Source organism: Condylostylus longicornis, unplaced genomic scaffold, assembly GCF_029603195.1.
Source record: "Condylostylus longicornis isolate FDR11 unplaced genomic scaffold, ASM2960319v2 ptg000004l, whole genome shotgun sequence".
Taxonomy (NCBI): Eukaryota; Metazoa; Arthropoda; class Insecta; order Diptera; family Dolichopodidae; genus Condylostylus; species Condylostylus longicornis.
In genome coordinates this window covers 19,609,067-19,681,155 of record NW_026577973.1, presented here as the reverse complement: position 1 = coordinate 19,681,155, position 72,089 = coordinate 19,609,067, and the positions used below count along the sequence as shown (strand labels likewise).

Sequence of the window (72,089 nt, the reverse complement as noted above, 5' to 3'; positions counted from 1 at the left end):
AAGCTACAATAAGTCTTAAGTAACTAAGATAACTTGGAGGTGAACTGTACCCTTACCCTGGCTTGTGTTTTCAGTATGCATAACTTTGGAAATGGAAATGTGTTGCGTGATCCTGTTTTTCATGTTTATTGCAAACACGCTTTTTTGGAACCACAATCAATTTAAATTTTCAAGAAGAAAAACTTAATAAATTGCAATTCTTTATCTAATTTATTATACAAACTAAACAAAAATGTTTAAACTTTCTTGTTGTGCTTTATCATTCATAAATATATAAAATATTTAAGTAATTGAATTCGAAATGATAAATTTGACCTGATTGGATATTAGAGTCAAAACACAAAGAAAAAAATCAATAAGTATACAAGTAGGTGTGTATTTGCCTAAATATAACAAAAAAATATTTAATAAAAAAATTATTATATTAATAATAAAAAATTAAATTAAACTTTAATTATTTTTTTTATTCATAAGTTTTTGTGACTATGAACTATTATATTTTTTATTTGAATATCTATAAAAATTAAGACTGAGTTATTAATTCAAGCCTTTGTTATACATATTGTTTAAAATACACTTTTGATGGAAAATATGAAAAAAAAAACAATAACCATCTTTTTTGATAAATTATTTCCAATAATTATGATTCGAATATATTAATGAAATATGCAAAAGTGCAAAAAAAAAAATATCGAAAAATTTTAATCTAAATTATTGGGTAATCAAAAGCTTTTTCGACTTTATTATCTTTTCTTGTCTTTCCTTTTCTTTCTTTCTTGTTTTATGGATATATATACGTATTATAACATTACCAGAAAAATTAAAATCGAAAAAAAATTAAAGTTTTTCTAGCAAAAAAAAATATGAATAAAACCGGAAAAAAATTAATTTCCATAAATTAAATTTTGCAAATATTTACTCTCATTTTATTAACAATTTTTGCTACTAATTAATGTACGTTAATTATGAGAATTGATGAAAAACTTTGGAGTAACTGAATTAGCGGATTTTCATTTAAAAAAATGTCAAAAAACTCAATAGTTTGTTAAAATACTCAATGATCATGGCTAGAGAGTTCATATTATTCAAAACGCAGTTTTAGGGACATGAAATGGATTATTAAAAACTTGGTGCCCAATTTTTATTGGAAAGTTTTTAAAGGTGTGTAATTCGCATTTGAAATACGATATTTTGAAAAGCACAAAATATTTGAGGTTATTGAGGTTTGAAATCGCTAATTGCATATTTTCATTAATTGATACGTTTACAAATAATAACGACCGTCTCCAGGTTTGATTTCCAGTAAATTTGTCTATTTATAAATTTTTTTTTATTTAATTTACAAATAATCCTTCAAATTTATAGACACTTAATTGTTCTTTTTGTAAATGAATATATTGATTTATTACACCTAATTGGTTGCAATTTATACTCAAGGATATTTGTGAAGCAAGGAGGAGCATGCTCTTGCAAAATCAGGAGCGACGATGAGATCTGTAGATGTCTTTGTGTGGTCTGTTGATATGCTGCACGAAGGTTGCCTGTGGGTTGCGCAAACGAAGAAGCGAATGGAGTGCTAGAAATGGAGCTTCTAGAAAAGGGCCAAATGAGCTGTTGGAGCCCATTAGGATAGAAGTTAGGTTAACTGTCGATCTTCTTACTGGGGACCGGGTTATCAGACGGTTTTTGTATATATTTTCATGATGAAGGTGAGATCACTGAGCGTATTACCTATTTTTGCGATGCATTGGCGAGAGGGCCCTTGGTTCACCTAGGGGGATATTTATTGCTCGGACTTTTGGGAAGTAGAGCTTGGACGAATCTAAATCTATTTAAGGAGTGTGGAATTAACGGACGCTTTATAGACTGCGGAAAGTTACAAGTCTTTATATTAAGTTGCAATCTATCTCTCTATCTAAAGCTCACATTTTTTGCTTATTAAATTTGCATAATTGAAATATTGTTATAAAGCTTTTGTATTCCTTCATTATTAAACTTTAACTGATAACTATTATGAGTAGAATATAGACATAAATATGCATTTGGACATAATATCTAATTATAAGAAAACACAAAGAAAACGTAATTTATTTTATATTTTGTTGCAATTTCATGATATATTTATTGCACAATGGGACATTTAAAAAATTTGTCAAATTTTAAAGCTTTTCGCATATTGCTCAGTCACAAATAATTTAATATTTCTTTTTGAAAAAAACAATAAATGCATTGATTTTATACAAGCAATATCTATAAGATTTATTATTAATAATTAATAAACATAAAAAAATTTCGCGTTAAAAATATTTCTAAGATTTATTGATATAGCCTCACTAAAACTACGTTTAAATACCATTAATTCTTCCAATTTTGCTAAAACATTTATATAGAAAATTACAATAGTATAATAATGCAAAATCATCTAAATTTTTGCTAAAATAAATTCACTAACTTTTTATTCACAATCATTAATATGGTTTTCATTAACATTATTAAATTTCATTTTAACATGAATTTATTTACCACTTAATATTTATTTTATAAGGTTAATCATAACTTTAAATTCGAATTTTCCAAAATAAAAACATAAACAAAAAAACGAAATAAATAATGACAAAATGACCAAAGAAACTAACACATCAATTTACGAATCACAATAAGAAATTTCTTAAATGTCATCTATTAAATTTACATTCTTTCCGAAACTGAAATGTTTCTGCATACACACATATACTTATGTATATAATAAAATGTTACATTTTATATTGTACAGCTTTGTGTGTACATACATCTATGGATTTTTGTTTTCTGTCAACATCTTTTAGATTTTAATTATTTAAGCAACTTAAAAGAAACACCAAACATAAAATGTTTTTGTCTTATCTTAACAAAAAAAAAAACAACATTTTCTTGGCTTAGGTGAACACAATACTGTTACCATTAATGTAGGTGTTTTTGACTGCATTATTCAAAAAATTTAACCTAAAATATTTGTGTTAAATAATGTAATAAATCATAAAAACCTAGACAAACACCATTGCTACTTGATTTCAATTTGAAAAGAAAATTATATGTGTTTTAAAAGAAAAGAAAAACAAGCTCAAATGGAGAATAATAAATATTGAAAAAATCATATAAAAGTTTTTTTTGTGACCTCATGCTGCGTCCGAGATAGTAGGTGTCCATACTACATGACGATTTCAAAAAATAATATTCAATCTTTATTATTGATGTTATTTTTGTCTTGCTTTTCAATTTCTTTTAATAAGCGTTTTTTAATACAAATTCACTATTCCACACACGTTTAATATAATTGACAGCATCAGTTAGAAATATATTGTTGTAATTATTTAATCCATTTATTGAGAAAGGTCTTTGACAATTTTTCTTTTTTTCAAATTCAAATTTGTTTAATTATCTTATTCATTTGTAAATTAAGATAATTTACATTAATGATAAACTAATAATAGAAAATTATGAATATAATATTAATAAAAAATGACTAATCATATTCACATAACGCATCGTGTAGACAAATAAATTATACTGATAATGTCATGTAAATCCCTTGATCTTGTTAAAATATTTAAGAAAAGATAAAAATAAAACACATAACCAAGAATTTCATATCAATGAAATGAAACAGAAATCAAAAAATTTTATCGAAAATTTTAGTTTTGACCTCATTTTACTCGATGTAAAAAAAGATAACAGGAACTTTTCATGTAAATGCTTAATTTTAAATCAATAGAACGAAATATAATAAGACTATAAAAGTTTATTAATTTGTAAAACAAGATTTTTCCAAAATATTCAAAAAAACAATTTGTTTAATATATTTTAATCGCATTTAATATCCGCTTTGAAGCATTTTATTGCCCACTGACTTAATTCTTAAGTTATTATCAGCAGTTATTGGGAATAGTTATTACACTATCATTATTGTGAATAGTTATCTGGTTATTCCTTCTACCAAAATATTTACTTATTGTTGGTTTTTAATTTTCCAAAATTTGTTTGTCTGAATTTTAGTGCAAACTTTATAAATTTTCCAAACATTTAGTAAGTTCGTTAATGTAAAAAGAAAGAAAAACGTAATGACAAACATTTTAACTTATATTAATAGTTTTTCTTTTGCAAAAATTGTTATTGCAACGGGTTTTGTTGATTATGTGAAACTTTTCATTCAATTGTATCGAAAATTAAAATCTATAATCGAAACAATAAAGTGAGCACCTATATTTTTTTAGACTCATCGTTTTTTACTAGCATTAATTAAGTTTTCCCTTTAAAAAATAGATTATACATCTTAACTTAATTTTCGAAATCCACTAAATAAAACCTAATTTAGGTGTTTGATATGAGTACACACTTTTATAGTTATTTTGAAACACTTTGTTTAATTTTCGCTTTCAAAATTGAAATTTTATACTTAATTACAAGAATTATTACAAAATATTAGTGATATCGTAAATTTTATTTATATAGATTTACACACATAGGTACTAAAATTTTTTTTTTTATTTAAATTTTTTATTTCTATTTGCATCATAACATTCATCATCTTGTTCATATAAATAATATGAGCCTATAAAATAATCAGAAATATTAAGCATAAGTTTTAACCTGTTTCAAAAAAAAATCGAAGTCAGTAACAAAATAGTACTAAACTTGGTATAAATTATAAAAGTACCCTTGATCAAGTTGTTAAAAATATTAAAGGTTTCGCATCTGATGAAACAAACACTTGTTTCTTAATAAAGTTTCAACTTATATGAAATTTTCAATCAACAATAAAAACTTAAAATAATTAAAAAAAAATTATTTTTGCAATAAACTTCCCATTGATTGATTGAAAAATTTCCATTTAAACTACTCATATAACGATAATAAAACATTAAAATTAAAAATTAATATTTCAAATGAATTAAAAATATTTTTTAAATTTACATCTAAATAAATATTGATTTTTTATTTATTCATCTAAATATCATTTTTATCGGATTAAAATTAACGTAAACAGACAGCTGTCTTCAATATGAATAGCATATTTTTAATTTTATTTATTTTACATTTTTATGTTCTCTTTTCTTTATTATTTCTTCTGTTTTTCCTTTGTGATTCAAAATTTGGAAAACAATAAAATCCCTAAAATATTATTCCAATTATGGCCTGAGAAACAAAATTTAATATAACAGAGAAACAATATATGCACTTGTTAAGATAAAAAAAAATAATAAATCAAAACAAACATCATTTTTATTAATAAAAAATTGAAAAAATGGATCAAAAATGCAAAAGAAAATTAATAAAAAAAAATCAAAAACAAAAAACAGGAAAACAAGCAAAAATTTTTATAGCAAAAATTAACAAAAATAAAACACTAAAATTTTAAAATACAAAAGTATAAAAATAATATTTAAAAAAAATAAAACAAAATTGTTTTTTAATTTCAAACAAAACATAAAAAAACAAAATTTGTTTTGTATGTGGTGATGAACCTTTACATTAAACAATATTGGCAACACATGTATAAAAACAAAATAACAAAAACATGTTGAAGTTCACATACTTACACACATGCATTCAACACTCATACGCATAATTTCATTCATTTTGTATGTTCATTTGTACACTATGCTGCTCTCTCTGCTCTACGAGTATAATCTTCATAATGAGGTTACAATAAACGAATGCATAAATATTCTACGAAATTGACATTAATATTTACACCTTTTTTCCACATAAATAATGCAATTTGTGACAGTTTTATTTTGGCAATATCAATGTGGTTCAATAATTTATATATAAAATAGCATAGGGCAAATTTAATGCTCATCAGTTTGCTTTTTTATTTTGATCAGTAAATACGCAGATTTTTTAAGTGATACAAAACGCTTGGTTTATTTTTCTATTTTGGATCTCTTCAAAACGAACGAACAAATATAAATAAATAAAATAATTAAATATATAATAACCAAAAAAAAAAAAAACAAAAATTTTAATTCAGTGCTTGATTAACTAAACTACTAAAATGCACATACTATTGGTAAATACAAAGTTTCATTTACAGTTTTTAAGCATTTTGCAAAAGGATTTTTCTGTAAGGACTTTTATTTTTTATTTTTGTAGGTTTTTTCTTGCTTAATAACATGTGCATTAACTGCAACATTACCAGGTGGATATAACTATAATCAGCCATTGCTAGTACCGCAGCAACAACAATTACAATCTCAATTCGCAAATCAGAATCATCAAAATAATAGACCGACAATTTATTCGAAACAGTTTTTTATACATTCAGCACCAGAAGAGAATGAAAGTGCCGAAAACTTTTTACCTAAAAATTCAGCAGCTATAAAAAAAAATTTAAGAGTTCTATTAATAAAATCACCAGAAAATAGTGGTTTAGCTGATGCTACTTTAGCTTTAGCGAAATCAGAGAGCGAATCACATACTGTCGTTTACGTATTAAATAAACAAACTGATGTCGCCGAATTACAAGACAAATTAGAGAAATTAAATGAAGTTGATCCAAATAAACCAGTTGTGTATTTCATTAAATATAGAACACCACAAGAAGCTGATTTAGCGACAACATCAATTCAATCAAAATATGATTCATTAAGTGGTACATCTCAAGTAACAGATGAAGGTATCGCACCAGTTCTATCATTTATCGGCTCCAGTGGTTCATCTGTTAATGGCGGTAGTTCTCTTGGTTCTGGTAGTAGTATTGACTCAAGCAATCAACAACAGCAACAATTTGCGGGATTTTCTAATCAATTAGGTGCATCATCGGCGAATGCAGTAGCAAGTCCAAGTATTACAAATAGTTATTTACCAGCTAATTTACAATAAATAATTTTTTGTTTTTTAATTATGTTAATTAAAAAAAAAACTAAGACTTCATATTTAGGTTAAAAAATATTTGTGTTTTTTTTCTAATTTTTTGTTTTTTTTTTTTTTTTTTGTCGTGTTATTGTTAATTAATTAAAAGAATGTCTCTTATTTTTGTTTTCATTTTCTTTTTGTTTTTTTGGACTGTATGATTCGCGCTCTCATTATTTTATGCCCGTAACATTTTAACGGTATTTACCCGATATTCTGGCGAAAAATAATGCAATTCTCAAAACAAAACCAAAATTGAAAGGAATACAATAAAATTCTTACGATTTCATTAATAATTTTCATTTGCTATGTTTTTGCTAACTTTTTTGATAATTGCTTCATAATTCATGGAAGCGCTTTTTTCTTCTTCAATAAATAAATTAACAGTTTTTTGTGTACTAAAAATCTTTATTATTATTTTTATTATTAAATAAAATTTAAAGTGAAATTGAACTCTTTACTCAATCGTATTAGCTAAACACTTCCTTTTTCAAAACTAAAATAAATGAATGTCGATAAGTTTGTAAACTTTACTTTCAATTAGTAATTTACATTACGTAAAAAGGGAAATAGAACCACCAAAATTTGTAGGAGGAAAAAAGGAATGGTTTCGTTGTACATTACTTGAGTCCAACTTCAAAACTAAAGAAAGCCAAGTACAGAAACTCATCCCATTAAGTTATAATCTTTAAGGTTATTAAAGTCAAAATAGAGATTTCATAATTCGATGAATATTCATTAGAAAAAAATTAGTCAAAAAAGCAATGATATTAATTATACCGTTTATGCGAATCAATTTTTAACCTTATAAGTTTCTTAAAAATTCAAAAAATATATTTTAAATTAATTTTATAATTTAATGTATAAATGCACGTTTATAAAAAAATATTGTACATTATTATGTGAGATATAAATAAAATTTGCATTCCAAATGGGTAGAAACCAATATTGGAAGCCGTGAGAAACTTCAAATATTTTTTATTATTTTTAAAATTAAAAAAAAGTAGCATAATAAAAAAAATTAAAGGTTTATAACATGAAAGTAGAATTTTGACCTTTACATCTTCTACAATTTTGAGAAATCAAAATGGGGAAAGTTGTGGATACTAAATTTATTAACTAGATGTCGAACCTTTTTGTTCATATTTAAGTTTAATCAAAGAGCTTTGAAAGAATTTTCCTTTTTAATCTTTAATTCACCCTTAAAATCTTTTCCATACAACACTTGACGTTAAGATAAGTTAAGATCAAAATTGTCTTCATCATACTTAGAACAATAAGGTAATACACAAGTCAAAACAAATCACAAGACAATTCAAATTCAAAATGTGACACCTTGCTCAATTGTGTCTAATCTAATTTTACAGTAATTTTCGTTGAGATATTCAATAGAATTCAACTTCATTGTAGACATAATGTCTAAGCTTAAGCATGTCCAGCCTTATCTAAAGCAAAATAAGTTTGCATGGTTTTCTATATTAATTTTTTTTTTAAATCAAGTTTATATGTTTGCAAAACAATTTCCAATTTTTTGCAAAAATTATTTTGATTTTTTTTCTCAATTTTTTTCAATAATTTTTTTTTACCAAAATTTGCAATTCTAATAACAAAAGTTTTTTGTTATTAGCAATATTATTAAAAAAAATATTTCAAAATTTATTGATTAAATGCGAAAACAAGGAAAAAATCGCATAAGTTTGACTCATTGACCATAAAATGACTGAGTCCGTAATAATGAATGCAAGTTAATCTTAAAATATTTATGGAAATTTTTCGCAAAAAATTATGGAAAAAGTTATACAAACATGGTATTTAAAGGTTTCAACTTATTTTTTCCCTCCCTTTTCATTCATTGTGCCAATAATTTATATAAATGTTATGCGATCGATTAAAAAAAATAATCGTTTTAATTCGAAGGTTATGAATGCGTTTTAGTCAAATAGGAAACTAATAAAAATTAAAATAAACGAATTATGAGGACTTTTTAATAAATTAATTAAATTCAATTTTATTTCAAATTTGATTGTTATGTTTGAATTTGCAAAGATTGATTCAATTTATACAAAAAATTTTTATGCATTTGGCGGCAATCAGAACTGCATTAAAAAACTTCTGAAATTTTTCTAAACTTCATTGTTTTATTTTGTAACACAAGACTTGTGAAGCGAAAAATTTTTATATTTCAATAAAAATGTACGTACAGGAGGAAATTTGGTGGAAAATCAATACTTTCAATAACATTTTCCATTATTGAAATACATACGTTCCTTTACGTAATGTATTTCAATAATGGAACTATATGTAATTGAATGTATGTATGTATGGCTGTAGCTGTTATTTATATTGCGTAATCCAAGATATTTTCAGATCCTTAAATGAAACGAGTCATAATTGGAGTTGAAATTTTTTTTATAAGTTTATAATTCATGACGAGTTTATTTAAATTTTTTATGGTTTCAAGAATTTTAAATACTTAAATTTATAATGATTTGAAATAAGATAAGTAACTATATTTGTTTTAGCAATAAAATTTTGTGCTCTGTTTTTCCACACATACTGAAAAACTAATATAAAATCCAAATTTTTATAAATATAAATACATTTCCAAATCCATACTTTTATAAAATACAAATTTTTATAGCTTCTCCACCCTGCTTAAAACGCTCAATAAGTTCTTAATAGCCTCTCTTCCCCCTCCATCTCGTTCCCACACATCATTTCACTCTCCTCCATCCCCTCACCTCTTACTCCCTCCCAGCTCTCTTTCCCCTAACAAAAGAATTGTCCATTTTTACTCACGTAGTTAGCCGTCGAATTTAGCCAATACTTAATTGCTTATCTTAAATTTAGTTCTTATTCAGATGCTTAGCAATATTTATAAATAATACTTTCTTGTTTTGTTAATGGCAATATATATATATGTATATGTATAAACCACTAGATAGATGTTGAAAAGTATCGAAAGACTAAACTCCTAAAACTAGTCAAATTGACTAACCGTTAGTTTTGCACTGTGGTGTTTTTGTGCCTACATTCCGTGAAGAAAGGCACGGAAGAGCTGTCCCAGCTTCTTAGACTAAATCGAGAAGTCTCGTTTGTTTTTGACTTTCTTTTTTTCTAGTCGTTTCACCTATAAGTCGAGAATCCTCAATATTTATATACTGTTCCAGAATTTGGAATAAGAATATTTGAATTAGAAAATTATTTTTCAATTGAATGAAGGGGAATTTGCTATTTTGCAAACCATTTGATCTGAAATTATTTACATATGTATTATTTTATAAAAAATCTAAACCCTTATTCAATAAAGTTGATTCAAAGCAATGGTTTGTAATGTAGCAAATTTCCCTTCGATAAGTAAGAATATCCCATTTCTAAAAATACTTTCATTCGTATACGGATGTATTTCAAAGATTGCATATTTTTTGTATAAGCCAAAGTAATGTATGTAATTTTTGAAATAAAACAAAAAAACTTTTAAAAGGAAAGCCTATTCAACGAAGTGGACAAAAAAACTTTAAATTAATTTCAGAATTTTTACATTGACTTAACAATCTCGTTACTATTATTTCAATAGCGTACCGTTTTTATTGATTGGAGTTCTGGCCAGTTTGATAATAAAAGATTAAGCAGAATAAATTCCACAATATGCAAATTTATGCATTAATAAAACCGTATATGGATTTGCAAATTATTTTAAAAAACGCTTGCAAATTAATTTCTTTTTCTTAATGGCATAATGGTGATATTTATGCGAATATGTGTAAAATAAATTAATATGCATTTAATATAAGTAACAAAAAATAAATAACAAAAAACTGTAGCTTTCGAAAGTATTTACACTCTATAATTTTAGCCTAATGAGATATTTGATATAGAAAATTAGGCTTTTAAGCTCTTTTATCTTAAAACATCTTCTTACAAATTTTTGTTTTCATTTTTCATTTTTTTGTGCTTAACGCGTAAATTTAATTGAAGAAAAAACCATTTTGTAGTTTATTACTGTTAATCAAAAACTTTGCACCGTTAAATTAAAAATATTTAAAAATTTTAGTATTTTTGATTTTAGTTTTTACGCTAATCTAAAATTTTACCATATTTATCTTTGCTGGAACAAAATAGAGCTCAAGTGCCTCTAAATATTGCAATATTTGTCAACCGAACTTTAGTTTACAATTAAAAGAAATTTTCATAGAAAAACTAATTTCAATAAATGATTGAGTTTTTCATATGTTTGATAAAGTTCATGCTTTTTCACAAATTTTTAAATGATTTTCTTAATCCAACCCGAATTGGTAAATTCTATGATTTAATTGATATGATTTAAATACGACCAATAGTTATGTAGGAAAACCCACAATATAAAAGTGATACCGATTTAAATAAAGTTGGGTTAAACCAAAAGTTTGTAATGTAGCACTTTTAGCTTCAGCAAGTGAAAATATTAAACAATCTTGCTATGTACTCGTATATGAAAATTACTTTCATATCTATGGATATTTTCACATATTTGAAAATTTGCATACATTTAGGATGAGCAATGCGTGCAATCTTTGCAATAAAGCACAAAAAAATTTAAAGAAATGTTAACATAATGCTCGAATTTAAGGGTTAATTGAGTGAACTAAGAAAAATAATTATATTTTTTAACTAGCCCCTACATTTATAAAAATTTTGAAAAACCTGCATTTCGAAAATATAAGGTGCGAAAATTAAAATTTTACAAATTTCAAGAGAAGATAACTTCAGGGGGGGGGGGAAGTGGAAAACAATTTTCTTCTAACGAAATGAACTATTGATTAGTGTCTAAAAGCTGTTAAAATTTCAGAGTTTTACAACCTGAGGTCTAGAAAAAAAACAACAGCAAAAATATGGATAAAACTGATTTTAGATAACGGTAAATTTTAAAGGCTACTTTATTTTTTAAAGTTTAACTATAGCATGCCGCTATAGGAAAAGCAAGCCACTGCTCTTATTATTTTGCAAAAATCGAAAAATGCTCATGGTTTCACTCCAATAAATAGTTCAAAAGTGGCATTTTTAACGTTTTGGGGGGGTATAACTTGTAGAGGGGGAAAATAGGTGAAAATTGACTACGCAAATAAGTCTCTAGTAAAGATCTAGGTAGATATAAAATTTCAGCTTTCTATCTTGAAATTTCAGCTTTCTGAAATTTCGTCTTTTTACCGACGGACAAAGTGAAACTAATAAGCACTTTTTTTCAAAATTTTTTTGGAAAAGTGCTAAAAAGATATTTATTAATTTTTAGGTTACATAGCAGGTATAATTTTAAGTTCTTAAAATAATTTTTTAGACACGTGAGTTTTCATAAAAGAATTGTAAGTTACATATATTTCTCTTTAATTTTTCAATTATTCAGTTTTAACCTTGGCCGTAAATCAGATTTTTCAAAATTACGTACTTTGGCCGAACGTTAAATTAACAATTCGGTGCCGATCGCAATAATTCCCAATGTCGGTACAACAATTCCTAATTTTCATGTAATATTTCACAAATTCGTCATTTATGGAACTTCTTCTTATCGAACATACCATATGTATTTTACAACCCATATAATACATACAACACTAATTTTTTCGACGGGGAAAAACCGGGAATTCTTCCTAAAATTTTAAATCTTAACATGTAACCTTAATCTTAAATCTTAACATCTTACGTCAACTTCTCTAGATTTAAAAAATAATTAGAAAACCGGAAATTTTACTTGCAAACCTTACAAAATTATTGTTATGGTATATAAATTTTATCATGTGGCATACCTTTTATTCATAATAAAATTATAATTATTATTATTTGTTTGTCCTCGCTTTGTCACTTTATTATCTCACTATAAAAGCTATAAAATATGCTTCAAGAGCTTACCAAAATAAAACATTCAATTTTTTTTAAATGTATGTATGTATCAAATTACAATAACAAAATATTATTAATATGATAAAATTATGAACATTAGGAAAATTATTGTAATAATAATATGAAAATTTGATGTTTCGAAAATTGAAATATGGTCAAAATAAAACATTAAAATTAAATGTTTTCAGCTCTAAATATACAAACATACATTAATATTATATGATAAATGAATTTTAATTATAATTTTTTAATATTCTCGGAAAGATTTTCATTAACTACAGTACACCTTGTTAATGAAGTATATGTAGAAGCGGGTATCGACCGAATCACTCAATGATTTATTTCAACTTTTATTACAATCTTCTAATAAATCGATTCATTTATTTCTTATTTATTAATCGAATATATATGGAAATTTTCTTAAATTAATACAACAAATTTTACATGAGAATTGAAATGCAAATTTTTGTAAGTTTTTCTTACAAAAATAATAAAATAGCTATCTTCCTCTAAAATGTAACAAGCAATCCAAATTCATCTTACCTTAATAAATCTGAAGAATTATGACATTTTTATGTAAAGAGAAAAATATTTGATTTACGTAAAAAGAAAAAAAATCCTATTATGGGTTGAAGAAATAAAAATATTTTACAAATGTTTTTCAAATCAGGACACTAGGTTGAGGTGTTTTAGATTAAGCCTAAAAAGATTGAATTTATTTAAATGCAGCAAAATTAAAAGCCTTCCATATTTGACGTTTATTATTTATATAAAAGCGTGTGTTATTTGTTATTTGCTTTTTTATGTTTTGTTATTTAAATTATAAAAATATTCGAAATTATTTTAATTAGTTAATTTATTGTGCTGTTATACAAAAAAGACACAATCTCTACCCGTCATCACCAGTTACAAAATTGAATAACTTTTTAAATCTTCTTTTTTTTTATTCGTTTAATATTTTTTTTTTTTTCAAATTTTTGATATATTTTTTATACATGCATAATGTACATTTCTTTTGATATAATTTGAATATTATAGTTGCAAAAGTGACACACATTAAATTTATTGCCATTTTTAAAATTTTATATCATTTCATATAAATAGCGTGGTGTTGCAAATTTAGATTATCAGTTTCAATCTTGAACTCTTAACTATTACAACTTTTTAATATTACAAGAAAATAACCATAAAATAATTTTAAAGATGCGTGGATTTTTGGTAAAAATAAAAAAAAAATTGTCACAAATTAGATATAAAACACTTTCACTTGTTATTTATAAAAAATTATTTAAAGAGCAAATAAAATTGAATACATTCTTCGTTTTCCTTCTTATATTTTAAACATAGATTTTTACTTTGGTTTCGATTGCGGTTGCAGCACCACAATACAATTATAATCAACCACAAGCATCTTCACAACATGGTCATCTTGGCGGTGGTGTTGGTGGTCATATTGGTGGCGGGCAACAGGGTCCAGCAATATGGAATAAACAATTTTCAATTTATTCAGCTCCAGAAGATCATGATCTAGGTGGAATCGGCAGCGGAGGAGATCAATCATCAGCTAGAAGAAATTTACGTGTTGTTATTATAAAAGCACCAGAAAACAAAGGTTTAACTGATGCTGCTTTACAATTAGCAAAATCTAGTTCATCTGATAAAACAGCCGTATATGTACTTACAAAACAAACTGATTTGGGTGAATTACAAAATAAATTGGCTCAATCACAAGATGTGCATGCCAATAAACCAGAAGTACATTTCGTCAAATATAGAACACCAGAAGAAGCTGAACATGCACAACATAGCATTCAAGCCCAATACAATAATTTGAATGGTCCAACACAAATTAGTAATGAAGGTGTAGCACCTGTTCAAAGTTTCGTTGGTTCAGTACCAAGTAGCGGTGGTTCAGGAGGTTTTGGTGGTTCTGCTGGTGGATTTGGTGGTTTTGGTGGTTCTGCAGGTGGTTTTGGTGGCAATTTCGGTGTAGCTTCATCACCAGCAGTTCAAAATACATATTTGCCGCCAGCACCTGCACCTGCTCCACCACCACCACCACCACAAAATTCTTATATTCCACCTGCTGTAGCTAGTCCAGTGGTACACAATACATACTTACCAGCAGTCCATTAAAATGGCGATAATATTTGAAGATTTCAAATTCTAGTTCAATTTGTTTTTTTCAACTTTTTTGTTGTATAGTTTTAGGAGGCTAAAAAGATTTTTAATATACTCGTTAATAGACTGATAACAATATTGAATGTTTCGTTTTTTTTTTTTTTGTAAATTCAAGTAAAATTTCTAACACGCAAAACGAAAATATTATGAAATATTTTCCGAAATCGAAATAAAAATATACTAATTGTTTGCATGAATTGTATTTTGTTTTCTTGAAGCTTCAGCATATATTTAGGAGAACTAAAATCTTTAACAAAAATTGCATATGATTAGGAGTATCTAGAGAAAAATATTTGTAACACAAAAAAAACGATTTGGGTTTATTTTATTTAAAAACAATGTTGCTCCGCCTTCATTTACGCAAGACGACTTGATAAAACTTTTGCGATTTCTATTTTAATGCTTAGCGCACTTTAGCAAATACAAATTCGCTTTACTACTTGGTATTAGATAATTTTATAGTATTTAAAAAAAAAAAAATTTATAAAATTTAAAAGCTATAATTTAACAACAAAAGCGTATAAAATCATGACTAAAACGACATCATGCTAATTTTATATAAGCAACTCATAACAAATATTAACTTAGTAAACGAGAAACGCAAATGGTAGCACTCTATACAAAATTAATTCTTGAATTACCACCCAATAAAAATAAAAAAAAATTATCATTAATAAGAATATGAATCCAAACTAGAATTTTTGCAAACACCTTTTGTGCTGCTATGTTTAACTAAATTAAATTTAAAGAAAATGAGGATGGTCAGTCAAATTCTCCCTGAATCTTGACTTTTATATTAATTCTAGATAATTTTGCTATCAATTCTGTGAGAATAATTACAAAAAAGCAACACGATATAGACGATAATCTTCTTACGACATCTTTCAATTTTTTACAGAAAAGAAAGATTTCTTATAAGGTCGACTCAATTTGTCCATAAATTTGATACAATTGTTTTAGATATGGTTATAATTTGCTTTTGAATAAATGTCTGATATAAAAAATTATAGTTTTGATTCGCTCTCTCACACAAAAAATTTAAATAATTTTTACATTTAAAATCATTTTATCAATATTAAGTTACAAATTAAAAGAGAAAGAAAGTTTTGTTTTAAAATATTTTTATACCTTTTATCATAAATTTTCGTAAGGTCCGGGTTATTTTAGCAAACTCGACTACAGATATAACATGATATTTTTGTCTTTTTTATATTTTCGTCTCTAAAATTTTACTACAAAATATTGTAAAATGTTTTATAACACGAAAGGTTTTCATATATTTTTTTGAAATGCACAAATGTTTTGTGATTCACATGTAACATCGCTTTAGTGGTTGAATTTTTATGGTAACCTTGACCATTAAATATTGTATAAATAATAATTAGCATTAAGAAAAAACTTATAATGAAACCTGTTTGGTACATTAGAAAATCTGTTTTTGAAATGTTAAAAAGTCTTTTACATAACTTGCGGGAATCTATGATTTTTGAAATAAAATTTGATTAAAAATGGTATCATAAACTGTTGGAACCCCTCCGATTACCTTATAATAAATTAAACTTTTATACAACAAGGAAATATGAAAGCTTTTGAATAATTTGTGATTTTTAGAATATTTTTGACTTTTAAAGTCAATTATCTCAATTTTTACTTTTTATAGCTGATCTAGCTATGAATAGTTTTTGCTTAAAACTAGGCTAATTATTATTAGGTATTGGTAATTTCTGATTCCTTGCGGAAGAAAAGGAACAAAATAAATTTTTCAAAAGCAAATTATTCAATTGAAACCATTTTCAAATATTTTAAAAATTATGTTAAATTATTAAAACTGTGGCAAGCTCTTAAATATTTTCAATTATAGATTTTAATTTTAATTTATTTTAAAAAAAATTATGTTTTGAAAAATGTTTCAATTTTAAAATAGCTAATTTCTTAACTTCAAGCTAAGCGACACGTACTGATTTATGACCAATAACCATAAAATTTTTATTATATGTTTTTATATTAAAGAATAAAACCTAATGTAACCCAACATATGATTAACGGCATTGTACCATTTCTGAATAACAACATTAGTAAAAACGAGAAAAAATGGAGTTGACCTTGTCAACTCTGTGATATCCGTACGAATTTTTTATCCTATGTGCGAATAAATATGCTGTAACTTACTATGGGGCAGACTCTGACTTTAAGTTGCCGTATTACTACATTAATTTCAGTACTATGTTATTCAAAATACTGTGTGTGCCAAACTACTATTGAAGTTGTAGGGCAGCTACCAGAAAGAGCCAAGAAATTTTAACGAATTTTATAAAGCACATCGGCCCTTCTAATATATTTGCTTGTGTGAAATTTCAACACCACACCTTTAATAGTTTCTGAGATATAGCCAAATAACTTTTGAAGTTGTAGGACAGCTACCAGAAGGAGAAAAGCAATTTCAATGACTTTTATCAAACACATTGGCCCTACTAATATATTCGATGTATGAGCCAGTAGATTTATTGTGGCTTCTTTTGAGAATTTTTCCGCAACAAATAAAATAAAAAAAATATTAATAGTACGAAATTTACTTGTATAAGGACTAGTATGGAATTAAAAAAATCTTAAAGGAATTCTGACTGAAATGCCTGAATTCAAGTATTTCAGAAGTTCAGATATAAATTTTCAAAATCTTATTGAAGGTTGCTCAACTAAGCTGATGTTTTTGTATATGAGACGAAAGACGTATTGGATCCAAGGCGAATTTCAGCCATTTTATTGCAACTAGATCTATGCATATCCCTATACTATTACAAGGCCCATAACGAAGACAGAAACTAATATTTAACAAGCCTTTAAATTTAAATCATAACTTCATAGGCAATACAAATAAAATAAAAAAAAGTAGTTAGTTTTTGGTAAAATTTTTCCGAATCCAATTCTCCCAAAAAATTTGTTTGTTAGATTCGTTAGCACTATTGTAAGCATTGGGTCACAGAGAACTCAGTCGTAGACCACATATCAGTTTACAGTTCAGGTATTTGTCACAATAATCAAAACCTTCACCGAAAATCTCTTGTTTGTCCGTATCATATGCGGTAAATATCTTTTTTTAAATCCATATATAAAATAAAAGTCCACTTGCTATATAACCTGACATATTCCAAAAACTAATAAATCCATCAGATAATGAAAGTTAGCTGAGATATAAATTTTCATCAAAATTGATTCATCTGAAATGCACAAAAGGTTAGACCGAAATTTTTCCAAAACTAATTGCTTTACACTTTTGTAGCAGGAAACAAATAAGTATATGAAACTAATACGATTACAATACCTTTCATGTTGTATGTAAGTCGATCGGTAAAAAGACACAATGGTAATATCACTCCATATATGCGTACTCCTAATATTGCATACTAACAGACGCCTAACAAAGTAATTTCGCTGTGACATGAAAAACTTTATATGATCAAAATCAGTAGCGACAAAAATAAAAGATAAAAAAAAATGAAATTTACGATTGGAAAACATTAATGTGCCTGTGCCCATTTCATTACGAAAACACTTTCCAAAATCGCTTTTTAAGGTAATTTTTTACAATAATTATTTATAATCAAGTGATGCTGTGGCGAAAACAACCACTTAAATTGAAATTAAATCATGATTTTGACTAAATAGATTTTATTAGAGTAATAAATACATATTTATACAAACAAATGTAATTGTGTACATAAATATAAGCATTAGCAAATTTTGACATTTTCTTTTGTATTCTAGTTATTATAACTTTAATAATATTGCCATTTCTTGAAATTGAAATCAATAATATTGAAATTTTTTGATTATGTTTCTTTTGTCCAACCACTTTGTATTTCTTTTCTTTTATTCCATTATTTCTTCTTTTATTTTCCATATTTCTAGGTCTTTATAAATTTTATACCGCCTACCGTACCATAATAAACATGGTCTGATATTATGTTTTAATTAATATTTTAATTCTTTAACGGCGTAAATCTATCGTCTCAATTATTAATATTTCCGCAAAAAATTTTATTGATTATATTTGACTTCCTTAAGATAAAAAAAAATTGTTTTCGCACAAAGATAATTCGCATATTTTCGCATTTTTCTCAAATACTTTTTTTTAATGTCTGGCTTCTGCTTTTTGTTTTCATTTTGAATTTTTGTTTTTTTTTGTTTTCTTTAGCATTTTTATATTTATTCATTCTTTATTTTTTTCAAATTTATTTATTGATGACAATAAAAACTTTAAAGAAGAAAAAAAGTAGAAACACAAACACTGAAAATGTTATCTAAACTACCATCGCTTCTACTGTTCGGTAACAAATTATTATTAGAGGTGTATTTAAATATTTACTAAAAAAAATTAATTTTCATCAACTTTGTAAACTTTTTTTAACGTTCATCACTGTATTCCATTTTTAGACTAAAATTTAAAAGAAATCTTTTTTAATGATTTTGTTTTTACCTTTTTAAAAAAAATTTCATTATTAAAATTTTTTTTTTGTTGCCAAATAAATTTTTTTTTTTTTTTTCTAAATCCAAATGAAGAATGAATCAATTTACTACAAAGTATTTAAAACAGTGCAAACATTCATCATCATTTTTTTATGTAGTTTCATATAAAAAATAAATAAATAAATAAAAAATGCAATCAAATATAAAAATATAAGAGAAAAAGCATTTAACCTAGGAATTTTTTATATTTTTTCCTTTTTTTCTTAATAATTTTGTTAAAAAAAAAATTTAAATATTTTGCAATCAAATATTATGAAAAATTATTCGTTCAGAAATATTTTTGAGAGTTACAATGTCAGTAACAATGTTTTTAAATATTTAAGCAATAATTAATTTGCAAAGAATCTATTGAAAAAAATGTACTTAATATGAAAGTAAAATTGCATATATTACGGCGAATTTTAATATTTAGAATAATTTGTATAAAAATGCAAGAGAAAGGAAAATGCGGTAAAAACCGAATTTTGCTTTCGAAATATTCGAAAATTCAACCGTATTTTGAATTAATTTGTGATTCGAGTACATTTTTATAAAACTCAGTTTTAAATTTGGATTCTTATTTTTTTATTGTTATTGAAAATATTCCAGCATCTTGTAATTTCACGCAAACACAAAGAAAACTTTATGTCTGATAAATGCCATACCGTCAATCAGAATGTTATTGAATATAAAGGTTTAGATTATCATTTCATACATTAATATTTTATTGTAAATTTATATAAGAGATTACTTTTTATCTATAAGTTTCTTATATATAGATTTAATTGAATGCGAATTTGATGTTGATATTATTTGATTGGGATTTTGAAATATTTGTTTACGACTTAATCGAAAGCGACTAATTATGTTTATTCTAGAATTAATTTTTAATAATATGGAAGAATAATAATTACAAGCAAAAAATATAACGTCAGGGCAAAAGTTAAGTAAATAATTAATAAAAGTACCAGGATCTGTTACTAAGAAATAAATCTCAAAAAATATATTATAAGCTGATCGCTTTATAATTCCCTTGATTTATCGAAACAACCATTTTAGCAAGTTTATACATCTTATGTTTTTCTCGTATTAATACATTCGTATATAAAGTCTAATATTCTAAATTCAGTTGTTCAGTTGTCAGTTCAATATTTAATTATCAAGTATTTGCATAATTGATTTGATTTTAAAATTTGATATTATAATTCCTCTCAAATTTATTCTACAAGCTGACGCAATTGAAAGTGCTATAATGCTTATATATGGAGTGTTAAACATTTGGAATGTTGCATGAGTGCGCATCTATTGGAACCCTGTAAAAGACTTAGCAAATTTTATTCTCTAAAAGCATGTTTAATTTTTAATTCAATTACACAGTACACACTTAAAATATTGAGCATTTCTTTTAATAATTTTAATAAAACATAAATTTAAATTTGAAATTAATAACTAAACAAATATACAAAAAATACAAAGCTATTTAATAATATACTGAACTACATAAATTTTGATTTCCATCATTTTTTCTTTAAACTTGTTAACAACGGATTGAAAATTTAAAATGCATAAAACCTTGAAGAACTAAAAAATTGTTATTGCATAAACAGAACTGATTGTTTTTTTTTAGTTTTATTATTTATAATATATTATAAATTAAAAATATAATAATTTTATCCAAAAATGGTAGCTCAAAAATTAATAATTCTATTGTTATCCAAATACCATTTTTGTGTTAGATTTTTTGTTTTCATGCTCGTATACTCGCTTGAACTTTGAAAACAAAAGAAAATATTAAAAAAATTTTTGTTTTTTTTCTTTTTTTGCAACTTTCTTTGAAATAAAGCTATACTAACAAAATATGTTGCTATAAATTGATTTAAAAATAAAAAAAAAAAATATTTTTTTTTTTTCCTAAATTGTAAATTATTAGGTTGATAGATTTGATACATGGGCAATCTCTTTACAAATTGTTAAACAAGGGTCGAATTTTGAAATTGAATTAAAATTATACCTTAAAAAATTCTATCAGTTTACCTCTGTCTATTCAAAAATAATAGTTGTCTAAAAAACAGTAACAAACAATAAAAACTTCAGTAATGCTCACATATTGAACAGACTGAATTTTCGAAGTTTTTGTTGACATTCGAACATTGAATTTAAACAATCCAGTGAAACTAGGTATTTTAATTGTTGGGATATTTGGTTGAATAAATTGTGTCATTTTATGCCCAATTTTAAATGCATTTTTCTTGAAAATATGGGAGACATTTATTTTCTAGAGGGAGACTTATTTTCTTTTACTACATTAATGTAATAGTATTAACAAAGAACCCTTAGCCTTTCGATTTATAGGTCAATCAAGATGAGATTAAAAAAACTTAGAAGAAATATTAACATAATAATGGAATCTCACGCCTTAATGGTGTCGAAGATTGAAATTTTTCTAACTTTGAAATGTGTTCAAAAAAATTTTATTCTAACGGAGCGAAACATTTACTGTTATAACAACGGTAAAATTACCTTTGGGACATCTATTTATAAGACTTTGAATTACAAGGACTTGGCCACAATTTTTCTGTGTTCGTAAAATTTAAAAAACGTTTGAGATTACGATAAAATATCTAAAATTGATATTTTTAGGAATTATGTTTGCGACAAGCTTATAAGAGCAGACTTTTAATATTTTTTACATTTTTGCGCCATATCTAATCGACGGAATTCTTTAAAATTAAATATTTTAGTTCTGTTTGTTATTGAACTGACGAAATTTTCAGGAAATGTAGATGACACAAAGTGAAGCTTTAATAAGAGCCAAATTGACATTTTTTCAGGCATGTTAACTAAAAACTTAAAAAGCTTGCTAGCGTCCTTTAAATTTTATAGAATTAGACAATACATATTGCGGTCGGTCATATGCTGGCCAGATCAGATTTTATGAATTCGAATATTTAATATATTTTAAACTTAATTTTAATATTTACATCAATTGGAGAATCTTTTATTAGCACAAATAATCACAATTGCCGCTCTTGATAGTTTAAAATAGTTGCATTGTCAATAAAAAAGAACTATAGAACAAACGAGTGACAAAATCGAATGTAAAATTTCGTTGTTCTTAATTGAAGTGTGTAGAAAGTCTGTATATTTTCAGTCGATTACCCGCTAACGAAATGAAAATGATATGAGATTTGCAAATCAAATCAAAAGTCACAACAAAAGCAAAAATTTAACCAAAGGAAATATTTTTTTTTTTGTAATCAAAAATCTAAACGAAAATAACATCAATGAAAGAAGCAAAAAAAAAATATGTGTCATGTGTCAAAATGGGCGTCAAATATAAGACTTTGTAAAAACAAAAAAACAAAATTACAAGATGCAAAAACAAAAATTATTTTAAATCCAAGCAAAAGACCAGTTTAATTTTATTAAAATAACGTTCGACACTTTATGATTTTTCAAATGCAAATTTAATAAAAATTTATTCATTTACAGCGATTCCAAATACAATAAAACATAAATTAATAATTTACGTGTAAAAATGCGTCATTTTATTAAAAATACGATCAAATTTTATATGGAAACCATCTAAATGCAAATTTCTTTTTTTTCAAATTTAAATTTAAATTATTAAAATTCACTTGTTTTGGTTTTATACAGTCGATAAAATAAAACATGTTTATTTCTAATCTAAGACTTTGTTAATAAATTTTTTTTTTTAAAATTAAAAGGTTTCTGTAAAATTCAAATGAAAAAAACAATACTCCATACTCAATACTCCATAGCTTGATTTTTTGCTTGTTAGATAAGTTTGATATAATTTTACTTGTTTACCTGGAATTAAAACTAGTATAATTGTAGGAGAAAAGTTTGGAATCACAAAAAAAAAAAAGTGAATACATAATGGTTATTTATTATCACTAAATTGGATTTCAGTCGTTTATATTTCCGCAAATATATATGAAATGATAAAAAAAATTTCAAAATTTAATTAAGATAAAATACTTCCCTATATTGCTGACGCCATAATTTGCAATTTCTATAATCAATACTTTATTACAATACCTACTATAGTATTATTAGTACCTATTGTATACTGATTAGAGTATAATTAAAATTTTTATTACAAATCAAAAATTTGAAAAACTTTCCTCTTACATTAATAACCAATTCAGAAATTTCTTTATTTTAAAAAAAGATTCTTTCGCCCTTTTTGGAACTGTTCGATTATTCAGTAGTTCGATATAAAATATTATTGAACACATCTACATAATCTGAACACCAACTTGATTTTTACCAACAATACGAATCAGTACTTGTTAATTAATTTAATTTCATTGGAAATTAACAGAATAAATTAATTAATCGAAATAGAAAAATACCATTACAACACAGAAGTAATGTAATAGCAAAGTAATGTAATCAAGTAATTAAATTCTAGGTTTTTAAATTGTAATTTGTAGGATTGTAAGATATTGACACGAAAATTACGAATTGCTCCCTATAGAATTAACGTTTTAACAAATTATGACGTGGAAGTCAATTAATTTTATAAATTTGACAAAGAAAAAAACCTAAAAAATTTGATAAGAAAAAATAAATTAAAATTATCAATAAAATTTATTTCAATATTGTTCGCAATGTAAGTCTTTTGTTTTTTCTATAATGTTTGTATGCATAAGACAGTTCAATTTAATATATGTAATTAACACATACAATGACATTTCATCTAAAATACTTCGCGTTTAATAAAGTTAAAACTAACATTGGATGTGTGCAACCTCACTATACTAAAGTTTTACTTACTCTAAAATTAGATAAAATGTTATTTTTGTAAAAGACTTTACAAAAATAACATTGCATTATTAAGCATTGAAAAATGACATACAAAAATAACACCATGAATAGTTTTGATTGACATTTAATATAAATTGGACAATACAATACAAATTAAATAATAAGAAAAAGCACTCTTGACCTGCATAAATATCCTTTGCAATCAAACTTGTTCAAATTAATAACAATGTTGGTTTTTTATTGTTTTCTTTTTACCTGAAAAATGTATAAGAAGAAGCCATCAGTTAATTACCATTTAATCATTTTAATCTTATTTGATTCATTTGACATTCTATGCGTAAATTTTTAAGTGTAAATCTACGCCTCTAAACACAATCACAAATGTTTTTTCAAAAATTACAAAGTATTCAATTTAAATTCAAGTTTTACAGTGCAAATAACCAAACTTTCAATTAAATAATTTGTCGGGATTCTCGTCGTGTTTTTGATGAAAAAACATTGTTAGGTAATATACACGATGAAAAATGCACAGTTTAATTTTTAAGCATTTGGTTTAAACCAATAACTTTTTGGTTTAAAATGGAGTTTTAAAATTACTCAGTTTAAATAATAAACCTAAAAAAATACTAAAGCTTAAAATTCCAGGTTTCCCGAGTAATTTAAAATGCTATTTCAAATTTAGCCTCTTGAATTTAAAATTGAAAATAAACCATCCAAGTTTACTTTCAAAACCTTGTGGTTTAAAATTTTAGCTTAAACTTCTCAATTAAAGTTTTAAATTTAAGAGTGTAATCTTTGAACTTCTTAGATTAAATTGTAAATCTTAACGGTTTTTATTTAAACCTTTGTAGTCACATTCTATGCCTCTCAATTAATATTTTTATTATATCATATTAAATCTTTTTAAAAATAAAAACCTTTTCAGTTCAGTAGTTTAAATTCTAAACCAAAAACTTTTACATGCAAGTGAAAATTTAATGAAACAGTTGTGTTACCATATTTTTATATACACCAATAGTGCAGTAAATAAAAGATCTTATGTTTAACCCCAGATTGCTGAAAGAAACATATGAAATTTTCAAAAAATAATTATTATTAAAATTATAAATAGTTTTATTTTTACAGATGCTTCATTACAGAGACGTTATAACATTCTTAACTACATTATCAACATATTTGTTAAAGTATATATATAAGAATTCGAAATAATGGTTGTAAGATTTTGTGGTTTAACATAAATTGAAATTTAAAATATATACAACAAAACCCTAGTTGAAAATATCCTGTTTGATTTACATGTATATGGGTTAAATTTTGTAGGAGCAGTTTATTTATTTACAAACTCTAACTTGAAGTTATTGAAGTTTTTGCAAAAAAAAACCTTTAAAATTAAATTTCATTAGTGCAAAATGCATAAGTGTATTCAGAAACAAAGAAATATTTGTAATAAAAAATTAAGAAAATTTAAACTATTTTTCTAAATTAAGTTACAGATTTTTCGTAATAACTAAATTTTAAAACACGCTGTGATGAAACAAAGAAAATACAATTATTATAATATTATTTGTAATAAATTTTATGATAAAAGAAAACCAATTTATAAAAGAGCTTCTTTTAAACACACAAAAAATAATAATTTTTTTTTTAACTCTTCATTAAATAAATCAGTTTCATATGAATTTACCATGTCTGTTAACTTTATGACAGCGGAATATTACGCATTATTACATATAAACGCAGTTTAATATGTGGAAAATAAGCGTTCTAAATTTGTATAAATACATATACATATGTTTGAATTATTACAAATTGAAATATGAACAAAAAGGGTTCACAAAATATTTGAAGAAAGCAACAAGAGAATAATAAAAAATGTTTTTCTTTAATTCGTTCACAGTCAATTTGTCTTATTTTCGGTTTCACAATTGATCACGAAAAAAATATTGTTACAAATACATGACTAATGCATTAGACATTGACCAATTATATTGTAATATTTAGAAAATGTTAAAAAATTTTATAAAATTTTAATTTTCATAGTGAAAAAAAAGCACAAAACTAAAATCAAATTGAAATTTGAAACAATACATTTTTAATTGAATATTTTTAATTGTGGGCAATCTATGTTCATTTAAAGTAATGATAATAAGAAACCCCTTTCTAGTTCCTATCTATAGAGGAGTAAAAGCGCGTAAAGCGCAGGTGAATTTATTTCTCAATGTATAGATGCATAATGTACCGATACATAATTAAAAAAAAAAATAATTAAAAAAAATTTCTAAAATTTTTAAAACAAATTTATTTTAATAAATTAAAGTTCTTAATATTTAAGCAATTTATCCACCAAAAAAAAAAGGAAAATTTGATATAGTCACAGGTCTGTACTTGTGTAAGTGAGAGTGCAATATTTTGCAATCCTACAATAAACCTTTTCTTTCAAATTTATTAAATGTGTTTTACGTAGTTTTGTAAATCTTTCTTGTAGATAACTTTCCAATTTTAATACACCCCAAAAAATCTTAACTTCGTTCTTGACAGATATTCTTTTTCTGGAATCAAATTTTCCCGAAAAGTTTGTTAGCTAAGCTTCTTTGACAAACACAACTTAAATGTTAAATTTGAAGATATACTGCTAGTTTATCTACGAAACTTATTTACATTTCTGAGCTAATATCCAGCAACTAAGTACTTTACACAAAAAATCCATTCTCTATTAAATATTATTCTATAATTCTCTATTATTCCACTGAACATACTCTAATCAAACTATTCTCTGCACTTCATTCCTAAGTTCCCTTGCAAAAGATGTATTCAGTCTCAATCTGTGTAAATAACGTTTTTTAAGCCAGGCATACTTATTCTTTATTAAACATAAAGCTTATTAGTTCAAATACATTATAATCGATTCAAGCTATGTATATTAATGACGGAACAATACTTGTGCCATGTGAAATTCCGATATAAAATATTTCTTAACATCCATACAGGTGGTATATTGTATGTGCAGATGTATGTACATATATTATATTAAATTTATTTTAATAGTCAAATCATTTTATTTGGAAAGCGAAAACGTGACTTCTCTTTGTAATAATTTCGAAAAATAAGAAAATTTCAAAGAGATTAATTGCCCCGTATCTTAAAGCTATTCACATTTTCCCAGCATTTATTAAAAATTTTATATGTACTCGTATGTTTGTCCATATACCATACATAGATATATACAAATATACCTATTGTAACTACCTTCGATTATTGTCTCAGTTTCAGTTTTGATTAAAAGGTTTGTTTTTAATTCTGTGTTTTCTTCCAATCACAATAAAATTAATAGAAAACCAAAACTTTTTTATTGTTTTATAAATATTTTTTTTTACACTCTCTATCACTATTACTCTCTTTTGAAAAAGTGCCGTTAGATGCGGTTTGTTTATGATAATAATCTCTATAATTAATTTCTTTTTATTTTTTTAGTGGCTATTCTTGTTTTCGTTTTCGTTTTCATTTTTTGTTTAATTCGCGATATTTATAGTTGTATGCCTATCTGTGCAGTACAAAAATTGTTGTTTTTCTTCTTCGCGCTCCATTTCATTCATTATCACTTTTTGAAAATCAAAATATACATAAGTCCTATTAAAAATATTAAAGGTCAATAATTATAACTATTATTGTTATTGATTTGTTTGAATAGAATATGGAATTGATTTTTATCAATATCATAAAATATTAATTGTTGAATATATTTTTGAAAATGTAGGGTTATAAAACTGATGATAAAATACCTGTTAAAATGATTATAGCTTGATTAAAAGCTGTTTCTATTTTAAATAAATTTTATTTTATAATCGTGATTTAAAAGTTCAGTAGCAAATAATGTTATACTATATAGTATTCCTCTTCAATATAAGTATAGATGCATTATGCATACGTACATATTCGATGGTGAAAATACAACAAAGTTATAATTATGATGGCATAGTGAGAGTGTACGATATAAAAATTTTATTTTATTGCAAAAATGTTAGGATTTTCTTTGGGAACAGGAATTTTCTTTTTTTCTTTTCTTTTTAGGAACAGTTGCAATAAATTTTTAATATTAAAGCAAAAATATTAAAGTATAATATTCTTGCAGTAAAATAGGTTAGTTATATAAAATAAATGAAAGCACGTTATTTGTTTTAATATGAATTTTATAAATTTCATTACATCTTCGCAATGCTGTAAAAATTGTTGATTCAAAAACAAGATTGATTATTAAAAGAAAAAATTACAAATATTAAGTTAAAGGAGTTTTTTTTAAAGTGGCTTAAGGATTGCATGAATAGAGGGTAGTAAACATACAAATTGCATCGAATATCAGTTTCGTTCTATTCAGCGGACATCAAATGATATCCAACTAAGTTGTTATGAGATTTGGATCTAAAAAGAAAATTTCCATATATAATATTATGTAGGTAAACTATTGATCAATATTTGTCAATTATATTCCAAGTAATACATATATATATATATCATTTTGTATTCGCACATATTTTGCAAAGGCAGCAATTATTATGTGCATATACTAGAAAAGTAAATTGTGTGCATATAAAACAAGTGAAATATCTTATAAATCTTAACCTTATGACATGGTCAATACTAAATTAACCTTTATATTTTCACATTGTATTATTAATATAAATTAATATTTTATTCTTATATTAAAATTATGATATGATTTAAACAATAAATTTTAATTTCTTTTCTTTTCGTATATTTTTAACTATAAATAATTATTATTAATAACTAAGTAGCTCTATATATAAAAAATTGTTATTTCTTTTCAAGCAATTCATAATGTGGTGATGTTGTTTATATAGAAAAGAAAAACAAATCGAAAAATAAAAAGAAATTATTCAAAAGTTATCGAAATAGCACCTAAATAATATTTGTTTAAATTTAAAATATAAATGTATATATAATAATTTATAACCTTAAAATGCCAAATCTATTATAATCTTACAAATTTGTTGAAAATTTTCAAATTTTTCACAAATCTTAATAAATCATATTCGTATTTTGATAAGCCCACCTAGGAATACAATAAATAAAGTTAGTAAAATTTATATTATGTATTAACAACAACATCCTCTTTCAAATTGTAATATATACATAAATGAAGAAGGTGATTACAATATTGCCAACAAATAATAATCACCACAAGACATCTTTAACCTCTTTTTTTTTGGCTTTTTTTTTTTCCTTCTCTTAATGTCCCTCTTCTAAAAATAGAAAATGTAAGCTAAAAGAAATGCAATAAAATTTTTTGGAGCCGAGATATTGTTTTTATATAAGATATTTTTGTTTTTTTTTTGTTAACATCATTTTGTTACCACAATGTTTTATTAATTTTTGAATTTCGATTTCTATATAGTAATTGTAGATACATATTCCACCTACAAAAATTAAAGGAAAATGTAAAAAAGTCAAACAACTAAAAATTTCAAAATTAAAGTAATAATTTTCTCATAACCTAATGAATTTTAGCAAAATAATGTTAGAGTTATTTTTTTATAAATTTTTATGGCTAGAATCACATTTTTGGCACTAAATCCGTTTAAAAATTATAATAAGAAAAAAATACTAAATATTTAATACTAAAAAGTGAATTTTATTTTTTTTCTTTTGAGAATTAATTTAGAGAAAAAAAATCATATCACACGAATTTTTCTTTAAGTTTTGGTAATAAAAAACGTTTAATTTGTAATACGATAAGCGCCATTTAATTTTAGACAGCGGAATTTTCATTTAAAGAATTTAGGTTCTCCAATTGGCATAATTATCTTAAAATTCATTTGCAAAATAATGAAAAGTAACAGTTGCTCGTTTCATGAACAGCAACAATTATTCGCAAATTGAAAATTAATTATTCAATTAAATACTTAAAATCAAATGAAAACATTTAAACCTGGTAAGAGAATTCATCCTTATGAGAACGCTACACATATGTATAATAACAGAATTTTTTCTTTTATAAAAATTAAAATCATAATTGTATATTAGAACCTGATTCATTTAAATACACCAGAAATACGCTTGAACGAAATAGTGACGCGAACGTAATGCAGAAATAAAATACTAAGTGACAAAAAAAACATAGGTAAGTCAGCTGAGCGAAGCTATTCGAAACATTTAAGTTGATTTGAGTGTTAAAAAGTACGATTATCACTTTTAATTTTGATTTGATTTTGGTTCGGTCTTAATTTGAAACGGACATGTAGCCATTTATAAGTAAAAATTTCGAGACAATTCGTTTTACCTAAATTTTTGAGAATCAGTAACAAAAGTCAATATTAAAAATTCCTGAGATTTATTTTATCTAGGAGGGTTTAGGATTATTAGGGAAATATATATTGTTGCTTTGATTTTTTGTTATCTTGTAAAGTCATGATTTTCAATCTGAATCGTATCAAAATAAATGTGGAATTAGCAGGTTTTAGTAAAATTACAAACTGAAGAATAATTTAAGAACACTGGATCCTACAATGCCTAATGGTTTTGAAACGTTTTCTTTAAGAAATGATTTTTTTAACTATAACAAATTTGAAATTGCAATTGAAAAAAATTTCAAAAAATACATAAAATAGTTGTTTTTGTTATTGATCAACCCTGAATATAACAAAAGCAAGAACAAGGAACTATTCAGTTTATGAATAAGACGGATTATATGCCACTAAAATGAAATTTGGTGACCTTAATCTAAATTCCAGAACCAAAACACCCGATATTTTATGAGTTATCAACAAAAATTTTATTGTTATTTTACATTTGTTTTTTGTTTTAAGTTGGAATATCACCATATCATAATATAAAATATCAATTTGCTTACTGGTACTAGTAACCTCGATCTTGGCATACCTCAATGGTAATAAATTAATCTATAGATCATTTTTATTGGACTGATTTGCAAATTTATGAAAAAAGTGTTGTTTTTTTCCTCTCCATTTCTTTTTTAACTGTTTTGCTATTTTAAATTTTTTTCTCATGTTTTGGTTTTTTCTTTTTGATTTTATATTGAAATTGGAATTCCACTACAACTTATTTTTTGCCCAAATTTGTTGTTTTTATTTTGTTTTTACCTAAACATACTGTATGACTGATTAGCTTCATCAGAGTTGCCTCTTTAAAGAATAGACAACAATATCCGTGGATAGTTCATAATTAAAATATGCATAATAGTTTTGATATTATGCAAAATTTTTTAATGGTATAAATATTCGGATGGGAGATTTTTTTCAGCAGTTCAGTTCAAGAGTTTAATCAAAGCTAATCATAAGCTTTTATAACAACTAACAAAAAAATCAGTTTGCTTAAGTGTAAAATGCGTGGATTTATGGTAATAAATATTGCAAGGATATTTGAAAAGCAATTAAAATGAATCAATTTTAATAAATTGAAAAATTATTTTAAAAGAACTTAAAAAAAATTATTTCTTAATTAAATTAAAATAAAAAATTTTGAAATAGAAATATACATGTATATGTATATGTACATTAAAAGTGTTAAAGCCTAAGTTCATTGAAATCTAAGAAAAAAATATTGTGCTTATAATTTAAGGTTCTTTGCTTCATTGCTGTTGCATCAGCAGCTCAACTTCCAGGATACAATTACCAAGGACCCTCTGGCGCTGCATCAACCAATTTTGGTAGTGTTGGTGGCGGTTTCGGTGGTGGTTTTGGTGGCGGCCATGGTGGTGGTTTCGGTGGTGGTCATGGTGGTGGTTTTGGTGGTGGCCATGGAGGAAGTGGTGGTGGTGGTGGTGGAGCTTTCGGTGGATTCGGTGGCAGTGCTGCTCCAGCTGTATGGAATAAGCAATACTTTATTCACTCAGCACCAGAAGATGCGCTCTCTGATGGCGCTGGCGCAGATGGAAGTCGCGCAGCTTTAAACAAAAATTTACGCGTTGTATTTATTAAAGCACCAGAAAACAAAGGATTAGAAAATGCTGCCTTACAATTAGCTAAATCAGCTAGTGAAGATAAGACTGCTATCTATGTATTGAACAAACAAACTGATTTGGCTGAACTTCAAAATAAATTATCACAAATTAGCGACCATAATGCTAATAAACCAGAAGTACACTTCGTTAAATATAACACACCAGAAGAAGCTGAACATGCACAACACACAATTCAATCCCAATATGATAGTTTACAAGGACCAACTTCTGTATCAAATGAAGGTGTTGCCCCTGTACAAAATTTTATTGGATCAACTGGTGGTTCACGTGGTGGTGCTGGCGGTTTTGGTGGATTCGGCGGTGGTAATGGTGGATTTGGTGGAGGTCATGGTGGTTTCGGTGGTGGTCATGGTGGTTTTGGCGGTAGCAGCGGTGGTTTTGGCGGTTTCGGTAGCTCATCAAATGTCCGTGGTTCATTTGCATCACCCAGTGCCAATTATTTACCTCCCAATCAAAATTATTTACCACCCTCTATCCGTGTCTAAAATAATATCAGCTCAAAAATAGAAAAAAGGAATAAGTCTTGAGAAATAATAGTTTTGTTTTTATTTTTATTTATTCAAAAAATATTTGTTCTCAAAAACAAAAATTATATTTTAAAAAATATTTTTAATTGTTTAAATTAGTCAATGATAAAATATTTGTTGTGTTATAATGTAAAGTATTTAATAAAAGTCTTAAACTGAAACATGTTGATATTTTTTTTCATCTTCCTATACAAGGTTATTATAGGGTACAAATTTTGGATAGTACTTAAGGTATTAAATGCTATTCTAATTTTCCAAATTATTAACAACCTTTCCAAAAATTTATTTATTCTATATTGTTGTATAAAATTATTGATGACTTGGATAAACAGTTAAACTTATTGTTAATTCAAATATACAATTTGAATTAATTCCGATATTCAAAATAGAGACATAAAATACTCAAATGACAAAGTCAAGGTCGTATTAACATAAAATTAAAATTTCAAATTGATTAACAATATAAAAATTTACAAAAACATTTAAATTTCAAAACGACAATAAAATTTTGCATTAGAATAAGAATGGCAGTATTGTTTGGAAATGAATTCAAAATACAGAATAGAAGCTCTACATATTTTAAGAAATTTGTATATTTTTTATATACACATACATAATTTATTTATTAATGTAAAACCTATATTATATTAAATACAACAACAATTTCTGAAGAATTTCCGTTTATAATTTTGTGGTCAAATTGTTTAAGAACGGAGATATTGAACATTTTCTAATTTTTTTCGGCAATTTTTTAAAAATTGTCTATAAAAACATATGTGGGTAGTAACATGTATGTATGTACATAATAACCACTTTGAACCTGCCCGTTCTTCGTGTAGCATAATTTATGCAGCTTTTTCTGCAAAAAAAGAAAAGAAAAGTATATATACAACTTTGAATGACCTTCGATATTCATATAATTTCAATTTAGACTTTAAAATCTCCCATGGATAAAAAATAATCTTAAAAGACATCTACTGCTTTACTTAAAATTTAAATAAGTAATTAGCAAGTGATTTCACTTTAATATTAAGAGACAGCTAATAAATAAATAATTTTTTCCAAAATAATTAAAATTGTAATAATTAAAATATTTGTGGAATATTTGAATTTCTTTAGTTCTAAAATTATTATAATAATGTCTATTTCAATCTCAGACATTAAATAAGATTAATATAACCAAACTTATTCCTTGTTGGGGAATGAGCTTCAAATGAAAACTTCAAAATAAAACCTAAAACTTATTAAAAGTACATTATTATATATTTACGGTCTCTGCACTCACTATTAATTCTTATACTAAATTGCACAGGCATTCTTAACAAATTTAATAAATAAATTTGAAAGTTTCCATGGAAATGTAAGTTATTAAATTTACTAGAAATTTTCAATTTATAGTTAAATTATACTTGATATTGATAAAATGTTGTAAACAACCGATTATTGCAGCTGACAATAATTAATATAACACTCAATCAACTACACAAATAATATGAAACTAGTGCTTAAGTGACTTTATAAAATAAACGCGGTTAAAAGCGCTCTTGAGATTTTGATATTTAATTATTTAATTTATTAAAAAAGGAAAAGTAATATTGCGAATAACTAGTTTTTATGTAATTCATTTCCTAAAATCACTTAAAATTTAAATGTCCTTGCTACATACGTCAATCACAAAACAAAAACGACTATTATCTTTAACAAGCTATTATAATATTTTCCTTATTCCTATAAGATAAATTTTCACACACATAAATTTGGTTAATACTGTTGTTAAATAAACGTTATAAACGAAAATAGCCTATTTTACGCCAAGAATTATCTACAAATTGTAACAATTTTCGACAAAAATTTTCATCCTCACGCCAAATTGTATGTACATCACATTATCTTGTGTAAATAAAAAGCTCAATTTTATATCAATTGAATTTAAGATTTTGTTGCAGCCAAAACGTATGCAATATTTCATAAAAAATTTGTTAGCGGGTTTATTTTCGTACAATGTTATAACTACGTATTTACATGCAAAGCTACTTAAATTTTGCAATTCTTTATACAATATGTGTACTTAATACTAGTGTGTGGTACACCAGGCGCTTAGACATAGTATTGAAAATTCACACGATAAAATTTTTATGCAATATTTTGCCAACATTTTGAATTTCAACTTAAAAATTTTTGCGCTTTTATATAGTTTTTATACCCGTATGAACGTTCGAAAGGTATTATAAATTTGCTCAAATAAAATATGGGAGATATAATGTCGAAATTTCAAGCTGAAATTTCGACTTTATATCTCCCATATTTTATAATGTCGAAATTTCGAAAGCTGTTGAGATGTAATGAGCGATTATGACAGTTGTCATACAACTTCAAAAATTATTTTAATTTAATTAAAATAAAAGTTATTGAAACTTTAATCTATAAATTTCGCGCGAAAATGTATATTCCTGCGGCTGTTATATTTGATAAAAGTCGTCAAAATTTCTTGATTCCTTGTTCAAGTTGCTGCCATACAACTTCAATACTTATTTTGTCACATCTCAGAAATTTTTGCAAATTACAGTACTAAAGCTTTGCACAAGTTATTGCGGTATACAACTATTATTATTTCAGTTCGAACGTAAGTTCGATGGGTACTATAAATTCGCCGCTCCGTGATTTTTATTCTTACTTCTGGGTAAACGGGCGAATACAGTCGGATACAAAAGGTTCAGTACGACATGTGAAACTTGTTTCATTTCGCATAAAACGAAACCAGCGTAATTAAAACCATAGCCTGTCGCATAGTTAGCTATGGCATATTTTTTCAACTACGAGATAACATGTTCGTATTGCTATCACAAAATTGACATGATCAACTCTTTTTTTTTCTCGTGGCCCATAAAATTTTATAATCACATAAACTACGAAATCACTAATGCAAAACAAGATTTAAGCATCTAAAATACTTTTTAAATGCAAATAAGAAAAGATAGAGTTGACCGTGTCAATACTGTGATATATTTTTCAATGTTTTGCATAAATTATATGACAACTGGCAAAAGGAATTCATTCCATCACTATTAATATTTTTTAGAATGGTGACTTCAAGTATTAAGTTTTTAATGGATTTTGAAATTTAGCTAGCTATATGCTTTATAGTAGTTAACATATGAATAAATGCATTATAAAAGTAAAATTGACTCAGAATTCAATACTGTATTTCAGATGTAAATTTCTTGATATTACTAACAGAGTAGTAAATTTATAATAATATATTCAAACATTCGTTCGTATAGAGAAAGTTAACATATCAAATAATAAAAAACATGATTAATCAGCTAAATTAAAATACTTCAATATTTTTCTTAAAATAATAAATCTCAATTTTTATGTTTCTAATCGTAAATTACAATCATATCAATGCTTTCCAGGCATCAGTCATATCAATGCCATGTCAACAAACAATCATATCAATTCTTTCCAATTTCTACTCCTACGAGGTGTTCAAAAATTTTACTTTTCATATCTTTATCCCTGATATTTGCGAAACAGATACAATTATACAAGTAGTCTACTTAAACTATAATACTGTCAGTTCTTCTAGACAATATACTTCTAGTAATACTATTAATTTAGTTCTAATACTTCTTTTAGAAATTATTCGTCTTGCAGCATAATGATTTTCAAAAACTTATTAAACCTTTAACTTGAAAGTTTCAAATACAGTTACCGGAGTTTATAGAAAGATATTTAAATGAAATTGGACAATTTAATATTCTTGGAAATATTATAGGTACTTAAAGAACTTTGGAGTTTTCATTAAATAAAACTATTTTCAATTGTAAATTAAATTATTACCGAGTTTAGTGAAAAGGGTACAGAAGATTATGAAAATGTGTTTTAAACACTTCTTTACAGTTTTAAGGACGCTAGTAAGTTTCTAGCTAACACACATAGAAAAACGTAAATTTGGCTTTTAATAGAATTTCGCTTTGGGTCACCAGAATTTTCTGAAAAGTTCACCAGTTAGTTCCGGTAAGAACTAGAACTAAAATATTAAATTTCAAGAAATTCCATCAATCCGTTCTGTTGATATTGGAAAAAAATATAAAATCGGCCCTCAGTTCAGGTTCTGAGCCCTGATCTATCCAAAAAAATTTATAGGCTCATTATTTTAATATCCCGAATTTAAAAATTAAATTTTAAGGAAATTGGTTTATTATTCGGCATTGGTTTATCATTAAAATCGGCCCGCAAAAAGGTCCCGAGTTGTGATATATTCCAAAAGTTGACCAATCCGTGTCATAGTCAAAATAAACTCACTTCCGCTTCTATACTATGGAGAAATGCGTTTCCACCGAAAATTCGATATGCAAAACTTGTTGCCATCACATAACCTCCCATATTGTATATGCAACCGGGTCGGTAAAAAGACAGCACGAGCTCTTATTACAACTATAATACAAGTTTAAAACAACTTAATCATATTTAAAAAATTTCTAGGCCCATAATGATGAAATTATAAACAAATCAGTTTGCTACTACGACCATTTTTTTTTTAGAAATTGTGTATTTATAGGAGTTTAAAATTAGCCTATAATCATATGTATTTAGGAAAAGTATTAGGCTACTAAACTTCAATTAAACACAAATTATTTTAGTTATAAGTTGACAGGGATAGTTGTCAAATATCAGACTGCAAAATAAAAATTCTGTTTTTATATTCAATTGCCCATAATTGCATCCCAGTTTTCATTTGGTTTTGATTTAAAAGTTATATTCTACACTAAGCCACAGTAAATTATTTTGTGTCAAAATTTTTTGATATTAGAACATATTCACAGAATATTCAAATATAACTTTAAGTCGAAGTGAAAAAACTGTACTTATTATCTCTTCTTATCTCTTCTAAAAAAAAATACTGGCAATCAAACCAAAATTTTAAGAATTCAATGAAACAATTTCACCACCCGTTTCAAATCTGTGGTGGTCATTCAAAAGAGTATAGGTCAATTTTTTTTCAAAAATAATATTAATAGTTAATAAAACTCTTTCTCTGTGTTGTATAGAATTCGACTAGAAATTTTTGTTTACTTCTTTTAATCGACCGCATGGCATACAATAAGCATTTGTTCAGATCAGTATCCCAAGTTCGGCTACTTTTTAAGGAAATATCCAACAGATTTTCTTTTAATTTTGTATCAGTTTTTACCAAAAAATGGTTAAATTAAAATTGCATGTATTTATAGTGGTTTAATGGAATCTATACAAGTTGCAATAACTGATACACAAATGAGGATAAGTTCTGGTTTTTCTTTATATTCCTTTTACTGTTTACTCCTTTGAACACTTACCATGGAAATTATTTCTACAACTGAAGCTCTCATTTAAAAATGAGAAATATTGTCTAACATTAAAAAATCTGATTGGAAATTATTTAAAAATAAAGTTGGGTCAAACGAATGGTTTGTATTGTAGCACTTTTCCCTTCAAGAAGTGAAAATTCTGCTTTTAAATACAGTCTATGTATACCTATCACACAATTAAAATTATTTTCATTCATATACAAAACTATTTCTAGGATTGCATATATTTGGGATGAACGATTTATGCAGTCTTTGAAATAAAGCAAAAATTAATATAAAGTGGGGTTAACATAATACTCAATTTTAAGGGTTAATTGTGTGAGTTAAGAAAAATAATTATATTTTTTAATGTCATGGAATTTACCGTTAACTTTTTGCGTTTATAGAAAATTTGAAAAAGCTTGCGGTTTCGGAGATATAGGGTGTCAAAAATTCAAATTTTACAAATTTGAAGGGGCGATAACTTGAGAGGGGGTGGAGATGGAAAAAAATTTTCTTCTAACGAAATAAACTATTTGTATAATAATTTACAATAAAATACAATTTACAATTTGTACAATAAAATATTTGAAAAAAAAGGAGTTTAGATAACGGTAAATTTGAACGGCCATTTTGTTTTTCTAAAGTTTAACTATAGTATACCGCGCTAGGGAAAGCAAGCCGCTGCCTTTCTGCGTTTGCAAAATTTCAAAAATGCTTATGGTTTCATTGCAACAAATAGTTAAAAAAGGCCATTTTTAAGGTTTTGGTCGGTATAACTTCTAGAGGGGGGAGATAGGTAAAAATTTTATTCTACGGATGTAAGTTTCTAGCAAAGATCTATGTACATATAAAATTTCAGCTTTCTATCTTCAAAGATGTAGAAGTTTTGTAAACGGACACACGGACAGACGGACGGACGGACGGACAGCGTGAAACTAATAAGCACTTTTTTTCAAAAAATTTTTGGAAAAGTGCTAAAAAGATTGACTAAATTTAATAGGAAAAGAAATTACTATTTACGCGAGTTACTAGGCAAGATCTTTTTTAAGGTAATATTTGTTTTTCAAAATAATATGTGAATTTCCTTTTTTTCTTTTTGAAATTGCAAAGATAATAAAGTTATTTTAAAATTGGCTCAACATTTACAAGAGGCTCTTCTTTTACGCATTTCTGTTTCTGAAAAAAAAATCAAGCAGCAACCCTGAATTGTGCACACACTTTTAGTGTATATGTGTAATATGTGTAGGTAACCAATTCACATTAGTTCTTTTATAATAAGTATGTATGTACAAAATTTACAAAATTGATTAAATGCCGATAAAAAATCCATAACTTCAAACATGTAAATTTGGGTTATCGATTATGTTTTCTTTCATACTTATAAATTACGTCATATGTATGGATGTGCATATATAGTATTTGTATACATACATATGAAAAATATTTATTCATATTTCATTTGTTTTGTTTCGATAAATTTGTATAAAAACACTTCAATATTTTTGTTTGAAGCTATTAAAAAGTTTGCCGCTATTAACAAAAAAAAACAAGCAAAAAAATACAACATTAATAATAATAAAAAACACAGCATCAATCTGTTTTCAACATAAAAACAAACAATTTTACAAACTCACCTAAAATTGAGGTGAGTTTTTATTAAAATAAAACTTTTGATTTGATTACTGTCACTTTATTATTGTGATAATGTTAGGTTGTTTTTATTGCTATAAATTTGTCAAATTGTATATGTCTATAGAAATGTGCAATCTATTATAAATATTTCATATTATAATTATCTACCTTTTTTTGCTTATTTTTTATTTATACTGTTATTTCTTCTTCTAATTTTACTCTTCATATAACTACAATAACATTTAATATGAATACAAATTTTCAAATTAAAAATTCAAATCGCAATAAAAAAATTAAAAACAAAGAAAATTTAATAATGATGACGAATAAAAAATACAATTGGCCTGACTTCTAAATCATAATTTGCTAATTTAAGATTAATTTGCACCCAATTTCATTTAAAGTTTCATTTAATTTTTTCATAAATTATTGGTTAAACATTTCAAGTATCTTAAAAACAAAATAGCTATCATAACGCGACTCTATATTTGTTACTTTGACTGCATGATACCAGTAGAAGACATTTTGCTCTGTTAATAGAAAAAAAACTAACAAATTTATTAATCACAAAACTTGTATTTTTAAACTAATTCTAAATATAATTTTGATAAACACAGTTAATTTTTTCGATTATAATAGACCATTTTTTATAATTTTATGTCGCTTTACATATTAATCACACAATACCATACCATTTTATAAAATACCAAGTTATTGTAACAGTAAAAAATTTCCTAAATGGCATGCAAAGTATAAGCTATAAGGTATTAACAGTAAAATACAGTAAAAATCATAAAAAATCAACTAAGCGAGAATCCTTTTTAGCAAAACGAACTGATTTCGTATATTTTTCGACTTTTTGTTCGTACTTTTGCACCCTTACATGCACATCGGATAAAAGCAAAAACTTTTATAAACACAAACAAATTTACCTTCTTCTTGTTTAAAGTTGAAGTCCTTTTATTATTGCAAAAAACAATTAGCATTAAAAAATTTTTTACTTTCTTCTGAAATTCAATTCCTTACAGTTGTTCTAAATTAAGGTTCAATACAAGATACTTGAAATTTTATTGTCTTTGAACTTTTTATCAAGTCGGAAAATTGCTGAACAGCTATTTCTATAACTGAATTTCAATTTACATTTTACTTGTTCTATACGAGAAACATTTGAGACTGCATTGAGAGCTAATTATGACAGGCTATTCCATATTTTCATCGCTAACGTTTGTTGGCAAAACGTACGATTTTACTAAATATATTTATGCGTCTATATTTATGAAACAAGTATAACGAGTCTTTATTACATTTAAAAATTTTTAAGACAAAGAGGGAATTTTAAGAAATTTATATAACAATTCGAGTATTCCCAACTATATTTTTATGACACATCTAAACCGAAATCAGAAATATTAATTTTTTTTAGTGCAATATACGATCGCATGTCATTACTCAAGTAATTCAATATGGAATATATTACACTCTATCAATCAAACTAAATTTGGTGTCTCTATTATATGCGTTGCAATCTTATATTCATCATAATTTGGTTAAAGACTGTATAAAACAAAATATTTATATGATATAAACTTTTAGCAAAAAGATGACAAAATCAAAATAACGGTGGAAATATGCATACACACACGCACAGGTATAATCTATGCAGTAAAACATATTATGAAAATTTTGCCGCTTATGATTTGAAATTCATTAACATTTTTATCTATTTTTCCTTCAAATTATTCAATTAAGCAGCCAAAGTTAATATAAAACGCTTGTACACAAAATTATTCCTAACAGTTTAAATTTTTATTTATCAGATACTATCAGTATTTTTTACCATTTTATTTTAGTTAAATTTTTTTAATTAAAAAAAAAACTTTACAACAAAATGATTATAAAATTATTAGTAATTTGTACATTAGTGACATTTACATTAGCTAAACCACCATTTGAAGGTTATGAACCAAAAAGGAATTATGATAGTAAATTAGGTTTAAATGAAGATAGACAATGTGATTGTAAATGTCCTACAGTATCAAATAGCAGATATAATGAAGATCAATCAAGCAGTGATTCAAGACAAAGATACGATTATAGAAAACCACAATCGTCTAAATCCTTATCTTCAGAATCTGGTGAATCATTATCATCGTCGTCTAAATCTCGTAGGCCTTCAATAAGTTCTGGAGGAAATAATGATTATGAACCTAGACCATTTTCAAAAAATACAGAATCATCTGAAGAACATATTCATCGAAAAGAAACAAATATTGTTGAAAAAGAATTTTATACGTACACGCCACCGAAAGACACTGTAACCGATAGCAAATCTGAAACTGAAGAAACAATAACAAACAGAAAAAAAATTCGCGTATTATTTATACGAGCACCAGAAAGTCATTCGGTTGAAAATCTTGCATCGAAACTTGCAAAATCTGTGGTTGAAGATCAAACACATGTTTACGTACTTACAAAACAAACAGATTCCAAAGAATTACAGAAAGCTTTCGAAAAAACAATTGAAATCAAAAGCAATAAACCAGAAATTCATTTTGTTAATTTTCGTAATGAACAAGATGCTCGTGATGCTCAGCAACGTATTCAACAAGAAATCGATGGTCAATATGATGGTGCTTCATCAAATATTGAGGGCGGAGAAGCATCGTTACAATCATGGTCATCAACTGATACTGAAACAACAAGTAACCAAGAAAATGATGATGATGATAATGGCGATGGTTCTAATGGTATTCTTTCATCTGAGGGAGATGATGATAGTACTGATACTGAAAGTGACAATGCTGACAATATTGATGAGAGGTCTTATCAAAATAACGATGATTCGCCAAGAACACAAAGTAGATTACAAGGAAACTCTAATAATAATGAAGATTTAGATTCTTTATCAATAAATCGTAATGGTGGAATAAGCAATAGGAATAAAAATAGAAATCAAAACGACAGCAAATATAATCTCGCATCTAGAAATGGCTATTTACCACCAGTCAGAAACTAGCATTAATAAAAAATGGACACTATAAAATGCAATAATTACATATTCTCATACACACACATATAATATGTATATATACGTAATATAGAATTTAGAATTAAAAACTATTTATTATCATGTTCTCAGTACAATTACATAAACTTTAAATATAATTAATTAAAAAATAGTAGTTTTATAAATTGTTGTTTCTATATTTTGTTTCGATAAGGTATACAATACGAAATTTTTTAATTAAATCATGAAATCAAGAAATTAAATTTTATTATTAAACAGTTTGCATGCTATTAAACTCTTAAGTATGCTACATAAAATTAGACTGCCCATCATAATTATTTTAAGTTTGATGCTAAGTTAAAAACTAAAACAAAAATGGTAAATAATAAAGCAAAAATTTTTTACAACACATTTTTGACACATTTTAATTTGAATATTTTATACCTACATACAAGTAACTCTTATAAATGAGCTATAATAAATGATTGAATGTTAATCTTATCATGTTGTGATATTTTTATGTTAAAATTTGACATTGACATTACCAATGTGATATTTTGAATATCTTAAATATAAAAAGAAAATTTTTCTAGAAACTAGATTTAAAATTGTGTGCTATATAAATATTCATGTAGAAAATCTATTTCATAATTAATTTCATATTTTCAATGAAATTTTAATTTCCTATGGAGTGCTTTATTTTTTTAAAGTATGAAGATAAAATATAATTCAACAGCGCACATATTAAGAAAAATACATCCGGTTAACTTTAACATTGCGTTTGAGCTTATATAGTAACCGCATACTTGATGTATGAATTTTTGTTTTTATTAGAACGAAGTCTTACGTCAAAAATGGCATACCAATTTCATATCAAAATTATTTCATATTCGATGCTAGTATAAAACTGTGCTGAAAAACAATTGGATTTGGGAGGGATAATATTCACTAGCTACAAATTATTTGCTTATTGTTAATGTCCTCTAAATTTTGCATTATTTAATGTGATCCAAAACTACCAGTCAGTTTGGTAAAAAAAAATGGAACATTATGTTTATATAGATATTATATAGTCTTAATCTTAAGCAATGATTATGACATTTTTCCTTTAATCGAAAGGTCCTAAGATTAATTCCAGGCCAAATCACTGTAAAAACTATAATTAAATTTATGTAGCTTGACATAAAATGTTATAAAATAAAATGTTAATATAAAAGTACTGAGTACTACTTTGATACTGAATACCAATAAAACAAAACGTTATATCAAGAACCTTATAATGTTTAATATAAAGAAAAAATATCTACTGTATACTATGCGCATAGTATATTGGTAATTAGTGAAACACGTTATATATTTAGTAAGCTCGATAATGTAAACAATAGTCAAAAATAATAATATTTATGAAATACCTACAAGTATTAATGTTATAGAAGTGTTAAAGAAGTTATCCGGTTCTTTTTGCCATTTATTAAGTGCTCACCATCAATGGGAAAGTTTTAAATTATTTGTTTTGTGTAACCTAATCCCTTTTTCGTTTCTAATATTTGTCATGAATTAAACAAGAGTGAAAAAAAATTTAAACATTATAAATTTATTCAAAACAAAGAAATCAAATACGTCTCCAAAGGATCCATATCTTCAAAAATGATGATACTGGGAATCTATTACGAAAACTCACTCACACTATAACTTCTCAATATTTAAGAGCTAAAACTTTACATTGAATAAAAATGACTCAATTTTCTCTATCAAATCGTTTTGCTCGCCTATAAATATGCAAAATTTACGATTTTTCATTTTTTAAACATTTTTAAAAGTACAAGCTAGAAAGTTGGTTACAATATACAATTTTTCAAGAAATCAAATCAATTGTATATTATTCCAAAAACTATTCAAACTAAAAGAAACAGAAAAAGCTTAATTTCCCAAAATAAATATTTTTCATATATGTTAACTATATAGCTACGTTTTTTGTATAACTGGTTATTTTTAGTTTATTAATCACTTATAAATATTTATTAACAGTATAAAACATTTTGATCAATTTTTGAGGCTGCTTATGATCTAGACAATTTATCCTTTACTAGGGATCAACTTGAAAATTTTATTTAAAATAAAATAATTTATGCATTAACTTAAAATTTTGTATATAAACTCTGTGTAAAAACCTCGTAAGCGTTCCAGGAAATTAGTAAAAGTGAAAGCACTTGGACTTTTACTATAGACTAAAATAACATTCTCGGCCATATTTTAAGGAAATAATCAAAATCTTTTTTAATTTAATACTAGTAAAATACACTGAAAAATTTTTGATGAAAATCATATTTCATATTCATATTGATTAAAGGCTGAAAATCATATTGATTAAAGGCTGATTTCGCATGAACTCGCTCTTATCTAAAGACCTAATGAGCGAAATTCCTTTAAAATTAATAGTTTTGAATAGAAATAGTTGACAAAATTGTGTAGTAAAATTGGGCTCCAGAAAGTGGATTTATAAGAATCTAATTAACATATTTAAGAGTATATTAACTTACTAATTTTATAAAATTTTAAATAAGTTCATAAAAAATAGTTTTGTAATATCGTACAATTTTTTAAGTTAAAATAATGAAATCGGATTTATTGGAATTTAGTCTGGAAAATATAAAATTTTTCACATCAACTTTTTTATATTTTGTAAGCGACACCAATTGGGAAATTAGAGTTGGTTTTATTTTTAGGAAACTTCAAACAATTGATTTTTTATTTTTTAATCATTCGGACAAAGCGTCACTACTTACACAACTCCTGTATATAGCTCCTGTATTTCAATTGATCTTGAGAGTTTAATACTTTTATTCTTTAATGGTTGTTTATCATTTGGATTCTAGAAATGCTAAAACAAGTGTTTCTAAGGGCATCTATGATGTTCTAAGGTATGAATAAAAATAAACCAAAACAATATAAAATTTAAAAACATTACAGTTTGAGTGTTCCATTCCTGATGTTTTAAAAACTTTTTTTAAGAAGAGTTTTAAGAAAATTTCAATGTGAAAGTAAGAATCATTGCCAGGGTTTGGGTTAATTTTTTGAAATTTGATTGTGACAATGTCCTGTTTCAGAAAGTTTTTAATAAATGTTTTGCTCAAAACATTTAATAAAATAAGAAAAATCCTCTGCTGTTTTCCTAAAAAGAAATCAATTACATCCTGAACAACGAAATTTTTCAACATTCACATAGATATTAAAACATGGGATGACGAAGAGAATAAATAAATTTGAGAGCATTCATGAAACTCATGAAAACTTTACAATAGAAAAAAAAACAATTTACTTCCTAAAACGCTTAATACCCTAATATCAGTGTTCAATGTGGACCATGTAAAGGAAAAATTTTATATCTTAATTGAATCGAGTTCAAAAAATTTACTCTGTACAAAATTACTACAGTAAACGAATTCTTAACTAATGTAAACTACAAAAAAGGGTATATCTATAATGCAACAAGCGTGCTAATTATTAAAACCAAAATATATATATCAATAATACTTTTTATTTTTGTAGTTTTTCTCTTATTTCTAAAATCTCAATTTAAAAACCATACATTCTCTTTCTTTTTTAAATGACTTAATATTATATTATGAGTAATCAATAAATTTAAACGACGCTTTGGACTAATCTTTTCCACATGTGCTTTTTCAATACTTATATTATATATGATAAAACATCTATTCCGTGAAAGAAATCACAATTCAAATTTTCTCTAAAATTATTGGGGTGGTAAATAATCGTTTTGAGTTCTTGAATTTTGAATAGCAGTATTATCATAAGCTGGAACGGATGAAGCAGGTGCTAGTGAACCAACAAAATTTCTAACTGGTGCAATACCCTCATTAACAACTTGTGATGGCCCACCTAAAGTATCATATTGTGATTTAATATATTGTTGAGCATGTTCGGCTTCTTCTGGCGTTCTATATTTAACAAAGTGAACTTCTGGTTTGTTAGCATTTTGATCAGTAATTTGTGATAATTTATTCTGAAGTTCAGCCAAATCCGTTTGTTTGTTGAGTACATAAATTGCAGTTCTGTCATCTCCTGCAGCTTTAGCCAATTGCAATGCAGCATTTTCAAGTCCTCGATTCTCTGGTGTTTTGATAAAAACAACACGTAAATTTCTTTTATTAGCCAACAACGATTGGTCTGCTGCACTTGGCTCTAATGCATCATCTGGTGCTGAATGAATATAATACTGTTTATTATATATTACAGGTCCTTGATGTAATCCCTGTTGATCGCCTAATTGATAACTATATTGTGGAGCAGCGAATGTTGCAGTAATTACCGAGAAAAGCTATAATAATTTCAAAAACAATATTGTAGTGAATTGTACACAATTTCTACTTTAAGTTAGATTTCTATTAATTTAAATATTTACTATTAATCCACGCATGTTTAACTATTAAATTGTTATTGATCACTAAATGGATCCTAAACTGATTGTATTATAGTATACACCTAAATTCCAACTGGTGCAATAATTTTTTTTCCTGGTATTTATATTATGTTTCACACAATTTTATACGCTTTCGGTAGGTTCCATTTCTCTTCAAATATCAAATAAAATTTAATAACTAATATTAATAACTAGAAAGAAATTTTGTAATGTGAGTTTCGGTAATAATGCATTCGAATTAGGAAAATAAATTTGTTGAAAAAATATGTAATCTTGATAACATATATATGATACATACTATATCTAACATAAAATTTATTAATGCTTTCCCTTTCTAGCACACAAATATTTTGAATATATTTTTTGAAATATTTGAAATTTTTGACAGCTAAAAAATCGGTAATAGCAGTTTTATTATGAATTTAGATCTGTAATAAAAGAAAGCTTTATATTTCTTCATGTTTTTTTATTTTTCAATCTACAGTGGAATTAACATTTTAAACTTAAACTCAACTTAATAGAGTGGGACTAAAAACAAATCGACAAAGTGACAAAAGTGACCAATGAAACTAACTATATATGAACTAAATAAATTCATCTGTAATAAAGCAAAACGGAATTTAAAAGATATTCAAGACATTTTAATTAAAGTAGAGATTTCTTGTAGGCTTCTAAACATTCAAAGTTTATCACTTATGGGCCAAACAAGCAATGTGCACATGTTTTGCTTTAATTTTAAAAGCCCTTAGAAAATTTTAAATATTTTGGTTCTTTTAATGGAGTCTAAGTGGACTCTTAATCATTTAAGCTACAAAGGTACGTTTTCGTGTTGCACCAATAGATTATTGTAATGGAATAGTGGTTGTTCTGAAACAAATGTTTACTTGAAAACAACAACCAAAGTGCGGAAGCATGCAATGCTATTTCCTCCAAACTACTTAATATATATACAAAAGCTGAAAATAGAAACTCTAAACAATCAACCAAAGTCTTAAAACAATATAAATTTTTACCAATAATCATGACACATGGCATGACAATTGAAGAGTTCATGCAAAAATAAATCAAACAACATCTTAAAGAGAAAAATATTTTTCAACAATTTTAAACAGAAGTAAAATCCAAAATCGCCAACTCATCTCTTTAACAAATATTTTCTGAACCACTCTAAAATTAAATTTTTTTCTGCTTTTTCAAACCATACGATTAAATAATCAAAAAGTTGTCGCCCTATGTAGAAAAAAAATGTTTGTTTTTTAAATTTAATATACATGAATTCTAATAAGTTACGGATCGGCGCCTTTGCCGCAAAAATTTGGATGTTTCCTTGTTTTTTGTTTGTCGATTGTTTTTTGGTGATGAAAAACATGAATAAATTATTAGACTTTTTATTTCCTCGTACCACTAGAAATTTGATGAGGAATTTTCGATATGTTTAGTCATTAAATTATTATGTGATTTAAATAATATTGAATGATGTAATGACATTATATCGGAAATTAGAGGATTTAATCAAAGCTTTAACGTGATGTTATTAAAAAACATATTGCTTTAAATTGTAAGAAAAGTATTAAATTCAACTTTTAAAAAAAATATTAAATATTGATTACATTCAAAATGTTCTTAGAAAAATTGAAAACTCATGTTATATTTTGAACTGCTCACACTGAACTTATGTTTACTAACGAAAAAAGCAGATTTTTAATAAACGGAACTGTGTGCAAAATATCAAAGCCCTAGAGGTTTTATAAACATTATTACTCTTAAAATGTAGAATCACAATTTTTATAGCAACAATTTAATGATTCCACCATTCTAGTGAGAATCTTGACAAATGTTGACAGAAAGCGTTAACAATGTAAGAAAACATGTATAGGTTGGCCAAAAATGCTAAATTCATAATACGTGACTTTAAACAAAGTAGGTTTCAAAAAGTATGTAGAAAACATGGAAGAACCACTAATAAATTACCAATAATTACCAATTAGAAAAAAATTTTTTGTTTCTTTCTATTTGGTTAAACTTTATATAAGTATTACAACATGCGGAAATTAAAGTATCATTAGATCCTAAGATATTTAATATTATATTTTACGTATATTTCAAATGTATATTATACACTTCGCCCTAAAAGAATTTAGAAGAATTTCGAAAAACCGTATCACTAATTTCACTTTATAGCACTTCCAACAAAATTGCAAAAAAATGCTTATTAGTTTTACTCTCTCCGCACATGCATTTAGCTATCCATCCGCCAGCGCCTCTGCTTACAAAGCTTCTACAATTTTAAAAATAGAAAATTGAAATTGCATATATAAATAGATCTATGCCTGAAACATATTTCTCTTCATAAGAAAATTTTTACTTCCCTCTCCTTAAAAAAATTATGAATCCCATATATCTACCATTTTTTGAATTTTGTGTACCAAAACAACAAACATTTTTTTAAATTTGACAAACGCAAAACTATAGGTTTTGCTTCTTCTATCGAGGAACGGCATAACTAAATTTTATAATGAGAAAATTTAAAATTAACCGTTACTTTAAACTAGTCTTTTTCAAAAGTTTTAGACACGTTTTTTTTACTTTACGTTGGAGTCTAAAATTTCAAAATTAATCAATGGTTTAATCGCAAGAAAAATTTTCTCCAACCCTCTCTTCCTACTTGTTACTTTTTTTCTGAAAAGTATGCAATATTTTTTTTTATAATACAATTTCGGTAAGTTAACAACACAATTTAAATAGACCACTGCTTTGTGGGAAAAAGTATTTTAATTTGCTCAAGAGGAAAGTGCTTCTTTATAAACCATTGGTTTCGTTCCAGTTTTTATGTCTTCTTAGTCAATTTTTCATAAAGAATTCTCCCTGTTTCAACTTAATTTCTCGTCTTCGTAATATAAAATTATAAAATTTTTCAAATTGAATTTGTTAGTTTTTCTTGTCGCACAATTAAGTTGTCCCAGTTTTCTTTACGAGCATGTCCGAAATCGTTTACTTTTAAACAGAAGATGCATTGCAAAAATAAGTTTTCAGTTTTGTTTTTGATTTTGTCGTCAGATGCAGGTAAAGTTTAAGGAAAAACAAAATGCAATCATCGCATTCTAAAAAAACAGTTGAAACCTTTGAAAAAAAAATAAAGACGTCTTTTATATTAACATTTTTTATGCAACAATATTTTTCCACAATTTTTACAACATCATAACCAATAATTATTCAATATTTTAAAATTGCGAGTAGTTATTACCCTTGAAATTGGCAAACAATTGTGTATAAATATAAAAACATGGAAAGTGTAATTAGTGAATTTAACGAAAAGAACCACAAAAAATATAGCTCACAATGTAAACTCGTAAATATCCGTGCGAATAAATGTTTCTCTGAGTTGCGTGTTAATTCCTGCAAAAATTCTTGTCACTCATTCTTATTAAAATAATATAGTTCTTGATGGACTCATTTCGCATCTAACTAAATACAGAAGCTTGAGCATTTCCTAAAGCATGACATAATAATTGGTGAAGTAAAGAAGATAATGGACCTATTACAACAACCGCAAAAGCGAAATTTTAATATTATACCTTATAATAGTTCTCAAGATGTTGTAAACAGTTTTTGAAATTGTATTACAGCTACCGTAAGCGTGTAATTTCAATTCTTCTTACATACGCTTTCTATTTTCACCTTCTTATATTGTAAGGTTGCTGAATTTGTCATCCCAATCATTTGGGGTGACCGAAATTGCTGTCGTCCCGAAAAAGTATATCATTATATACTTTTATATAAATCATTTATAGAAATTTGTGAAATTATTTCAATTGTTTTTTAAGTTATCGCTTACACGTACGGTCAAATGGAAAGACATACGTTCGTGCTGGTATAATAATCAACTATTCTTCTGGATGTACTTGAAAATCTTTGTAAAAGGATGCCTTCTAATTATAAGAAAAGTTAAATTAATTGATTTAAGCTGAATAAATAAACCTATGTAAGGTCAAACTTTTTTATAATGTAAAGAAATTTTTACACATTGTTATTCTCACTCTTTTATTTTCGACTTAAAATCGCTATTATAACTTCTTTTATCACTGTATTTTTTTCACAGCATAAAATTAATTTTTTTTCTCAAAATTTAAAATTGATTGATGTCAGATTTAATTTTTAATTAAATCAGCTACCAAATGATTTTAAAAAATCAATATTGAAAGGCAAAACATTTTTTTTTACCTTAATTTACTACTTGACTACCTTTTAGTTTAGAATGGTAATTAATTATCAATGTTATAAATTTTTTGAAAAGGGAAGCTTGACAGCAAGTCATCTATAATGCAATTATTATTCACCAAAGAAAATTTTTATATTCAGTGATTAAAATTTTGAAGCAAAATTTTATTAAATATTTTTAATATATTATAGTTTTAAATAATTTCGAAATCGGATTTTTTTGATTATGAAGTTTTGTGCGTGTTTCTTTCGCCTTTGTAACTTTTAAAATATTTCAATTAGACAAATAATACAAATAAAAAAAAATCGTTTCATTTTCACAAAGGGCTTATAAGTATCAAACGAACAAATTATGTTACAAAGCTGTTGGGTTTAATGATTAAGTAAGGTATACCTACATATTAAATTTTTACCTATAAACATAATAGGTTTAAGTATACGTACGGCAATATTTGATTGGCATTATGAATATAAAATACGAGCTATAACATTTGAAACTATATAGAAACGAGCTATATTTAAAATTTTTATATCAATTTCTAATACTTAACCCTTATTATTCACAATTTTGCATGTACTTTCTTATAATGATTATTATGTACTTTACCCAACATTATGTTTAAATTCGGGCTTATCAAATTACACTTTTTCAATGTTCTCAAGATATATTTTAGAATAGTAGGAATTAATAATGCGCTATATATTCTCATAGTTAGTCCAGCGAATTCTTTAAAATTAGCAAAGTACTAGTATATGTACTGCTAAAACATAGTTGTACTTTTTAAATTTCGTCTATATTAAAGTTCACCTTAGAGTTACTTGTAAATAAATGAAAATTTGATTCTTTTTTTATGTATTTTATATTGCATAATTTTTAGGTATTTTAACTGTAATCAATTAAAATAGCCTCCATTTCAAAAAAGAAAACAAAAAATGAAATTTTCTTTTAAAAATCTCTTTTTGTAGACAGCAGTGTAGACAGAAAGAAAAATTAAAATAAAAATTGAATTATTTGCTGTCACATTTTTTGTCTATAGTATCGTTATACAAATAGATATACAAATATATTTTGTACTAGGTCCGAGACGTACCATATTATTTCAGTTGCATCTTTTGGCGCCAACATATTAGCATTGATATTGAAATTGATATACGTTGCTTATATATTATTTGATTATATTTAGGTAATTTCAAAACCAAATTCAACTTAAAATAATTTTGAATTTTTTATACATACAGATATACATAATGTGCATTTACATTTATATATATATATATATATATATATATATATATATATATATATATATATATATATATATATATGTATAAACATATATTTTATTATTTATTTATTCTTTCTGTGGTACACTTTGAAAGAAGGCCTCATTTTAGATGGTATTTGTAATAAAAATCAGGGAGTAAATAAAAGAATATCTAATGCGTGAAAGAAAGTTAGTTTTAAAAAACAAAACCTTATATAATTTCGAAAAATATTCATTTTCCACATTTGTTGCGCAAATAATTTATATTCTGTAATATACATTTTACCGAATTCCTATAAGATATGAATTTATCAGTAACCCTTAGATCTAATATTAAATAATTGTAAAAAAATAATAAAGCTAGATGCATGAAACTTGGCAGTCATATATCTAATTTTATCTTAGACATATCGGTGAATTTTTTGTGGAATGAAGTAATTGCCATACAATCATACAACCTAATTTTAAATATTTCAAAAACAAATTTGTGAAGGTTATAATTTTGCCGCTTTAGATCAACTGAAACGTTTTTAACTGTACTTTTTAGCTCAAGAACTATATTTTAGTATATTACACTATGCAAAATAACGTGTTTGCAGTGTCAACTGCCACTAATAAATTGTTTTAATGTTACTGGCTCAAAGTGTTTAAATTGATTGACAATAAAATCCCAAAAGCAAAAGTTATGTGTAGATAAAAGCTTAATCAAAAATTGCTTAGAATTTTTTGAGCAACGCATTAATTTTCAAAATGTTATTCGAAGATTTCATAGAAAAAGTGTAAGTATAACATAAATTAACTGAATTTTGTTTTGGATCACCTTAGATCGCAATTCCTAAAAGACAAAAATATTGGAACAGAAAGTACCAGTTGGTTAGTGTGGAAGTTACATGCAATTACTATTGTACCACAAAACTTTTGTAGTAGGTTTTTTCACCGACCGCATTGTGTATACACTAAGGTAGGTTATGTGATAGCAACAAATTTTGCATATCGAGTTTTCGGTGGGAACGCACTTCTCCATGGTAGGGAAGTGTAAATAAACCATTTTTAGCAACCTGTCTGTCTGTCTGTGTATCTCAAGTTCGGCTGAACCGATTTTGAAAAAACTTTATATGTAAGTTTATGAATTTGAAAATTTTTTGGGAAGATCGGGGCTCGGGAATTGATCTGGCGGCCGATTTTACATTTTTTACCATATCTACGAATTGATAGAATTTTTGAGATTTAATATTTGTTAGAAGTTGCAAGAAGTTACTGATGAACATTTCGCATAATTCGGATGACACAAAACGATACTAAGAGCCAAATTCATATTTTTCTAGGTATGTTAACTAAAAGCTTATTAGCGTCCTTAAAATTGTAAAGAAGCGTTTAAAACGCATTTTCATAATCTTCTGGAATACTTTTACTAATCTAGTCAATATACATTGCGGTCGGTTATGTGTTGACCACATCAGATTTTTTAATTGTTATTTATTATTATATAAGTTTTTTTTGTTGTTTTCGTTAAAAAACCAAGAGCGGAAGATTACCTTAGATGTCTCCGATAAAAAAAAAGCGCTAATTGGCAATTTATTTCACGCTAAAGCTAAAACATGCATACATATTCGTATGGAATATAAGCAACATAATATTATATAATAATATTTCTAAATGCAACAAAAATATTAATAAAAATATAGAACAAATAATAAATATTTCAATAATAAAAACAAAAAATCCAAAATGGAAATGAAAGACAAATTAATGATTTTATGTTGGGGAATTTTCAAATTTATTAAAAACACCCATCAACATTTTTTAATAGAAAACAAAAAAAAAAATTATTGAGTTTTTGTAACTTAGGGAATAAATATGCGCCTAGTATGACTTAAAAACCAATAATTTTCTGTTGTCTTCTTTTAAACATTTGCCTATTTTGCAATCAAAAATATTAAATTAAAATTTATTCGTTTGATATCTATATTTAGTTAAATCATAGTAATTTTTTACTTCAAAATAAAAATTAATTCAGTGAATCAGTTTTTGGATGGACTTTTGAAAATTATTGTTATAATTTTCTTACATGTATATAATTGGATCACAAGACTAATTGAAATTCAAATTTGTTAATTCCATTTTTGGCAAGGTTAATAATAATAAAATTTGTGTAAATGAAAATAATTTTCAGTCATTCTATCAAATACACTAAAAGCTTCTCACAATGCCTGTTACTATTTTGACAATAAATACCTTTAAATTGAAAATTCTATTTTTTATTTATTTTAATTATAGAATATTATTATAAATTTTCTAATTAATTATAGATATTAATATTAGAAAATTTATATTTTTAATTGTTTATTTATTCTAATAGGGAATTTATATCATCAAATAATGTAGAAAGTTTGATTTAGTTTTGACTATTTTTCTTAATTGTCATTGAATATACTAGTAATAAAATTTACAATAAGTGTTTTCAAAAACGTAAGAATCATAGTTAAGAAAAGATTTAATAAATAAAATAAAAAAATATTTCACAAGCTCCTTCAAAAATCTCTCAATATATTAATGAGCATTGATTAAGAAATCAAGTAAATAATTATAAACCTGATGTTGGTGTGCGATATTGTCGAGTGAAATATCGAGCAACACAAGATTTCCATCATATGCAATTTCTTTCTAAAAAAGCAAATATGTAAAACCAGAGAATGTATGTCATCACTGGTAGAATATAAAATTAACTTTTTACTAGTATTTTGAATTATGCTAACTGTAATCGTAACTATATTTTTAGTTGAATCACAAGTACTGTTTTTATTAAATTTTATTTTTAGTTGAAGTACCAAGTACTGTGATTGTGCGTACATATTTATTAATTTTATACAAAAAACCGTTAGGAAAGTAATATTTTCCTATATCATTTTAAATACATCCTATGATCATCCCTTAACTTTATTCATATTAATGTTCAAATGACGAGTAAGTTAAGAAGGAAGAATTATTTACTATTCTTTTTGATTAAGTCATTAAAAATGAAACATTTATGTGATTAGAATTTACTGAAAGAAATCAAGAAATTTTGAAAGACGATGACCCGCTGCAAATCAATTAAGGAAAGATTTCCGATTTTCAACACCGTCACGAAGCCTTTGATGTCTTTAAAGATGTTTTAACCAGCCTCTTATACTTACTTGTACTAATTTTTGTTTTTTAACATCTAAGAAGTAGGAGTTTTTATATTTAATCATACAATTCATGACCTAATTAAGTTTTTCCATATTTATTATTAAACTCATAGAGTATTGCATTCAATTTCCATCATATCTCTGTTTTAATATTCAAACAACTTGTAATAATGTTTTTAATTTACATTTTTCAAGGTACATGCATTAAACTTTTATTATCCATTGAGGAATAAAGCTTTACCTAAAAGTAGTAAAAGATTCATTTGTAAATCGATTTGGTTTCTTTCTTCATATTTTTATTTGTTTTATATTCAATAAAGTCAACCAACTGGATTTGAAATTGAATTTAATAGTTTCTTTCAAAAATTTTGTCTCATTATTGCATTTTTTCTGTTATTTTTACTTTTCTTTTACATATTTACATAGGTATTTATCTGAACTATTGTGCACTTGATTAAAAAATATGACAAATATAAATAGCGTGCATTTAAAAAACTTCAATCAGTTCATATTTTTAATTCGTGACAAAACAACTAGTTCGTTTAACTAGATAACACTTTTTTTTTCCTTCACTCAACACTAAATTTGAGGATGCGTGGATTACTTGTAATAATTGGAATTATTAAAGGATATCATTTTATTTATAACTTTCTTTCTACTCTCTTCTAAAGGTATTATTTTTCATAGCTGCAGCGTATGCTGCCCCACAATATAGCTATGATCCAAATACTGATGAACAAGTTGCATCAGCACAACCAACTGGTAGCCTACACACACCCCCAGCAATTTGGAATAAACAATATTTTATTCATTCTGCACCTGATGATTCATTGGATACTGACGGTTTAAGTAGTAGTCAACAGCCAAGTAGAAGAAATTTAAGAATTGTTATCGTTAAAGCACCAGAGAACAAAGGATTAGAAAATGCGGCATTACAGTTGGCCAAATCTGCCAGCGATGACAGAACTGCTATTTATGTTCTCAATAAACAAACTGATTTGGCTGAACTTCAAAATAAATTATCACAACTTACTGACCAAAATGCTCACAAACCAGAAGTACACTTTGTCAAATACAAAACACCAGAAGAAGCAGAACATGCTCAACGTGCAATTCAAAATCAATATGAATTATTACAAGGCCCTTCGTCAGTATCGCACGAAGGAATTGCACCAGTCAGTAGCGTTATTGGTGCATTGGGACGATCGAATTCAAATGGTTATTTACCACCAGTTTCGTTCAGATTCTAGATGCACACAAGGAAAAAAAATATTTAGTTATTGTACCTTATCTTTTAATTACTTTTTAGTTATTAAGTGTTATAAAATTAAAAGACTTTTTTCGTTGAAATTTGTTATAAAAAAAATTTATAAAATTAACAATAAAAGACAAAAAATTTTAAAAATAAAGACCGCTTATTTAAAAACTAAATGCAATAAGGACGGTTTATCTAAATCGGTTTATCCAAATTTATATTGAAGCAGTAAAAAATTAAGTTTGAAACTAAATGTTTTGTGAGCTTTGTTATTGTGGTTATTGCTCAATTAAGGATAACTTCAAAAAAAACTTTTAGACATTAATTCTGAAATATGCTGCAATAATATTAATAAACTTAGTCATATTAACCACGACACCAAATTAGTCCCGCGAAATATGCAAATTGCATTTTCTTTCTGATTTTTAAATTTCACATTAACGCACACTTTTAATACACAAATGTAAACCTTTCATTATTTTTACATATTATGTTGACCCAAGTTTTCTTGCGTAACACCATATAAGCCATAAGCTTTTATTTCAAAATAGTGCATTATAAAATCTTGCATCAAATTTTTTCAGTCGTTTTGCTATGTATAAAATATTCAAAATTAGGCAGGTATTTAATGTAATTTACATAAATATTTCTTACTTATTTAAAAGCATATTTTGTTATATCATTTTTAATAAAAATGCAATAACATTTTCTACATTTACAAGCATGAATAAAATAACAGTTTACTATGTATACACAAGTGCATGTAAGAGTGTGTTAGTCAGTTTTCAATATGTAAGTGGTTGTGTGGGCATTTAATTAAATGGTCACTAATATGGGCATCTCATATATTTATATTATACTTTAATGTACTTATTATCTACTACTTTCTACTTCGTTAATAAATTGTAATTTATTGATAAAAATCGGATTTGGTTCAGTTATTCCTTTACATTAAATTATAAAAAAGTCCTTTAAACACTTCTTTAAAATCTTTACTTTTTTTAAGTTTGTCGATTAGTTCCTTAGTAACTCAGTTGATCTGTTAGTAATCAGAACTCTCATATCAAATTTTGAAATTCCGTCAATTAGTTCCTGAGATATGGTTAAAAATGTAAAATAGACCTCTAGTGGAAAATGTCAGCTCATATTTTTCTAAAAAATTTCCAAGTTTATTGTTAGAACTAGCCTTAATGTATAAATTTTCAATAACATAGGTTAATTATTTTTTTATACGTAGACGGAAGTGTAAATATTGAAATAGAAAATATAGTCATTTATATTTGAATTTTATATTTGAATATAGTAAAATTGTAGTTGCTGGCACTTGATTTTTTGTCACACAAAGCTTATTCAAATACAAAATTTCAGATAGACACTTAAACCACCAGATAGACAGTTTTTCTACCACAGAGAAATTTGTAAGAAAACTTAACATGTGAAATTTCCTTTTGAAAACTTAACATATGAAATTATGGCACTATTATGCATACGCTCCCTAATATATGTCCCTAATAAGTACGTTTATCTTCCTATCTCTTGCCGTTTTTGCGTTACCCATATCATAATTATATTTTAAATGAAATTATACATTTGAGTTAAAATTTGTCAAACAAAAATCCAAACAATTGCTTAGAAAATAATCAACATTAAGCAATTCCGAAAAAAAAATCAAAGTTCGCTAATTGAAAGAATCATCGAAGATTAATTTTGCTTTGATTGTAGTTTATTGTGATTTCCAATGACATCTCAATATTTTTCTAAATACTACGTTTTTCATAAACACAAATAAATTAATTCAAATTTATCAAAAAGTCTGCAATGAAGATATCAAAAGCAAATCAGAAGTCGATTAATATTTTTTGTGGCATATTTCTCATCCAATAATTTGAATATTCACCGGTAGCATACATTTATGTTTAGTTTTATGCTTAATAGAGGAAAACGTTAATGCCAATGTACGTCATGTTGTTCCGAATTAAATTAATTGAAACAAAAGATTATAAAATAAAAATTAATCTATTCAGCAAAATCTCCCACACTATGACTTTTTATTTTATTTGACAACAGTCTAAAAACCTTGATAAGCTTTCGATCAGATTTTATGATAAAAATTTTAAACAATATCAAATCAATTCAAAACTCTGTAATCAGGAAGAATTCAAAAAATTGAATAGCTTATTTATTATTTAATGCTCGCTTGAAAAATGACATGATCATGAAAATTATTTAATTTAAGGAATTTTTTAATAGCCATAGTCTATTTCATTTAAAAGGAATAATATCCTTTTACACACCCGTAAATATAAGTATGAATCGTGCGACCGCATCTATATTTTATGTTTATGTGTATATGGAAATAGATTCTTACATACATCGACTTGGCAACCTATGCATATAGGTTATTAAACATATTCTGGTACACATTTAAATTCAAATAAAATTTGCACATTAACGCGGTCCAAAATAGAAAAAAATCAACAAGAGAAAATTTTTTAAATATTTTTTTGAACATTATTATAAATTTAACCTTTTCCTTTAAGTCCTACTAGAAATTTTGGAATTGTACAGATTTAGTTTTTATTATTAAAAAAAATAAATAAATAAATGCTCTTTTTCTCACTTTTTTACATACGTAAAAAAATCAGAAAACTTGGCAATTTAAGTTGTCGATTTTTCAGTAAATTAATTAATATGTCAATAAAAATAACAAGCCAAAAAAAAATCGTCGTTGCCAAAAAAAATATTGTTTTTCACAGTATTCATGTTTTACTTTGCGAGTGTTATCAAATCAAATGAATGGTAATAACTGTTTTTTCATTTTCAATTTTTTCAAATGCATACCATGTTCTTTCTATTAGATCAGAAAAAAGCACATAAGGTAAGCACATAACCGACCGCAATGTGTATTTTCTAGTTAAGTGTTACAGAAGATTATAAAAATGATTTTTAAACACTTCTTTCCAATTTTTAGGGCGTTAGTAAGTTTTTAGTTAACATACCTTGAAAAATATAAATTCGGCTTTTAGTAAAGTTTCGTTTTGTGCCGAATTCGCTGAAAAGCTGACCAGTTAATTTTGATAACAACCACAGCTCAAATATCCAATTTCAAAAAACACCATCAATCAGTTACGTAGATATGAAAAAAAATATAAAGTCGGTCCCCAGTTTGGCTTCCTAGCTCCGATCGTTCCAAAAATTTTATATGTTAATTTCAAGGAAATTGTTGATTATTTCTCTTTATATGGGCAAAAATCTAAAATTAGCCCGCAAAAAAGTCCAGTTCTCAAGGCCTGATATATTTCAAAAACTGATAAATCCGCGACATATCCAGAACAAACTTATATGTAAATGAAAATCGATTCAGCCGAACTTGTTACGTGTGCACACACAGACAGACAGGCCGACACCTCTCTAAAAAAAGCTTATTTACGCTTCTCTGCTATGGAGAAATGTGTTCCCACCGAAAATTCTATATGCAAAATTTGTTTCCATCGCCTAACCTCTCTTATTGTATGCAATGCTGTTGGTACAAAGAAATAAATAAAGTTTGGACTTACTTTAATTTAAGTTTGAAACAATGTGAAATGCATAATTTATATTATTTAATTGAATAGGATTAACTTTCACGTGTTTTTTATAGATTCCTAAAAAATAGTAACAACAAAACTTGATTTTATAATTTATGGTATCTTTATAAAAGGTTTTCTATAAAATTTCTGATTTTTGAAAAGTTCTAACTACTTATAGTCTATTTTATCTTCTTAACCTCATTTAGCACACGAATTTTTCCTTTAAAAATTTGTAAACGTTTTCCTCATTCTGAGAAAAGTTTTAATAAAAATCGTTTAATTAAACTTTTTTCATATTTAATTTTCCCGGGGGTCCCCTCCTTTAGGTATTCCTAGTGATCGCGAGTGACCTAATGATAAGGTTTAAAAAGAAACCTAAAAAAATTTATTCAATTCGCGGCTTTCATTTTATAGCATAATAGAATAAAAAAAAACTTGAAAAATTTCTTTTAATTTTCTCACCAGAAATTTTAAAAATTTTTTTTTAAATCATTTCGGAAGTGTTCCAAACACCTTGCCAAAATTTCGTGGTAAACAGATGTGCGGCTTACTAATAAAAGATTAGTTACACAATATTTTTCATTTTTGTATAATATTAGATATACATAGATATATGGATAGAAAAGATAGACACATACATATATATGTAGATCGCAACAGAAATGTTTATAGAAAATCTATTGAGAAATCAGATGAGAAATGACGAACGCGCTTATAATTAGAAACATTTAACTTTTGCACGTACTTTTTTTTTTGTCTTTCTAAACAAAATAACTTCCTGTTTGTGATAGTTCCATTAATAAATCGATTAAAGAGAACTTCCAATTCGATAACATTCTTCGAAACAAAAAAAAGTTAATAATTAAAGCAAACAAAATCAAAATTAAACAAAATTTTTAATCACATGTTAACGTGTTTTCGAATTTTATTTTGAATCTAGTGTTAATTAACATTTTTTTTTCTTGTTATACAAGCATTATACATATTTTCATATAAACACGTACTATGCATACCACAGGTGTATTAAATGTTAAAAAAATATGTTACAAACACAAATTCAAACGTAAAGTATAAAGGAATACTTGAATAGTATGTATTTCAAATTTTGCTTTCAGGAGTAGGTTTTTTCTAAGTAAATAAATGGCACTGTATGCATAATGAAATAGCTATGTGATTAAATTCACAAATCTCAATTTAAAATTGCTCACTTGTTCTTTTATTTCTTCAAAGTACAAAAAGTCAGTCCTTGGTCAGGATGCTCAGTACACAGGTACATTCTATTTGTTGTAAAAATATTCAGAAATGAAGCATGTGAAGTGATAGAGAAATGGCTTTTCTTATTTGGTTCCAATTATTCAGTTCAAAAAATTTCACAAGGCATTGAATAAATAATTTTTCATAACGACTGGGACAATCGAAATATATTTTCTGGTAATTAATTAGACGTTGTACACTTAACAGATTTTTGTAAACTGCAGAAATTACAGGAAGTTGATTACAAACCTTATGCCTGAAATCACAAACAGCTGCTCTACAAAACGTAAAAATATAAAAATGAGTATTTGTTTCCAAGAGGATAGTGAGCAAACTGATTCCTAGATCAAGGTGTAGAAGAAAACTTCGTCTTCTTAGATTTTTTTATGAATTCTATTTTTACATTTTCGATACTGAAATGCACTTTTAGTATTTTAAAATGCAATTTTCTTTTTTTTCTATTCTAAAAAATCACCTTTCAAAATCTTTACCAAAGATAGTATCTTACTTTAATATTTCAATTTAAACGGTTATTCAAACAAACATGCAAATTTTTGACATTGGTAATTGCTTTATACACAACCAGTTTATACTGAATTGTAAATATATAAATTAAAAGAATATCAACGTTATATCAAAAAGACCAAGCTTAAAAAATTATTACACAAAGAAAGGGCTAATAATTTTTTACCGTAGGTCAATGTTAAGTCAACTTTTTTTTAATACAACCAATATTTTAAAAATTATTTTTACAAATCAATGTAGTTAATTCGAGGTAAAAATGAAAAAAAAACCACAAAACTTCAATTAATTTTACAACAATTTATATGATAATTCTGATTCATAACCTTACCATAGTAGAAAAGTGTTCAACAACTTTTAAGTAAGATTTTTAAATTGATATTTAGGTATAAGCTTACTTATTTTCGTCTAGGTCGTTAATTAACAAATAAAAAAAAATATCAAATGACAAAAAAACATTAAAACATAACAATAGAATCAAAGAGATGATATTAATTTTTTCAAAAACTTTTGCATATTATAATTTGTTAAATAAAAATAATAGACGGAACCCTTCCAAATTAACTGCTTACTTAACAAATGAAAACAGCAAACAGAAGCAAAAAATACAAAAGACCGATCAAAATTTACGCCTACAAAAACGCTAATGCTGACCTATACCAACATGCGTTAACGCAGTATCAAATATCCAAAGTAGAGCTTTAAAATGCATTTTTTCTTTTATAAGCTTTTAAAAACATATCTTCTTGGTATTCACATGTATACAGCTATAATTATGTATCAATTTGTATTGTTTTAAAAATTTAACCAAATAACCAATCAATAATTTTCATATGAAATTAACAAAAAAAACCGACTAAGATGTTATTTGATTAATTTTGAATTAAATAAATACCGAACATTTCAAATAATTTAATCAGTTCACTTCTTCAGGTCGTAACAAAACAATCGGTTTAACACTTAAACGTATAGAGTGTGTTATTGTGCGTGTATCAAATTTCATAAATTAATTTTGGACTATGCGTGGATTTATTGTAAATAAACTGCAACACATTTATAAATTAATTAAAGCAATAATGGATTACGTAAATTTTAATTTTATTTTTTCTATTTGTCTTATTAAAGGTATTATGTTTTATTGCTGCAGCATATGCGGCTCCACAATACAGTTATGATCAAGGTGCTGATGCTCCAGCTGCATCATCACAACAAGGAATAGCTGCAGCACCAGCTGGTCCATCTGGACCATCTCTTTGGAATAAACAATATTTTATTCATTCTGCACCTGATGATTCACTAGATGCTGATGGTTCTAACCCAGCCAATTCATTAGTTAATAGAAGAAATCTTAGAGTTGTTATTGTTAAAGCACCAGAAAACAAAGGATTAGAAAATGCTGCTTTACAATTAGCCAAAGCTGCTGGAGAAGATAGAACTGCAATTTATGTACTCAACAAACAAACTGACTTGGCTGAACTTCAAAATAAATTATCACAAATCACTGATCAAAATGCCAACAAACCAGAAGTACACTTTGTCAAATATAGAACACCTGAAGAAGCTGAACATGCTCAACGTACAATTCAAAACCAATATGATCAATTACAAGGGCCAACATCAGTTTCAAATGAAGGAATTGCTCCAGTCAGTAGCGTTATTGGTTCATTGGGACAATCAAGTCCAGCTTATGACATTGGTGCTGCTAGAGATGCTCGTACTCAAAACGGTTATTTACCACCAACTTTAAAATTCTTTAAACGTATTTAAAGAGAACGAATTAAAAATAAAATATTTTAATTTAAGTTGTTGAATCCTTTGATATATTTCTTTGGAAATAATTCAAATAATTCATTGTTACTGTTATTTAAATTAAAGGATATATAAAATAATTGTTAAAATTTTGTTTTTAATTTATATATCGTATATATAAAAAAGTTAATATTTTTACCAAAGAACAATGTGTTTCATTAATTATTATTTCTTAATACTTACTTCATTATTGACATGCCACCTTACAGTTGTTTGCAAATTTGAACTAAAAAGAAAAATTATTCAAAGAATTTATTTTGGAGGGTCATAAGATCTGGAATATTATACAAAATATGCAAATAAATAAATAAAACAGAAATCTTTTCAGTTGGCTTTAATCGATTAACTTATACTCTGCACCTTGAAAATCTGAGTATAAAAACAGATATCGAGTATAAGAGCAGATAAATAGATGTAAATATTATTTTTGAAATCTTTAGAGTTAGCTTTCTTGGTTGAATTACTCGAACTTGTCAAACTATTCGATAAAAACTTCACAGATATGTTTGACGTATGATTGGGCACATGATTACACGGTTAATGAATTAACTTTACTACTTTTACGAATATTTAAAATTAGCTTTTTAAAATTGTGCGGCATTTGCTTGAAACCGTGTAGCCATTTCATTAATATATGCAGAATATACATATTTTAATTATAATTGGACATACGTTTACAAAAGTTCTTATTAATATGTGCCTTTGATAGTTTTGGAAGTATTTAAAATAATTTCTTTAAATTGTATGGCAGAATCTCGAACCCGTTGTCCGAATCTGTCCAAATATAATAGTCCAAGTTTGATACGGTTTGGTGTGTTCATTTTTGAGTCATCCTACGACAAACCGGTCAAACATGTCTAAATCAACGTCAAATAATTAATTTTTCGTTTGCAAACTCTATACCACATTAATATAAACTTCACGAAAGCGCAGAGTAAAAATACATATGTGAATAAAATTTAAAGATAAGTTTTAATTCCAAAAAGTAGAAATTCAAGCACTAAAAATGAAATATTGGCATATTTTATGTATAGATTATTAATTGTTAACTAATTATATTACACTGAAAATATAAATAAATATAATAATGAATACTAAAATATTTAGCTTGTAAAGATGTTCAAACCTTTAAAATATTGTTTTCTCCGTGTATTGCAAATTTTCAATCAATGTACAGAATCAGGATTTAAATTTCATACTTAAATTCAATCTAAGATAAACATTACAAGTTTAAAAATTTGAAATCAGCTAATAAAGCACTAGTACACTTTATAGGCAGCACCTATGAAAAGTAATACTTGTTATACCCTGCACCTCCGTGAAGGGTATTTTAACATTGGAATGGAGTTTGTAACCACTTGAAAGAGTCATTTTCGGTATGGACTTGTATATAAAGGGTGATTCAGAAAGTTATATAACAACATATACCATTTGTTAGAAGGTCGAAAATGGGTAAAACTTTTGTTCCGGACTAGATGCCAAATGTCAATGGTTTCCGCGTTCCTGGGATTGTAAAGCATTTTCACAAAATTTTTACTTACTCAGGTTTTTTTTATTATAACTTCGCTGCTGAAAAAGATAAGAACTTCAAACAAACAGTTTCTGAAAGGTCTAGTAAAGGGCTTAAAATAGACATGCTGTTTGATTTTGTATTTTGTGTACCTTCGGAATACCAAACATTCGAACTTTTAAGAAAATAAAATTTCTCCCTTGATTTTTTCAGTTTTTTCTAGCTAAAGAATTTCGTAAAAAATTTTTTAAAACCTTGAAATTTTTTTTTATAGAATTTTGTCCAACTGCTTAAGCTTTAATGTAAGTCCTCAAACATTAAAAAACTTTTTATATTACAGAAGAAATAGCAAAAAAACTATTTCTAGTCAAGATTTTAAAGGGCCTATTTTTCACTATTTTTGATTTTTATTGATTTTAAACGCTGCAATTATCAACTATTATTAATTTTTGATGACAAAAGTTCATGACATTTTTATGAGCCGTTATTTTGATAAAAAATCTGAATTTCAATGTTTTTATTGAAATGTGACAAATTAGAACAAATTGAAACGAAATTTTATTCAAACATTTTAATTGAAAAACAAAAATTGATTTTAAAAATTTTGAAATTTTTGAAAAGAAAAACTAGAATTTTGTATTACGAAAAACAAAAAAAAATCTAGTAATCAAAAAATTTTTTTCGAAACTTTTCTTGGTAAAGAAAATTGATAGGTTTTTTATTTTTGCCAGTTTTTATAAGAAATGGTACCTATATGGTTTGAAATTTTTAAATGCATTTTTCTCAGATTGGGTGCAATTTAAAAATTTGAAAAAATAATTTTCGAAATCTAGACACCATTTGGCATCTGAATTTATTAAAATTAACAAGCTGGAGCAAATTTTTTAAAGACACGTCATACAAAATTTGAAATTTATTTAAATAGAAAAATTTTTTTTAATAGGAAAATTTAATTTTTTTTTACAAAATGGAGTTTTAAATAATATGGTATTAACATTATGAAGCTAATAAATAATTTAATGGGATTAATAAATTTCAAACATATTTCTACAAAAACTAAATTGGCATACACTGTAAAAAAAAATCGTGTAAAATTACTACAATAATACTAGGAATCTGAATTCCTAGTATAATTGTAGTGAAAATGCTCGACGATAGTAAAATATTACACCGTCGAGTAATTCACAAATTTTACTTTTTTGTAGAGTAAATTTTTTACTAGATTATAGAGGAAATTTACTTTAGAAAATAGAACAAAAATTACTCTTCGATGAGTAATAATAATCTGAACTAATAATTTTAATTTTCGGTATAGTATTTTACATTCAGGTATAGTGATTTATTCCTCCTGTCAAAGGAGTAATTTACTTCACTATAGTAGAAGATAATACTCTTTGTTCGAGTAATATTGCGTCATTTTTATCTTTCAGCATTTTTAATGAACTGTAAATTGCTTATTGAAATTTTACAAATATTATGTATTCTAATATTTATGTAAAAATTTTCGGCACTGGAATATTATAAATGGTTTTTTTACATAAAAAAGAGCAATTAAAAAATTTTTAGGGTTTTAACATACTAACTTTAGTTGAAATATTTAAAACATTACCTTTTTTGTACATCTTACACATTTTGCAATTTATTTAAAAAAATTGAAAAATTTTAATATTTTACTTAAAACTAAAACATTTTACAAAATTAAAAAGATTCAAAACTAGATATTAAATCAAACTTATATAAATAAAAATTTTTGTTTTATTAAATATCTTGACATTTATGTAAATATTTTAAATTTTGACTCTGTAAAAGTATGTATTTCAAGCTTTATTCTTATGATCAGTTATATATATTAAAATAATCATTTTCTCAAATTGCAGATGAATTTATATAAATGATGAATTAAAATTAAATTTAAAATATAATACTGTTTTTAAATTTAATTTATCTATCATTTAAAGAGAATATCATTAGCAAAAGTAACTATCTTATATTTATTAACTATCTATCACATTCTTTTAAATTTTTTAAAGCCAAAAATCTAAATATTTTTTCATTTTAGTTAGAGTTGGTTTAATTTCTTTATACAATTTATAATTTTGCTCATATTAAAAATTATTTTTTTAGAACCTCTTAAGAACCTCTTTTTTTTAGAAACCAAGGACCATTCGTCGGAATAGATATAATGATAATCTAACATCGTGGTTCCAAACTGTAAGAAAATTAAATTTTATTTATGCCATTATATATGGAATATATTTACCTTAAATTTCATGTAAAGCAAATTAATTCTTTCTTTGAATTATTCAAACTATAGCATTGAATGTAGACTCACTCCCTCTTTTTCTTTGGAATTCTTTACAATTTGGTTTATTTCAGCTTTGTTTTTTTCAAAATTCATTATAAAAGTGTTTGCATTTAAATTCATCAGCAACAAAACAGAAGAAAAAAATGTAATTTCCTTTTTTTTTATTCATAAATTTCAAATTTTACCTGCACTTTTATTTTGCACTTGAAAGTTTTATATTAAGTTATTATATTTTATATATATATAATTTAAACAATTAATTTAATTTTATTATTTTTTAATATACTTAATTTTCATATTTTTATTGAAATCACTTTAAAATTTAAACTTATGAATTTATATATTACTCTAAACACAACCTCAATCTGATCCCTTTCTATTCAAACTGAGAAGAAATTCAAAAATAATGACTTGGTCAATAAAAGTTACTTTACAAAATAGTAATATGTCATAAAATACTTCGTAAGAAAGTAAAATCACTTTCACAAAGAAAATTTTACTCTACTTTGAAGTAATTTTCAACTTGATCTATGATTATTACTGTCTTTCAGAGTAAAATTACTATATAGCATTAATATTCCTTGATTTTGTTGTAAATTTACTCGCTAATCGAGTAAACTGCAAAATTACTCTCAAATCGAGTAAAATTTAATATGCCATAGCGTATATACTGCATTAATTGTAGTAAGAATTACTATGTTTTTTAGCAATTTTGCATACATTTTTTACAGTGTACGGTTGATGCAACTAAAGAGGTGTTCCGGTAAAGCAATTTATTTAAAATATGCGATTGAATATGAATAGAAATATGAATAGAAATTATTAAATATGAATGGAAATAGATTTGAAAGAAGAAACACATAAATTCATCTTGCTTGATTTTAATTGAATTTGTGGCTCACAATTTTTGTGGAAATACATAATAATACTGCTTGATTCTGTATTTTTCACATAAAATACAGAATCAAGCAGTATGTCTATTTTAAGCCCTTAACTAGGCCTTTCGGAAACTGTTTGGTTGAAGTTCTTATCTTTTTCAGAATGGAAGTTATAATCCAAAAAACTTGGATAAATAAAAATTGCGTGAAAATTCGTTAAAATCCCTGGAACTCCGAAACCCTTGAAATTTGGCACCCAGTCTGGAATTAAAGTTTCACCCATTTTCGATCTCCTAACCAATACCCTATGTATTCTTGCTCAGCGTAAAATTCTGCGTTGATTTAGACGTCCCCGTTCGTCCGTCTGATTGCACGATAACTTAAAAACGAATAAGGCAAATGCGACCAAACTGCTCACATGTGGCTTTTTTTGTGCCAAGTACGGACCTTTTTGTTGTTGAATCAATTCGGCCAACAGGTTCAAGAAGCTGCTATGCAACTCCAAGAGTTAATATTGAATATTTCAAAAACTAATAAAACAATAAACATGAAATTTTGCATACGTGTGTCCAATTATATTTGGCGGCACCAGTTCGGATGGCTGCCATACAACCCCAAAAACTAATTTTAAATATTTGGAAAAATTATGAAGTTTGGTTCATAGATTTGGCATTCATGTGTTCAATTATAGGTCACATGTATCCTTGAACTCTTTTTGGAATAACTTGACAGGTTCCGGTAGCTCTTATACAACTCCAAAAGACAATTTTAATTTTTCAGAAAAACAATGAAATGAGGTTAATTGTATTTGGAATTCATGTGTACAATTATAGGTCAAAAATATCCATGAAATTTTGTGGAATGGTCTGATAGGTTCGGTAATACCTGAAGAATCAATGTGTTTTACTACAAACTAAAGTGTTGGTAAAACACATTATTGTTTTAACTTAAACAAAAATTAAGAAATTCAAAAACAAATGATTTATATGTAAACGACTTTTATTTTTTATTGAAATAGAATTTCATTTTTTTTTCGATTAAATATGATTGCAACAAAACATTGATAAATAATTTACAATAAACTTAACAAAACAAAAATATTTTTGTTCTCTACAAAAATATTTGTTAAAGCTATAGAATTTTTTAGAATCGTCTAAAGAATGCTGGTGGAGGTAAATAACCATTTTGAGTACGAGCACCTCTAGCAGCATTAATATCAAAAGCTGGACTTGATTGTCCCAAAGAACCAATGACACTAGTAACTGGTGCAGTGCCTTCATTTGAAATTGATGTTGGCCCTTGTAATTGATCATATCTATTTTGAATTGTACGTTGAGCATGATCAGCTTCTTCAGGTGTTCTATATTTGACAAAGTGTACTTCTGGTTTCCTAGCATTTTGATCGGTGATTTGTGATAATTTATTTTGAAGCTCGGATAAATCAGTTTGCTTAGCAAGTACATAAATTGCTGTTCTATCTTCGCCAGCAGCTTTAGCCAATTGTAATGCTGCATTTTCTAATCCCTTGTTTTCTGGTGCTTTGATAATTACTACACGTAAATTCCTTCTATTTGATAATTGATTTGATGAGTCATTTGAACCATCACCATCGGCATCATCTGGAGCTGAATGAATGAAATATTGTTTATTCCATAAAGCTGGCCCAGTTGGCCCTTGAAGTCCATGACCACCTTGTCCACCAATTCCACCTTGCCCACCAATTCCACCTTGTCCACCAATTCCACCTTGTCCGCCAATTCCACCTAGACCACCAGCTCCTGATGGCGCATCAGCACCTTGATCATAATTATATTGTGGAGCTGCGAAAGCTGTTGCTATCATACAAAATACCTGTGAAAAAATTATTTTTGTTTAATAATCCAATTATAAGCGGTTAATCCTTATGTTAAATTCCATACAATAAATCCTTTCATTATTGAAGTTATTTAGTTAAATTTTATTTTCTTCAAAATCTTATTCGTGATGATTTAGTTTAACTAAATCTTTCTGTTTGACGATGTAAAATTCACTGATGTTTTCTCAAAAACTTCTAACTATTTATATGATGAAAAAATGCTATAATTTTCTTACAAAACAAATATAATAAATATTAATAAAAAGAATTCAAAATTCAATTCAATAATTTTACAACTTTGTTGAAATGTAAAGAATTAAATAATTACGCATAGTAATAATGGCAATAATTTTCCAAGTATGCATTCAATGTCTTACCAAAAATCACACGCGCAACAATTTATTATTGTAATAAATATCACTATTTAACTACCGCGTATCGATACGACTATACAAAATGTTAACATACCTACATACATACATTTAATTTAGTCAAAGATTAACAAAACTAAAACTTTTCTTTATCAATTATTACAAGTCATTCAAATATCAAATCATCATCAATACCCAAAATTTTTACATTAATGTACGTATGGATTTAAAAAATATTAAAAAACATAAAATGAATAAAGCAGAAAAATAGCATAATTTACGGGGATTTCAATCAAAAAGACATTAAACATCTTAACATTTTAAATTTAAAAATTGTCATGTAAAATATACAAGTATGCGCATATAGCCAGCTAGTAGAAAAATCCATATCATAATATAATCTAAAATCGTATCGCATCTTTAATATTATTCGAATATCAAATATGAAACAAGCTTTTTTTAGATCAAATCTCAAAAATATGATATTCTTCAATGTTAATAGGTTTTTGTAAATTAATTCCTCCCAAAAATATATTGGAACCGAAAAATATACGCACATATATGTAAATATTATTTTTATTTAAAATATTTCTTTTTTTCATTACAAATTTAATCAATCTTGTAAATAACCTAAACCAATGTCAGAATATTAAATATTCGTTCTTTATATTTAAACATACATATATATTTATATATCTATACACATATAATGTTGATTGGCTTGTATATAAGTACGTAACTTAACGGGAAAATTTATGATAATCAAGAAAATTATCATAAACAAATAACACAAATGTCTGCCAATAAAGCGGTCATCCGCATCGTGGTTCTACAGCGTACACAGAAATGTTTGAGGAATCTTTAAAAAATAAAGTTTCGCAAAATTAATTTAAACTTTCCTCTTTTCGCTGAAACCTTAACTATACTAG

At 25.9% G+C, this 72,089-nt stretch overlaps 6 protein-coding genes across 6 annotated transcripts; 5 read left to right on the top strand and 1 right to left on the bottom strand.

Annotated features, from left to right (window-relative positions):
- Positions 1–14,280: 14,280 nt before the first annotated feature.
- LOC129613802 (protein doublesex-like) lies at positions 14,281–14,901 on the top strand (the record flags this gene model as incomplete). Its single annotated transcript, XM_055528062.1, has 1 exon — positions 14,281–14,901. A coding segment is annotated over one exon (621 nt), but the record flags the coding sequence as incomplete, so codon positions are not given.
- A 16,699-nt stretch (positions 14,902–31,600) lies between these two features.
- Positions 31,601–32,724, top strand: LOC129613795 (H/ACA ribonucleoprotein complex subunit 1-like). Its single transcript, XM_055528048.1, has 2 exons — positions 31,601–31,615; positions 31,837–32,724. Exons 1-2 carry the CDS (start codon positions 31,601–31,603, stop codon positions 32,722–32,724), a joined length of 903 nt encoding a protein of 300 aa, XP_055384023.1.
- Positions 32,725–41,619: 8,895 nt separating this feature from the next.
- Positions 41,620–42,747, top strand: LOC129613791 (TNF receptor-associated factor family protein DDB_G0272098-like). The gene is made up of 2 exons (XM_055528034.1): positions 41,620–41,896; positions 42,014–42,747. Exons 1-2 carry the CDS (start codon positions 41,620–41,622, stop codon positions 42,745–42,747), a joined length of 1,011 nt encoding a protein of 336 aa, XP_055384009.1.
- Positions 42,748–46,492: 3,745 nt separating this feature from the next.
- LOC129613786 (uncharacterized) lies at positions 46,493–47,176 on the bottom strand. Its single transcript, XM_055528023.1, has 2 exons — positions 47,162–47,176; positions 46,493–47,077 (listed from the first exon to the last, which is right to left on the bottom strand). The coding sequence occupies exons 1-2, from the start codon at positions 47,174–47,176 to the stop codon at positions 46,493–46,495; spliced, it is 600 nt and encodes a 199-aa protein (XP_055383998.1).
- Positions 47,177–50,708: 3,532 nt separating this feature from the next.
- On the top strand, positions 50,709–57,082 carry LOC129613779 (uncharacterized). Its single transcript, XM_055528009.1, has 2 exons — positions 50,709–50,777; positions 56,504–57,082. Exons 1-2 carry the CDS (start codon positions 50,709–50,711, stop codon positions 57,080–57,082), a joined length of 648 nt encoding a protein of 215 aa, XP_055383984.1.
- A 6,369-nt stretch (positions 57,083–63,451) lies between these two features.
- Positions 63,452–64,199, top strand: LOC129613775 (uncharacterized). Its single transcript, XM_055527997.1, has 2 exons — positions 63,452–63,466; positions 63,558–64,199. Exons 1-2 carry the CDS (start codon positions 63,452–63,454, stop codon positions 64,197–64,199), a joined length of 657 nt encoding a protein of 218 aa, XP_055383972.1.
- The last annotated feature ends 7,890 nt before the right edge of the window (positions 64,200–72,089 follow it).

Excerpts from the sequence above, each read along its gene's own strand:
- LOC129613779 (XM_055528009.1), top strand. The coding sequence starts at position 50,709 with ATGGACCTATTACAACAACCGCAAAAGCGAAATTTTAATATTATACCT. Across the intron at positions 50,778-56,503 it reads ATAATAGTTCTCAAGATGTT|GTATTATTTTTCATAGCTGC; the intron begins GTAAACAGTTTT and ends TCTCTTCTAAAG.
- LOC129613791 (XM_055528034.1), top strand. The coding sequence starts at position 41,620 with ATGATTATAAAATTATTAGTAATTTGTACATTAGTGACATTTACATTA. Across the intron at positions 41,897-42,013 it reads ATCATCGTCGTCTAAATCTC|AATTTTATACGTACACGCCA; the intron begins GTAGGCCTTCAA and ends TTGTTGAAAAAG.